Source organism: Coenobita brevimanus, chromosome 101 (genome assembly GCF_032717465.1).
Source record: "Coenobita brevimanus isolate Jiangsu-jjx chromosome 101, ASM3271746v2, whole genome shotgun sequence".
NCBI classification, from domain to species: Eukaryota; Metazoa; Arthropoda; class Malacostraca; order Decapoda; family Coenobitidae; genus Coenobita; species Coenobita brevimanus.
In genome coordinates, this window is record NC_137054.1 from 21,403,102 (window position 1) to 21,475,190 (window position 72,089).

Sequence of the window (72,089 nt, forward strand, 5' to 3'; positions counted from 1 at the left end):
GAGTGGCTGTGCGTGACAGAAATAAATGGAGAGAAATTGTGAATAAATAAGTGATGACGCAGCCCTGAGGGGATGTTCTCCTGCATTTGGTCTGATCAGCTAGTCAGGTCAGGTGCGGGTAAGGGGATGGGTCTGTTATGATGTGGCAGGGGTAAACCAGTTCTGCTGTCGGGCCCTGCTGCGGATGTCTCTGATTGCATTGCGCAGTTGACCCTTGTGCGGTGTGGTGCGGTGAGGATCTGTCCGTTCTCCCCTTTGGGGATAAGATGCGAATGAATGTGTTTGAATGGGTGAGTAAATGGGGAGTGTGTCGTCCTGTCTCGGCTACCTCCCTTACCTTGGGGGAAGCAGCCTAGTTATATATATATATATATATATATATATATATATATATATACACACACAGAGAGAGAGTGTATATATATAGAGAGAGAGCGAGAGAGAGAGCGAGAGTGTATATAAATATATATATAGAGAGTATATATATATATATATATATATATATATATATATATATATATATATATATATATATATATATATATATATATATTGTTACGGAACAGAGAGAGATAATGAACACTTCAAGTGAGAACTAAAATCACTACTGTCCCGCAAAGTTCCAGGTTCAAAACAAAAGAGTTAGGTAAAATTACAAGTTAAAGTTTAATGCTCAAACTAACAACTAAACATTCAGGACTTAAGGATAATGTAATGGCAAAAAACAGGTTAAATATATGGGTAACTGCAATAGCCTCTATTAACACGAAATTAGCCTTCTTAGTGTGACTGGTAAAATATATGGTAGAATACTCATTGATAGGGTTAGGCATATGACAGAGGAGCTAGTTGGAGAAGAACAAGGGGGATTTAGGAAGGGAAAAGGGTGTGTAGATCAGATATTTGTTCTAAGATGTTTAGTGGAGAAGTATCTAGAGAAGGGAAGGAAAGTGTACGCTGCCTTCATGGACTTGGAGAAAGCTTATGACAGAATAGATAGGAAAGGTAAGTGGAAGGTACTAAGAATATATGGAGTGGAGGGGAAATTGTTGAGTGCTGTGAAGAGTATGTACGAGGGAGCTAGGGCTACGGTGCGAGTGGATGGTGAGCTGAGTGAGTTCTTTGATCTCAATGTGGGACTGAAACAGGGGTGTGTAATGTCTCCATGGCTGTTTAATATATATATGGATGGGGTCGTAAAGGAGGTACAAGGTAGGGCAGTGGATGTGGGGGTGGCCCTAATGAATGAGGGTGAGATTTGGAAGCTTCCGGTGTTGCTGTTTGCTGATGATACAGTATTGTTGAGTGAAGATGAATGGGAGTTGCAAGGTTTGGTGAATGAATTTGGGACAGTGTGTAGGAGGAGGAAGCTGAAAGTTAATGTAAACAAAAGTAAAGTTGTGGTGTTTGAGAGGAATGAAGTCACAGAGTGTGCAGTGAGGTTGGATGGTGAGGATATGGAGAATGTGAGTGCATTCAAGTACTTGGGTAGTGTGATGAGTAAGGATGGAACTTTGGGGGATGAAGTACGTGAAAGGGTACAGCAGGGAAGGAAGGTTGTTGGCACACTGAAAGCAGTGATGAGAAATAGGGAGGTGAGTATGGAAGTTAAGAAGTCACTGCATGATGGTATTGTGATCCCTACCCTGACGTATGGAAGCGAGGCGTGGACCTTGCAAGAGGGGAACAAGTCAAGAGTGAGAGCGGTGGAAATGAGTTACTTGAGAGGAGCATGTGGAGTGGCATGGAGGGACAGGTTGACGAATGAAGAAGTGAAGGAACGTCGTGGGGTAGATGTGGATGTGGTTGAAAAGATTAGGAGAAATACACTGAGGTGGTTTGGACATGTGGAGAGGATGGAGAATGAAAGACTGACTAAGAGGGTGTATGTAGGTGAGGTGGAGGGAGGGAGAGGGAGGGGTAGACCGAGGATGAGGTGGAGGGATGGAGTTGAGAGGTATATGAGGGAGGGGGGGTGAGTTGGGGGGAGGGGAGTCAAATGGTGGGTGACAGAGTGACTTGGAGGCGTTTTGTCTGCGGCCACCCTTTGCGGGATTAGGGCGTCGGGCTATAGATAGATAGATAGATAGAAATTTATCTAAGTCAGCCCTGATAAAATGAGAAAACCGGATAATGCTCAGTGAATGCAAGATATATTATTACAGATACAAAATATTATTAATAGTGGCTGACAGTAAAAACCTCACACTAATCACAAAAACCTTACCAGGCCTACGAATTAGCACCTTATGCTATACAGTACAAGAAAAAATGTAATATCACTTATACTCAAATTACACAGCAGCTAGATGGTTGGAGACTTCCTGAGCACTCACAAAAATAGTAACAACTGTACAGGGGAGGACAGAGATGCGAACAAAATGAGGAGTAGATCTAAGTGGCAATTAATGTAGAGACTGAGCTCATTATATAGGGGCCAGCAGAGCTTGATACAACTTGTAAGAAGGACGCGCAAATGAAGCTATAGGGGACAAAGAGTTGACAATCCTGCTCTGAACAACAGAAAGAACGACTTACTCTACTATAAGGGGAGAAGGGGGGAGTGAGGTAGAACACGCTCGTGATCAAACATGCAGCATACTGTACGTTAGAATTATACAAAGCATGATTAAATCATAGGCTATGTAACACCTCCCCACAAAGAAAAAGAAATTTACAAAGGAAATTTCTTATTACTCTAAAACAGTCTGTCTAAAGTCTAGATAAGCAATCTGCAATAACATTTTCTTTTCCCTTGACATGCTGTATGTCTAATGAATACTCCTGAAGTAGTAGACTCCATCTTGTCAATCTCTGATTTTTATCTTTCAACTTACCTAGGAATTTCAGTGGGTTATGATCAGTATAAATGACTATGGGGTCAAAACCAGAACACAAATAAAATGAAAAATGCTGTAAACCCAAAATCAAGGCCAAAAGCTCTTTCTCAATAGCTGAGTAGTTCTTTTGAGGTGGAGTGAACTTCTTACCGTAATAAGATACAGGGTGTTCAATACTCTGATCATCCTCTTGCAGCAAAACAGCCCCAGCTCCTGTATCACTTGCGTCAACAGCCATCTTAAAAGGCTTAGCAAAATTTGGAGTAGCGAGCACTGGCTGACTTAATAGGATAGCCTTAAGTTTGCTGAAAGAGGATTCACAGTTATCAGTCCAGACAAATTTAACTCCCTTTTTCAGTAGGTCTGTAAGTGGTGATACAAGAATTGAAAAGTTAAGAACAAATCTCCTGTAATAACATACCATTCCCAAAAATCTTTGTAGCTCTTTCCTACTTTTAGTCTGGGAAGATCACTTATAACCTGAACCTTAGCTCCTGGTGGTGCAACGTGTCCATCACCAATTACGTACCCAAGGTATTGAACTTTAGCTTGACCAAACTCACACTTTGATAAATTAGCTACAAGATTAGCCTGAACCAAACGCAGAAGAAATTTACTGACATGGCATAGGTGATCTTTCCAGTTGTCACTGAAGATTAATACATCATCAATATAAACAACACACCCTGCCAAACCCTCTGTTACAACATTCATGAGCTTCTGAAATATGGCTGGTGCATTTTCCATACCATATGGCATTACAGAACATACAAAAGTCTTTCCTAGTGTTACAAAACATGAGATCTCCCTAGCACGTTCAGTTATAGGTACTTGCCAGTATCCCTTTAACAAATCAAACTTACTTATGTACCTAGCCTTTCCGATCTTGTCTATGCAATCTTCCACGCGAGGGAGAGGGTAAGTGTCTGTTTTGGTTATCTGATTAACACGTCTGTAGTCGATGCAAAGCCACTGTGACCCACCTGCCTTAGGGACTAGAGTGACAGGAGAACTCCACTCGCTCTGACAGGGCTCAATCATCTTGTGGTCCACCAGGTAGCCAAGCTCCTTCTGGATGAGAGGAACTTTCACTGGGTTCACACGGTAAGGAGGCAGTTTAATTGTCTTTGCGTCTCCAACATCGACATCATGCATCAACACAGTGGTTTTTCCTGGAGTAGCACGGAACACTTGCAGGTACTCCTGCAGTAATGCCGAAAACTCCTGCCTTTCCTCGGGAGCTAGATGAGAAAGCTTAGTTTGGAGATCATTCATGATATCAGGATTCTTCCCCAAACTATCACTGAGGCTCATGCTGCATGGGAGAACTTCACTTGCAGACTCGGGAGGAAAAGCTACAGTGCAGACTGGGTTATTTTCGTCCCGCCTGTGATATAACTTTAGCATGTTGATGTGACAAAGTTCCTTGTTCTTTCTACGATCTGGTGTGGCGATGACATAGTTGACATCACTGAGTTTCTTCTCCACGAAATAAGGACCACTAAACTTGGCTTGAAGAGGTTGCCCATGCACCGGTAGCAGAATCAAAACCTGATCTCCTGGCTGAAAGTAGCATAATCTGTACTTCTTATCATACCAAGTCTTCATCTTCTCCTGAGCAGCTCCTAAATTCTCTCTCGCCAGCTGTAAAGCAGTGGACAGCCGTTCTTTGAACTTCATCACATACTCCAGCAGGTTGACGTCATCTTCCTCCGACAGCCAGCATTCCTTGAGTAACTTAAGGGGTCCTCTTACTTCATGGCCAAACAGTAGTTCAAAAGGTGAGAAGCCCAGTGATTCATTTGGAGATTCTCTTGCGGCAAATACAACGAATGGAAGACCTTTATCCCAGTCTTTCTGATGTTCCAAACAGTATTTCTTGAGCATCGATTTGAGTGTTTGATGATATCTCTCCAACGCTCCTTAGGTCTGGGGATGGTAAGCTGAAGATGTGATCTGGGTGATGCCCAACTCTTTCAGAGACTGCTTGAAAACATTTGACATGAAATTACTTCCCCGGTCTAACTGTACCTCCTTGGGTAGACCAAACTTTGTGAAGAACCCTAGCATTTCCTTAACCACGTTCTTTGCTGAGATATTTCCAAGTGGAATGGCTTCAGGATAACGAGTAGCCATATCAATCAGGGTCAACACATAAGAAAATCCTGAAGAAGTCTTAGGAAGAGGGCCCACAATATCCACCAACACACAGGTGAATGGCGCCTCAAAAGGAGGAATGGGAACTAGAGGTGCAACCTTTTCGGTCTGATTGCACTTCCCCACAACTTGACAGGTGTGACAAGACTTACAATACCAGGAAACATCTCTGAAGATACCTGGCCAGTAGAAGTATTTCAAAATGCGTGCCATAGTCTTCCTCACTCCAAGGTGTCCTGCCAAACTGGAATCATGAGCCATTCTAATGATATCCTGAATACAAACATGAGGGATGACAACTTGATGTACAACCTCCCATTCACAGTCGGCTGATGCTGTTGGGGGTCTCCACTTTCTCATAAGTACTCCTGACTTTATATAATAACAAGTAGAAGCACCAGCTGACTCTTCCTCACTGCAAGCAGAGTTAGCTAGACCTTTCAACTCAGGGTCAGCAACCTGCAACTCAACCAACTCTTGACGAGACAAATTATCAACACTACGGGGTACTGCCTCATCTGGTGAGTGGTCCAAATTAACAAGAAAAGTGTCAGCTAGGATAACATCATCATCATCATTATCCTCTAAGTCACCAGTAACTTTAGACTTAGCCCTAGTGACAGCACATGCAGAGAACACATCAGGGACATCACAATCCTGGGTCGCAGCCACTGGCTCACTAGACAACTGAGGAGCTGGACACAATTGACTTCCACCAATATCATTCCAAGTAAGAAAGTTACACCTGACATTGGGAGTGTCTCAACCAACCCAACCATAACGGAACCATTAACAAAACCAGACTCTAAATTCACTCTGCACAGAGGGACAGAGAAGTAATTATTCCCTACACCTTGTAAGATTACGGTTTCATCAGAGGAATTAACATTAGAGCCTAGAACACTGGTCAGCATAAGGGATTGGCAAGCACCTGTATCACGATATATTATAACTGATTTCCTGTCATTACTGTCCAGAGGATTGACAAAACCATCAGACAGGAAATTAGCACATGAACTCTTGAGATTGTCACCCACGTTACTGCTCAAAAGAGGAGCTTCATCATGAGAATTTAATTTACCCCTCAAAGCAAGTTCAGTTAACTCAGTTAAAGAATTCTGGGAACTCTCAAGGGTGGACACTAGACCAACTGACTGAATATTTAAAGACTCCTTTTTGTTCACATCACGCTGTCTCCTGAAACATTTCTCCGTAGTATGACCAAGCTTACTACAATAAGTACATTTACTTTTCTGAAACCTAGAGGTGAAGCTGGTATTTACTTCCTGAGAAACATCATCTTTATTCTCTTTCCTGTTACCTGTACTCTGAGTAGAGGCAACGTACTTATTCTCAGCTTTCCTTTTTTTTTTTTTAGAATATCTCTTGTGAGTGAGAACATATTCATCAGCTAAAACTGCAGCATCAGACAAATTATCTATTCTTCTCTCATCAAGATATAGGCTTACATCATTATTAATACACCTTTTGAAGTCCTCCAACAAAATCATCTGCTTAAATTTATCAAAATCAGAATTTACATTCTTAGAATTTAACCACTGCTCTAACATATCTTCTTTGATTTTTGCATACTCAACATGGGATTGCTTATCTTGCTTATAAGTTGTCCTAGATTTTACTCTATAGGTTTCAGGAACAAGCTCATAGGCCTTAAGAATCAAGCTCTTAACTACATCATAATTAACAGATTGATCCTGAGGCAAAGATGCATAAGTTACTTGAGCTTTACCGGTGAGAACAGTTTGAAGGAGTACTGGCCAATACTTTTTGGGCCAATTAAAACCTATAGCTACCCTCTCAAACAGCTGAAAATATTTGTTAAATCAGATTCATTAAAAGGAGGGACAAGTTTAACATTTTTAGCCACATCAAAATCATTAGAGCTAGATGATCCAGTTCCACCTTGTTTCATGCGATACTCATGGTCTGCCTGAATCCTAGCAATATCAATTTGTGCCTCAGCCTCCTTAGCACGAGCCTGAAATTCAGCCTCCTTAGCTTTTGCCTGAAACTCAGCCTTCTTAGCACGGGCCTGAAACTCAGCCTCCTTAGCATGAGCCTCCTGCAGGGCTAGCTGTAACTTAGCTATTTCAATCTGCGTTTGCTCATTTGGAGGAGTTACATTAAACAAGCTTTCATTAATCATGTCAACAATTTGATCTTTAGAATGATGAGAGCGAACAACAATTCCCAATTGTTGAGCAACAAGCTTAAGTTCATTCTTTGTTCTGTTTTCTACATCACACACTATTTGCACATTTGACAAAAAATCTTTGGCTTCATCAAGCGTAGTAATAGTAGACATCATGAATAAATCACAGTCACAAAATATCAAGCAATATCCTTATGATAATATCCTGAATATCCTGATAAGAGGTCGCCAAATTTATGTTACGGAACAGAGAGAGATAATGAACACTTCAAGTGAGAACTAAAATCACTACTGTCCCGCAAAGTTCCAGGTTCAAAACAAAAGTGTTAGGTAAAATTACAAGTTAAAGTTTAATCCTCAAACTAACAACTAAACATTCAGGACTCATAAGGATAATGTAATGGCAAAAAACAGGTTTAATATATGGGTAACTGCAATAGCCTCTATTAACACGAAATTAGCAATAGTAAATTTATCTAAGTCAGCCCTGATAAAATGAGAAAACCGGATAATGCTCAGTGAATGCAAGATATATTATTACAGATACAAAATATTATTAACAATGGCTGACAGTAAAAAACTCACACTAATCACAAAAACCTTACCAGGCCTACGAATGAGCACCTTATGCTATACAGTACAAGAAAAAATGTAATAACACTTATACTCAAATTACACAGCAGCTAGATGGTTGGAGACTTCCTGAGCACTCACAAAAATAGTAACAACTGTACAGGGGAGGACAGAGATGTGAACAAAATGAGGAGTAGATCTAAGTGGCAATTAATGTAGAGACTGAGCTCATTATATAGGGGCCGGCAGAGCTTGATACAACTTGTAAGAAGGACGCGCAAATGAAGCTATAGGGGACAAAGAGTTGACAATCCTGCTCTGAACAACAGAAAGAACGACTTACTCTACTATAAGGGGAGAAGGGGGGAGTGAGGTAGAACACGCTCGTGATCAAACATGCAGCATACTGTAGGTTAGAATTATACAAAGCATGATGACATCATAGGCTATGTAACTATATATATATATATATATATATATATATATATATATATATATATATATATATATATATATATATATATATATATATATATATATATATATATATATATATATATATATATATATATATATATATATATATATATATATATATATATATATATATATATATATATATGTATAAAAAAGAAGAAAACTCCCGAAACATGGTGTAACGTTATAGTTATTTTACTTTGCAAAAAAGGTGACCCAAAAGATATTTGTAACCATCGACCCATTAGCTTATTACCAGTCATTTACAAACTCTTCACTGAATTTCTTATGAACAGAATAACAACAAATTTGGGCGAAATCCAACTTCGTGAACAGGCAGGATTTTGAAGCGGGTACTCGACTACTGATCATCTGCACACAATGAATCAGCTAACTGAGATAACTACAGAATATAATAAATCACTGTGCTTAGGTTTTGTTGATTACGAAAAGGCTTTCGACTCAGTGGAGCTCATAGCAATTATAAATTCATTGTGAGAACAAGTAGTGAATGAGAACATTGTAAAACTGCTCGAAAACATATACAGAGAGGGAACTGCTACAGTTAAATTACATAAGGACTCAGAGAAAATTAAGATTGCGAAGGGCGTGCGTCAGGGAGATACGTTTTCGCGAACATTATTTAAAGCCTGATTAAAATGTATTTTCAGAGAGCTAGACTGGGAAAACAAAGGAGTGAACATTGATGAAGAAAAGCTAAACCATTTATGATTTGCAGGTGACATTGTCCTAATCTCAGAAACAGCAGAGACATTGCAAGAATTGTTAAATGACCTGAACAGAGAAAGTCTCAAAGTTGGGCTAAAGATGAACCGGAGTAAACCACAAACACCAAAGAGAGTCCTCAGAATATGCGGAGAAATTCTTGAAGTTGAGGAGTACAATTGCTTGGGACAAATACTAAAATTAACGAAAGATAATGATAGCGAAATAAAAAGACGCATTACAAATGGATGGAAAGCTTTCTGTAAACATAGAGACATTATGAAAAGTAGCTTGCCAGTTTGTATGAAACGAAAAGTATGTAATGAATATAGTATTCCAGCAATGACGTATGGTTGTGAGACCTGGAAGCTGACAAAATCGATGGAAAATAACTTAATCCGTTCCCAAAGAGCAATGGAAAGGTCAATTTTGGGAATATCTTTAAGAGACAGGAAACGATCAACTTGGGTGAGAGAGCAGAGTAAAGTCAAAGTTATTATAGGAGTTATAAAAGAACAGAAATGGAGGTGGGCAGGCCATGTAGCAAGAATACGGGATAACCAATTGAGCAAGAGGTTGACTGACTGGACACCATGAGATTGTAAGCGTAGCAGAAAAAGGCCAGACAGGAGGTGGAGAGATGAGACAGTGCAATTTACAGGGAAAACGTGGCAACGATTGGCTCAGTCAAGGAATTCGTGGAGAAGGTTGTGGGAGGCCTTTGTTCACTAGTGGACTTGTAATGGTTGTTGATGGTGATAGTGATGATATATCTATCTATCCATCTCTCTCTCTCTCTCTCTCTCTCTCTCTCTCTCTCTCCTGTTTGCCACTCCCTCCTTCTTTCTTGCTTCATTCTGCACTCCTTTCCCTCCCTGTAGCCTCTCCATAGTTTCCTCTTCGCTTTCTCCCCTCCCCTCCCCTTCGTGGAGTGTGCCAAACAAGGTGATTGGACCATTGCTAACGAGGGCAGCCAATGAGAGAAGGCGACACAAATGTGGGCGAACGTCGGGCTAACTCACCAATTGGGCAGGGGTGAGGCGAGGAAGGAGGAAGGGGGAGAGAGTCAAGGATGGACGAAAGGGAGGTGAGAGAGAGCTAAGGGGAAAAAAAGCAGAACTAAGGAACGAGAGGAATAGGTGAGGAGGGCAAGGCAAGAGAAGAAAAATGGAGGAGGGAGAGAGGGAGGAAGAGAGAGAGAGGAAAGGAAAAACAAATAAAAACGAGAAAGGGAAGGAGGGAGCCAGGACAGCAGTTAGAGAGAGAACGAAGGAGGATGAAGGAAACGGAAGAAGAGGGACTGGTTAATCTGAAGGTGAAAGAAAAGGAGATAGAGGAAAGTGAAGGGAGTTAGAGGCTGGAGTTAATCTGAAAGGAAGGAAGGTGGAAGTAATGGAGTGAAATGTGAGGATTTGTTTTTCAAGGGAAGGAGTTTGGGGAAAGGAAAGGGAAGAGTGAAAAAGACCGGTAGAACAAGATACTTTTAATATGAATAAGAGGAAGGAGAAAAGGATGTAATAATGGAAGGGGAGAAGGAAGCAAAAATAAAGGTAGGGATGGAAAGGAGAAAGTGGAGAGGAATGGGCAGCAGGTATGGAACATAAAGACTGACTTAAGCTGAGAGGGTGTTACAAGAGTGGAAGAGAAAGCAGAGTGGAGGCGACCCAGGAGAAGGAGATGGAAGGAAGGTAGGGAGGTGAACGGGGAGAGGGAGGTAGAGTAAAAGCATGAAAGTGTTGAATTTAGAGAGAGAGAGAGAGAGAGAGAGAGAGAGAGAGAGAGACAGACAGACAGACAGACAGACAGAGTAGAAAGGAAGGAAGAACAGAAGGAGTAGATCAGAAAGCACGGATGGGTGGAAAGAAGAGAAGGAAGTTGGAGGTGAGGCAAAAACGAAAAATATGAAATGGAGGAATGTGAGACTTGCTTTAAGACAGATAGACTGAAGAAGGAGAAAGGGGGAGAGAAAAAGGATAATATGAGGGAGGGAAGGAAGAAGGGTAGGAGGGATGGAGAGAGAGGTAGAAAGAAGAAAGGAGAGCGGAATAGAACTAACAGTATGGCTCAATAAAATGGCGGTTTCATAAAGCTGCAAAGAAGAGACGGGGAGCAGGGAAAAAGAAGATTGTAAATAATAAAAAGTTGAAGGGAAAGATGGAAGAAAGATCAAAAGAGTACACAGAGGGCAGACAACATCACGCCTATCCGTCCTTTTGAGATTAACTATTGCAAGGTAGCTTATAAATGACGCTACTGTTGTGTGACACAAAGATAGGCATAGCCAAGTGCAAAGGCTGTCCACCCCTCGCTCCCCGCTACACATCCATCAAATCCTCCAGCTAATGCCGGGGTAGGAAAAATTCTGAAAAAAGACCATATCATAAAAAAAATGTCATGGAAATCCTATATGGAAAGATGCAAGGAAACCATACCCTACACGATCCCAAGCTGAAAGTGAAAATCATTAAGTGCATATTTGATTATTTCAGTGATTACGAGAGTGTCTTCCATATCTAGTACTATATAAATTATTATATTACAAAAGTCTGTTACCCAATATTGAGGATAGTTAGCAGGGAATCAGCAAAAATAAATTTACTCTAGCATGTTAGTGCTATATCACAGTCTATCACGAAGGTAGTTCCGTGTGCTTCATATCAGGCAAAAAGAAATGCTTAGTTTCATGTAAATGGAAATACTCAGCAATTTTGCGACCAATATCTCCCGTGCAGTACGATCGATTTATGTTTGAAATATATTTTTGGCGCATATAATTATCTCGTCCCTTGAGATTTTGTGTACTTGACAAATCCCTTTAAAATCTTTGCTTAGTTAATGGACTTTGTTTCATTTCGTTTAAAGATTCCTCACGTGGTTATTTCTTAATCAATGAATAATTATTGCTATTCATCACTACAGATTCAAGTTCCTCCATATCTTTTTTTACGACTGATGACCACAACTTGGTACAATACTCAAAAAATGGATACACTTGGGAATTATATAGGATGAGGCTAATATTTTCCATTTATATTCGAATGCTCTGCGTATAAATTTGAGAAACTTGTTGCCTTTCTTAATAGCCTCTGTACACCGTTTTATCAGTATTAAGTGATTTGTTATTCTAACTATTAGTTATTTTTTGTGGTATATATTAAAAATTTGTTATTATTCAGAGTATTCTGCATTGCTTCGTATGCTTTACTTTCTAATTCTAAATATAAATTTCGTCACCCATATCTTTACTCTCTCAAGCTTCCCCCACATTTTTCTTTTAACTGTGACCAGAGTTGGACACTACTGTGAGTGGAAACATATTTAGGAGTTAAACAAGATGAGGCTGATATGTTCAAATATGATTTTAATAGGAGAATGAATTGTAAGACATTTTCTCTGCAAAATTCTCACAACAAAAACGTACTTTTTTTACATCAGCAGATGAAACCACGATTCCTTCTTTGGTCTTCAGCTTTATCCAAGAGTTTTTTATACTCTCGTCTGAATTTGTCAAAGGTTTGATGCATTGTTTACAATGCAGTGATTTTTCAGTCTATATTCCACAAAGCCTATTTTGTGTTCATCACCATTCCTTGCATTCCTTGAACAACTAGTTACACGAAGTGAGGAGGTAATATACATGTAGTTGTCACTGTCTTTATCTTTTGGTGCTTCATTGTCATTTTTTTTTTTTTTACAATAGCGTCAATGGCCTTGGCAGAAGGGGTATCTAGTTTAGAAGTATCCAAATCAGGAGGACACACTTACTATGCACATGGACTCTACAGGTAGACGATTTCTGTCCAGCACAACAGACTTAGCCTTCCTTTTGAGACTAATTACTAATGCAGCTGTTGTATGATTCAAAGGCTGGGATAGTCACGAGCGAGGCTGTCCATCCCAACTCCCCACTACACATCCTGCAAATCCTCCAGCTGAAGCCAGTATGGAAAATTCAAAAAATGACCCAGTATACGAGTGTGATATCATAGGGAGTAGACTGTAGCACCAGTTGAACGGGGTAACTCTCCCAACGTGGATGGAAAACTGATGATAAGAAGGGCTGTAGCTCCTGTTTCTTCAGCGCTGGGGACTAGCTTCTGACTATTCCCCTAATCTGAACTTTTTCAGGTTTCAGTAAATCATAGAGTAGGCCGGCATATTCTTCTCTAATACTCTTTCCAACTGTCATCAAAATACATGCACATTACACACCACACTTCCTTTTCTAAATAAAGAAAATGGCATCTCAACACCCAGCCACACACTCTCGAGGGCAGGGGGACCATAAAAGGCCCCTCCATCCGCAAATCTCCTGGTGACGGCCAAGAGAGATGCTTGGAACCATTGTCTGACTCACTTCTTCATTTTTCACATCTGCAACATTCTCAGCCTTTCCTCCAATTTTCTGTCTATTCAGTACCACCTGTCTTCCTCTAAACCTCACCTTCTCTTTGCTACTGAGACTCCTCTGTCTGAGGTGACTGATAGCAAACTCTTTTCTGTATCTTCCTATTTTCCCTATGTTCATTTCAAAGCCAAAGGTGACTGTTGTGTGGATATATGCAACAACATTATTAATCTTGCTTTCGTGTTCATGACTTTGAATCTTCTGAATTCTCTACTCTTGTGCTTTGGCTATCCTCTCATGGTCTGACTAAATATGTATGTGCAGTTTATTTATCCCTTCATTCAAATGATGAAATATTCTTTGACTCTTACCTCTACGATGGAACACTTCCTTTCAGTTTCTCCTTTCTCTGAAATCTCTGTTCTAGGGGATTTCAGTGTTCACCACTACCTTTAACTCTCCTCTTCTTTCACTGATCCACCTGGTGAACAGTCCTACTTTTTTTCTGTTCTTAATGACTTAGAACAGCTTGTACAGCACCCTACCCCTATCCCTGACCGTCTTGAAGAGAGTTCCAACATACATGACTTCCTTTTCTCCTGATGGGCTTCTCCGATCACAGCCTTATCACCTTAACCTATTCTATTTTTCCATAAAGGCCCTTGGAACCTCCCAAGAAGTGGCGGCTTTGGCACTTTGGACCTGCTGTTTGGGAGGCCCTCAGGCAGTAGTTCTTTGCTTTTTCCTAGAATGATTATTGCTTTCATGGCCGAGAACTATCTGAGTGTGTCTCGTGCAGTATGGAGGTTATTCTCTCGGGCATGGAAGCACACATTCATTTCTCCTGTCCTGTGACAAATGAAAAAAATGGCTTAATTACATTTGTTCTAATGCTATCCAACACAGGGAGAGGATCTTCAAACGGTACTGGGGCCAACCCACCCCTGAATCTCATCTCTTTTATGTTTCTGTCGTTCATACTGCTGAAAACAATTTCATTCATACTAAATGCTGTGAACTCTCCAGTTCAAATTCTTCCCACTCCTTCTGCCACCTTGCAAAAACCTTTCTAACAACTGTACTTCATCGTCCTTCTCTCTTCTTTCCCGCTTCAGTGACTCTGTAGCTGCTTCTACTTATGAAGCAGAACTATTTGGTAATACAGTTCCACCTATGACAATTCCAGTTCTGTTCCTCCATGACTTTCCCCCTCCATCTTCCTCTTGACTGACATTAAAATTTCTTCAACTAATGAGTTTTTTGCCATTACTGGTCTGAATACTAACAAGGCATATAAACCTGATCACCTTTCCAACCACTTCCCACAGCACCCAGTTCAGCAGCTATTTAGCAAACAAGGGATTAGGTTGTGAGTTACTTGGATCATATCTCTGAACGAGGTAAAAGTAATCTTGTTGTATTTAATGCAACAATAATCCAGTTCTTACATATTTTAACCCAATGATATCTTCTGCACCACAATAATATCCTCTAGTATTTAATAATATCAAACTCAATCCTGCATCACCTTTGAACATACTTGGAGTTTCATACTCTCTAGATTTATCGCAGAAATCATATAACCTCTCGTGTAAAATCAGCTTCCAAGAAATTAAGTGTGCTAAGCCGACTCCGTGGCTGTTTTTACCTCTGCACAGCTGTTGACCATACACATAGGTTTTATTCGCTCCTGTGCAGAGAACAGCTGTCATGTGTGAGGAGGTTCCCCACACACAGCTCTTCTCAACGTCAGTCAATGGATCTCCATTTCATTAACTCTCATTCTCATAATGGCTCTCTTCAACTTCTATCTCTTTGCCTCACTGTTTTTTTCTTTATCTCTGTTCTCTTGCTACTTCAGTGGTCATTGCTCCTGTGAGTTGTGGGCCCGCAGATTTACCATCAGGACTTCTTAAAGACTCGGTATTACGCTAGACGCTTAACTGGGAGCTTAGATGTTACACCCACAGGGTGTAGTTCATCTCTAACTTCTCAATAGTCTTTTAGGGCACAGTTAGAGAGTTTCCCTTGTGTCTTGCTAATTGTCACCCCCAAGCTGTTTACAGATAGAACTGTCTCTCCAGCAGAATTTGCGGGATCTGCTGGTCTTAGCCTGATGCACAGATAGGTCAGTGTTAAACATCCGGTTGCCTACTTTTACATTTCCCTACCCCACTGAGTGAAGCAAATATCTCCAGATTCTCTCTCTCTCTCTCTCTCTCTCTCTCTCTCTCTCTCTCCCAATACTGAGATTAATAGAAGATCATTAAAACAGTAAAACAACACTGATATTACAAGTGAACGAGAAGAAATCTGTTTGACAAAATACTATTAATAAGAGTATACCGGTTAACAGGGAAAATACATAGAGACAATATTGATATATGAATGATAAGAAAATTATGTGATAATATATTATGCTATAATAATAAAAATATACTAGTTACCGGGGAAGATATTTAGGTAACTTGATGTACAGTACTGTACATACATAGGAGAATGATACCATAACAAAATTGCATAACAGCTGGTTATGCAGGAATCACAGTAGCATCGAGAGAATAAGGTCTCGCAATAAATAAACAATATTCACTTAATTAGTTGGGTGTCCATACGTCTTCACACAAATAAAAACTGTAGAGTAGAGTTTGAGTGGGCCGTGGCTTGCTTATTTCAATATAGTCCCACTCAAATTTCTCCAGCTTCAGCGGCAAGTTGCAGTTTCTAATCCTCATTTTCACATTAAACAAGTTTCACTATTTTTCTTGTTTCATGTTGCAACCTAATTTCATGGGGTCATTTTTTCCATACTTCTAACACAGCAGTGGAAAAATATCACCATGAATATAAATAAATATCCTATTAATGTTAGTGCAATAGGAGAATATACATATAAAATGAAGGCTTAGAAAAAGTGATGAAGGAGTGTGATTATCTGGATTATAGTATTCATACAAGGAACAGCTGTGATGGGGAAGATAATAAAGGAAAACACAGGACGGGGACGAAGGTTTGAACTGCGGACGAACACGAATAGATGAGATCAAATGGGACATATGGTCCTGAAAAAGAAGAAATAATTCAGAGTACAAAAATGTAGTTTAAAGAGTGTCATTTGTGGGGAAGAGGGAAGGGAATTAGCTGGAAAAGAAGACGATGACTGGAGAACGAACAGGAATAACATGAGAGTCGTGGAAAGATGAGTAGCTTCTAGTATAATAGAGAACAAATTTGAGTAAAAAAGAATAGAATTAAGATTAAAGTTAGTGGGAACCCACTGTTCAATTAAGTGAAGATCTGACATTGGGACAAGGTGTATTGTGAATGACAGTTGATAAATTCACTGCTTGCAACATAAATTATTGGAAGATGATCTACAATACGTCTATACCAACACTGATCTTCCGATTTCACCAAGACACTCAAAACTTTTTACAACTATATGCTTATTTCATTCACGTTATGTAACAATACTACTTAGTAACAGAAATGTAACATAATACTACCTAATAACGGAGATGTGATAATATATGTGATAATACTAACTAGTAACAAAGATGAAATAGTATATGTAATAATACCATCTGGTAACAGAGATATAATAATACATGTAATTATACTATACTACCTATCATCCAGAGACAGCTAATGCTAACAAGGTTGTCTACTCTCTCCACAACATCTTACTTATAAATGGAATCTGGATTAATGTTCATATCAGCTAAGTGGTCCTGATAGACAGACACACATAACAGTGGGGCGAGATGCTGAGCGAAGCTTTTGTCTGTACCCATTAACAGGTAGGATACAAGGCGATGAAGAGGTAGCAAAAGCAAGAGGAGAAGGAGGAGGAGGAAGAAGAAGAAGAAGTACAAGGTAACTGAGAAATGTGTGATGTAATTTGGGTATAATACTCAGGTGATTGAACTGTTTCTTGCAAGTAAGTCTTTCGTTTCTTAAACAAGAAAGACTGTCGTGTAAGATTTCGATCATAATGGGCTTTATTTTATCTCCGGAAGTATGTGTATCATCTTCGAATAATTTTCTTAAAGTAATGAAATGTCATTGAAAATGAATAGGAGAGAAAAGTACAAGGAAAATATTAAATGAGTGAATATAAGTGAAGACATATTTCCTACTAAAATAAACTCTTATTATACAGTAACAGTTAACAAGGAAGGGTTTTATAAATTATATTATATATTATTTGCAAAGTGTGTTGATATGAATGAAAACAAAAAATGAGAGTATGAACAATAATCTAGGGAGGTTGTTTTTAGTATAGCAATTTAATGAATTAAATTTCTTGGACATGTGATTGATGCTGAGGGTATTCATACCTCAGTCAAGAAAGTTAAGGCAACTTCTTACTTTCCAAGTCCTACAAGCACTGATGATGTAAGGAGTTTTCTTTGACTGAGTGGCTATTGATGGCGATTTATTTAAGCTTATGCACAAATCGTCTCTCATTTGATTTACTTAAGAAAAATGAACATTTTGTTTGAACTAATGATCAGCCTCATATTACTGAAACACTGAAGACAGCTTTTATTAAACTCCGATTTATATTGTTTCGTATAGATTTCCTTCCATTCCTCATCCACACCTTCTATTATCATTTCGTCTAGAGTTTTTATTGTTTCTGTTTTACTTCTCAGTTATCTTTATTCTTCATTCTGTTTGTATTTTACTGCTGCATTACCTTATTGCTTTTAACGATTTGTCTTTCCTTCTATTTGTTTTTTATCTGCTGTGGTTACACACACACACACACACACACACACACACACACACACACACGTATACGGCATATATATATATATAAATATATATATATATATATATATATATATATATATATATATATATATATATATATATATATATATACTCATCAGCCATTACAAGTCCACTGCTGAACAAAGGCCTCCCCCAGCCTTCTCCACGAAATCCTTGACTGAGCCAATCTTTGCCACGTTTTCCTTGTAAATTTCTCTATCTCATCCCTCCACCTCCTGTCTGGCCTTTTTCTGCTACGCTTACAATCTCTTGGTGTCCAGTCAGCCAACCTCTTGCTCCATCGATTATCTCTTGCTATATGACCTGCCCACCTCCATTTCTGTTCTTTTAAAACTTCTATAATATCTTTGACTTTAGTCTGCTCTCTCATCCCAGTTGATCTTTTCCTGTCTCTTAAAGATACTCCCAACACTGACCTTTCCATTGCTTTCTGAAAACAAATTAATTTATTTTCCATCGATTTTGTCAGTTTCCAAGTCTCACAACCATACGTCATAGCTGGAATTATACATTCGTTATATACTTTTCGTTTCATACAAACTGGCAAGCTACTTTTCATAATGTCCCTATGTTTACCGAAAGCTTTCCATCCAATTGTAATGCGTCTTTTTATTTTGCTATCATGATCTTTCGATAATTTTAGTATTAGTCCCAGGTAATTGTATTCCTCGACTTCTTCAAGAATTTCTCCACTTATTCTGATGACGCTCTTTGGTGTCTGAGGATAAAACATTAGTTTTACTTCGGTTCATCTTTAGCCCTACGTTGAGACTTTCTCTGTTCAGGTCATTTAACATTTCTTGCAATGTCTCTGCTGTTTCCGAGATTAGGACAATGTCATCTGCAAATTTTAAATGGTTTAGCTTTTCTCCATGTTCACTCCATTATTTTCCCAGTCTAGCTTTCTAAAAATACTTTCTAGGCATGCTGTAAATAACCTTGGTGAAACTGTATCTCCCTGACGCACCCCCTTCTCAATCTTAATTTTCTCTGAGTCCTTGTGTAATTTAACTGTAGCAGTGCCCTCTTCATATATGTTTTCGAGCAGTTTTACAATGTTCTCATTCACTCCTTGTTCTCGCAATGAATTTATAATTGCTATGTGCTCCACTGAATAGAAAGCCTTTTCGTAATCAACAAAACCTAAGCACAGTGGTTTATTATATTTTGTAGTTTTCCCAGTTAGCTGATTCACTGTGTGTACATGACCAGTAGTCGAGTACCCGCTTCGGAATCCTACCTGTTCACGAGGTTGGTTTTCCTCCAAGTTTGTATTTACAGTTTTCTGTTTGTAAGGACTTTAGTGAAAGAGTTTGTAAATGACAGATAGCAAGCCAATGGGTCGATAGTTACTAAGGTCTTTTGAGTCACCTTTTTAGTAAAGTAAAATAACTACAGTATTGCATTACACCATGTTTTGGGATTTTTCATCCTTTTTTTACATTGAGTAAATAAGTGAGCAAGCCTAGTTTGTACTTCTACTCCTGCATCCAACATAGATAGATAGATAGATAGATAGACAGATCACCACAGCAGATAAAAACAAGTGCATGCAGATAAACACGTCGTTAAAAGCAATAAAGTAATCCAGCAGTAAAATACAAACGGAAAGAGTAGTGAAAAAATTTAGTAATCAAGAAGTAAAATAGAAACAATAAAACCCTAGGTGAAAATGATAATAAAAAGGTGGATGAGAAATGGATGGAAAAAGTAAAAAACAAAATATAAATTGGAGTTTAATAGAAACAGAAAGATGGACGTGAGAGAGGGAAAAGCGGAAAGAGAACTTAGAGAAAAAACTGAAACTATTCGCAAAAGAGTAACGAAAAGATGAACCCAACATACAAAGGTAGTCCATGGGTGAAACGGAAACAGAAAGGGAATCGAAGGAACTATCTAGATGAAGATAAAAAATTAAAATAAATGTAGATGTACTGAGGAAAATAATGAGGAACGAATTACTGGCACAATTAGTTTAATAACAGTCGGGTTGCTGTGTTTCACTGTCAGCTGAATATCATCGTCCGTCATTATCTGGAAGTGAAAACTTGTTTTTTCCCTATCGTGAATTGGATAATAATGAGTAATATCTCTCTAGGCTTATGTGACTCACTCAGCTGACTAAAATCATCTGATATTGGCTAGAAGAAAGTTCCACAGTTGGGGGTTAATGGTACCAGTCTTACTCTTAGGTTCCTGTGGCATCCTGTCACCTGAATAAACCTGTCCGATATTAGCTGAAGAAGAAAAGAAAACAAGAAAAAAGGAAAAAAACAAGTTCTCTCCCTCATGACAAGATTCAGATGAAAGGCAACATAGGCAGATGAGAAAGTCTAGGAGCGAGCAGGAAGGAAAAGAGAAGGAATGGAAAGGAATTATTCACTGTAATTAGTGTAAGTAGTGGTAATACAAAAGAATGAATTAAAATCATAATTAGAGGTACACGGAAAGACAGCTTCTAAGGAAAGTGAGTTAGAAATTGAGTTAAAGCAGACAACAAAGAAAATTTGGTTGATGATATCTGATATGAAAAAACGAGAGTAAGAGAAAAGGAAGACAGAAAAATGAGAAAGCAAAGAGAAGAGAGACGAAAGAAGAAAATAGAAAGGGCAGGAGGAAGCAATAGATGAACTTTAGGGAAGATCGATGAAGAGAGTGCAATAGGAAACATGAGGAGAGAGAGAGAGAGAGAGAGAGAGAGAGAAACTCGAGGCAGACGGAGCAGGAGGGGGAAAGGGGTGTAAGGAGAGGGAAGAAAAGAGAATAAACAGTGTGTTTGTGAGGCACATAAATCAACAGCACTCCAGAACACACACATTATCTACACCTGTTAACCCTCCCCCCACCACTCATTCTCTCCCTTCCTTCTCCCTCCTCTGTTTTCCCTTCCTTGCCTAACTGCTTGCCTTTCCTGTTTCATGCTCTCTCCAACCATTCTCTCTCTTTCTCACCCTACGTCCTCCATCGTCTTCCTTTCTCTATTTTCCTTTCCTTTCTTCACAATCTCTCCTCTCTCTAACTGTGTTCCTTTCTATTTCTCTTGTTCACTCCACTAATTTCCTCTCCTTTTCTTCTTTTCCCATCTCCTTTCATTCCTTGCCTTTTCCTTCTTTTTCATTCCCTAATTTCAATTCCCTTCCCCTCCCACCCTCCTTTTTCTTCTTTCTCTCGTTCACCTTTTCTCACCACTCAGTCTCTCTGCTTTCCTCCCTTCCTCCTGTGACCAAAAGTCATGGAATGAAACTCAAATGCAATGGATGCTTTACTAATAAAGGAAAAAAAAAATGCTTTAATGTTCGCGTAGTAGAACACCGGAATAGGCTACCAGCACCAGTAGTTGGTGTAAAAAATGATACGTTCAAAATTCGGCTAGACAACTATTTTGAGACTATTCGCTATAACTAATAAACAACAAATAAATAACAAATAAACCAGCCATAAAAAGAGGTAGCAAGAGCAAAGGGGAGCAATGGATCAACTCTATAAGGAATTGGAAACACCGGAAGGACAAAAGAAGATCTTTGCATTGGAAAAAAGAAGAAACAAAGTGATAAAATATCTTACGCATATAATTAGTTACAAGATGGTGAGGGTAGGGTACTGAGTGCAAATAAGGGCATAAAAGGAAGGTGGAAAGAGTATTTCGAGAAGTTACTGAACAAGGAAAACGAGAGTAGTGTTTTTGGATATGGGACACCAAATGAGAGGGAAACGAAACTAGTAGGAAGGATGTCAAAGCAGCACTGAAAAAGATGAAAAATGGGACGGCAGTGGGACCGAATTAAATATCAACAGAGGCATGGAAAAGGTTGGGAGAAGATGGAGTTAATGTACTGTACTAGTAGATTTAATGCAAAAGATATATGATCAGGAGAAAATACCGGGGGCCTGGCGGGGAAGTGCGACAGTACCGATCTCTAAGGAAAAAGGCAACCTTCAGAATTATGGGAACTATCGTGGTATAAAGCTGATGTCACACAATGAAAATCTGGGAAAGAATAATAGAGAAAAGGTTATGGGAGGAAACAGACTGGCGAATAATAGTTTGGATTCACGCCAGGAAAAGGAACAACACATGCCTTCTTTGCAGTGCGTCAAATCCAGGAAAAAACTGGAGAAACAGAGAAAGCTACAGATGATATTTGTCGACCTGGAAAAAGTGTACGATACTGTGCCAAGGCAGGGAGTACGGAGATGTATGAGAGAGAAGGGCGTTTCAGAAAAGTATGTGCGAATGGTTAAAGATATGTATGACAGGGTGAGAACTCGAGTCAAAAGTAGTGTTGGTATGACGGAGAAGTTTCTAGTAAATGTGGGGCTACATCAGGGATTTGTTGATGGATGTTTTGTGGAGAGGTATCACTGAAGAGGCTCCGCGGTTTATGTTATTTGCAGATGATATTGAGCTGATAGATACCACCAGGGAGGGGGAAGAAGGGAAGTTGGAAGAGTGGAGAAAGAAAATGGAGGATAGAAAACTTAAAATTAGTAAGAGAAAGACAAAACTTCTATGCTTTAATGGAGAAGAAGAACAGAGAGATGTGAGTTTGCTAGAAGAAAAGTTGAAAAGAGTTAGGACATTCAAGTATTTGGGCTCGCATATAACTGCTGATGGCGGACTGGATGAAGAAATTAACCATAGGATACAGGCAGGACTGAGAAACTGGAGGGATACGTCAGGAGTGTTATGCGATAGAAAAATCAGTGCAAGAGTGAAACGAAAAATATATAAAGCGGTGGTAAGGCTTACAATGATATACGGTTCAGAAACCTGGCACACAAAGAAGTTTCAAGAAAGAAAGGTGGCGGAGATGCGGATGCTGAGATGGATGAGTGGGGTCATGAGAATGGATAAGATCAGGAATGAGAGAATTAGGGGAATAAGTAAGATTGTGGAAATCTCAAGGAAGGTGCGGGAGAGGAGACCACAACGGTTCAGACATGTAATGAGACGGTATGAGGACTATATGGGTAGAAGAGTGCTGGGCATGGAAATGGAGGGTAGATAGAAGAGGTCGGCCAAGGAGATGGTGGATGATTTGTATACAGTGAGATATAGGGAGAATATAGCAGGGGATGTATTTGGACACAGAGGAGAATGGAGATGACTACTCAGAAACAGTGACCCCATATAAACATGGGCAAAGCTGCAGAAGAAGAAGAAGGCTATAACTACCTGAGATTTGTTTATTTCCAGGTTGAAGCATACACTGATGTCTGTGAGACGTTTGTTTAACAAACAGAACATTCAGCGACTGTGTATGCTTTTTCTTTTTTCAGATCTGTAAAACAGATAATGCATAGTGGTTCCTCTTCTGTCTCTCCTACAATATCTCCATGCTTGTTCTTTCTAACAAGCAAAGTGTTCGTTTCCGTCTTTTTCCTGCCGGTTTAACCCACCACATCCCAGCCGATTTTTCACCAATGACTCCTCCCCCCAAGCCTGGCAGATTTTGGATTTGGGAGGGGGGGCTCAAACCTCCACTTTCTATGAGAAACAATGGAAAATACCCAAAAAAAAATGCTCATCTGAGCTTAGAAATGCTCTGTACAGGTGACCCTCCCCACACCTGGTACCACTTTCTCTAGAGCTGCGCTGCTGTTCCCACTTTTTCTATGGTAGGGATAACTATTCCAAACCACTCAGAGCAGGTAGGTATTTGTTCATTTGGTACGAATTTATATGTAGTACAAGAATATATTGTTTTTTACACACAAATATAGCTGATATAAGCATCGTTTCACTCACTGAACACATAAAAATCGCCAATTTCTTGCACCAGTGACTCACTGTGACTGTTGTTTCAACTTACAATCTATGTTTCACCTTACATAATACTTTCCCACAAACATTATACTAGTTTACACACAGTATTAGAAGTGTACTAAGGTGTGGTACACCCAGAAACAGGGCTCCATGCACAATCCTACATTGCAATCAACACGTTCGTACCTCGTGTCTTTTTTCTGAGTGGTTAGTCTTGCTTTCAAGTAACTGCATACGTGACAGCGGTGCTGGGGTCTAGGATGGTTCAGTTGAGGAGGGATGATGCTGGGGAAATGATATCCTGTGAGGCATAGGGGAGTCTGGCCGGAAGTGGTAGGGTGGGGACGGTGGTGTGGCCTTTCCTCTGCATATTTGGAGATTAGTTCACAGAACAGCTCCCTCACAAACCCCTCGAAGGTCTCTGAGGCACCTGTAGTCAAGGCGTGGAGGTAGTGGGCTTTGAGGACAATGATATTTAGCAGGTGGAAAAAAAAGCTTTTTGTACCACTTCACCGTGGTCCTGGCACACTCCACACTGGAAATCATGGAGTCAGACTGGTCAACCTGCCTCATGTTGACAATGTAGTCAATTATTGACTCTGGTTTCCAGACGTGGAGCCTCCTCTCACTGCGGTAATCCACAGAGTCAGTGCGGTGCATCAGGGGGTAGTGTACCGTCGACAGGAGGAAAACTTCCCTGTTGTGGTTCCATACAGTGGCAAGGATGTTATTAGTTTTGGAAAAAACCACCTCATTCTTGTCAAGTTTCCTCGCAACCTTGACCATATGCCGACTTTTACTTTTCTTCACAGTGCCACAGAATCTGATGTCATGAAGGTGGAGGTACTGAGCAAGAAGGGGGCTGCTGTGCCAGTTGTCTAGGTACAAGATGTGACCACGATGAAGATACTCCTCTAACATGGTCTTCACCATAGCCCCTGAGAGTCTAATACTCCGATATTCTGTTATGTCTCTCTGTGCACTGGTGTACAAGACTACGTCTTGCACATAATCAGTCTTGCAGTCACACATAACGAAGATCTTGAACCCAAAACGATGTCTCTTGCTGGGTATTTACTGCTGAAATGAAATACTGCCTCTCCACAACATGAGACTCTCGTCTATGACAAGGTCTCTGTAAGGATAGAAGGATGAACGGAACTTTTCACGCAGATGATCAAAAACCATCCTTATTCTCCTCATTCTATCAGTGTCATTAGCATATGCAGGGTCGTCGCCATTGTAAAAGTGGAGACGGCTCAGAATTTGCTGAAATCTATTCCAACCCATTACCTTCCCGAAGAAAGGTGTGTTTATCATAGGGTCCATAGACCACTATGCAAGAATTTGTCGTTTCCTAACAATACCCATCAAGAGAACCAGGGCAAAAAATATGAACATCTCACCTGTCGTGACTGGGTAGTCATATTATTGGAAGTCCCTGCTGGTTGTACCACCACACTCACTTTGGCGGTGCTGGCTGCTAGCGAACGTATGGGTTTGGTCTACTATCCACCCTACAAACTCCTCACTAAAGTATTAGTGGAAGAAATCGACCCTGGTGGAGCGTGCATGAAGGCCAGGTGCAGTACAGCCAGACTGCCATTCCTCTGTGAACTGGTGAATGATGGGAGTGAAATCACTCCCGTCTTCCAGTTCCATGACACACCACCATCTCCAACCTCGTCGCCATTGTCGCCTTCATCAGGGTGGGGAGGAGAGGGTGGTGGAGGAGGTTGGGGATGAGGAGAGCTGCACTCTTTCCCACTCGCACTCCCCTTCCCTCTCCCTTTTCCCTTCCCTTTCCTTCCTTTCTCCACATCATGGGACTGTGGGGAGGAAGTGTGGGAAGTCTGTGTGGTGAAAGAGGTGCTGGGGAGTGGCTGCTCTCCACCTGCCTCTCCCCAGGTGAACCACATGCTCGCCTGGGAGCTGGCTCCCCACCACCACCACCACTTTGCCTTTCATTCATGCCCACCCCACCACTTGCACCTTCCCCAGAGAAAGCAATTGCTCCATAACTTATTCTCCTTTTCACTGCCCCTTCAGCGTCCCCCGGCAAAAGCTTCTCCCTTCCCAACCACGAGGGAACACCCCGACCTACTGGTCCATTCTCGTCCTCGTCCTCATCAGACCCTTTGTCCACGGGGTGGAGAGAGGTGCATGCACGTTGTTGGGGTCCAGGCTGGCCTTCCCTAGCCCTGTGGTATGTGACATACTTCTCCTTCCTTGGCAATGGTACCTGCTCATCATTTCTGCTCATTTCTTCCTCCAGCGCCACATAGTCCTTGTCCTCCACATCATCATCGATTGGGGAATCGCTATCACCTGTGAAAACATCAAGGACGGCTTGAATTTTGTCATTGGAGAGACTGCAGTGCACCAATGTCTTGACTGGGTCACTGCTAAGAGGTGAGTGACCAAGACAATGGAGCACGGGGGCCACACGGGGTCAGGGAGTGTCCCTAAAGAGAAAGGTCTCCCACATATGCCTAATAAAACTCACCCATGAAACTTGAAAATGTGCAAATGATGGACCTCGCAATTGCAAAACCTACCGTTACTTCATCGGGTCTCATTGCGAAAAAAAGTTGTGACGTACCCATACGTTGACGAGATGCCGTGGGTTAATTGGATGGTGTGGTGAGTGGGCAAGAGCCTACCTCTTTTCTATCATGTTCTCTTACACATTGTTAAGATCGTAACAGAATTAGTCCTTTTTCCAACAGATAACCTTGTCATTGCCCGACAGACCTCTTGTTATCTGTTCTTCCCATGTACTCCCATTTACTCGTGCTCATTTCCACCTCCTTCCTCTTCCTTAATCTGTTTTCTTCTCACTCCTTGAAAATTTTCCCTCTCTTACTGTTTTTGTTCCCTCTCTCCCGATCTCTCCATTCATTCTCTCTCCTTCTCTGCCTTACCGGTCCCTTCAATATACTTCTTTCTCTTCCTCTGATGTCCTTTCCCTCCATCCCCTTATTTCCATTCGTTCTCTCACTTTCCCCTGTTTCCCTTACCTCACTCTGTTTTCCTGTCCTTTCACCCGTTTCTCTTGACCATTTCAATCCTGCACCACTGCCAGACCTATCCACGCTCCTTTTCCTTTATCAGTTTCCTTTTCTCTTCTTCCCCTCCCTACCTCCCTGCCCTCCGTCTATTCTCTCACTTCGTTCCACCTTTGTTTCTTTATGCACACACACACACACACACACACACACACACACACACACACACACACACACGGATAAAAAGAAGAGGGAAGAGGCAAAAACAAAGAACGAGGGATGCTCAGAGGTAGAGAAGAATACATTTTTTTTTAGAGTAATTGGATTGCTGGTACGGAAGTGGTACATAACCAGAAGGGAATAAAAAAGGAGGAAGGTAGTAGACCCAAGTCATGAAAAGTATGTAAAGAAGATGATTAAGTTGATGTACTCAAATATAGATGGAATGGTATCTAAATTATTAGAGAGGAATGACTCTATCAAAGAAATGGAACCACATATTATTTGTCTAACTGAAACAGATTAACACCAAGGATATCAAACGATACCCTAAATCTAGAGGAATACAATATATGGAGATGAAATAGGAACTAAAAAAAAAAAAAAAAAAGGAGGAACTATTAACAAAGAAAAATCTACAAGTCAAAGAAACAGAACTAGATATACCCTCACAAGTAGAACTGATTACAGTAGAGATTAATGCATGTGAAGGGAAAGTAACTGTGGCAAATTTATACATGCCACAAAGATCAAACACTTGGGAAGGAGGTGAATATGAAGACCTGGCAGAGAGTACAATTCAGAGTTTAAGAGCATTGCTACACAGAATGGAGGAGAAATCTGAAAGAATTATATTAACTGGAGATTTCAGTACAAATATAAACTGGAACACTCTAGATATAAAAAGCCAGGAAAGCCGTTGGGACCAAAAGCTCCTGGATCTTGTGCAGAAGTTTTTCCTAACACAACATGTAAAGGAAACCACCAGAAAAAGAGGTCTTGATGTACCATCAGTATTAGATCTTATATTTACTAGGCAATGATATTGACAATATAATGTATCACCCTCCATTCGGCAATAGCGACCACGCAGTATTAAACTGCAACTTCAGGACTGAACAGGGCATAGCTTTTTTTTTTTTTTTTTTATGCGAGGAAGAAGGAACCAAAGGCCATGAGCCCGAAGTAACAGTTCCCTCCAAGAGAAAAACAAAATACAATAGAGAGCCAAATTCAAGATCCGATCATTTTGAGATGCCTGGACACACTGCGTTTGAAAGACTGGAGATCATAGGCAACAGGGAATACAGACAGAGGGAGACAGTTCCAGAGCTGACCTGTTGCATAAATGAAAGACTGGGAGTAACGGTTAACTCTTGCATTAGAGAGTGGGACAGAAAAGGGATGAGAGTTTGCTGCCAGACGGGTGCTACGCGCCTGTCGTAGAGGTGGAGGAATGCAAGCAGACAGTTCAGAGGAGCAGTGACCATTAAAGTAGCGATAGAAAAGAGATAAAGATGCAACAGTGCGGCGAAGAGACAGAGGTTGAAGGGAGTCAGTAAGAGGAGGAGAGTTAATGAGACGAAAAGCCTTTGACTCCACCCTATTGAGAAGAGCTGTATGTGGGGAGCCTCCCCACACATGAGAGTTGTACTCCACACAGGGGCGGATAAAACCCCTGTATAGAGTCAACAATTGTGCAGGGGTAAAGAAAGAGCGGAGTCGGCTTAGCACACCCAATCTCTTGGAAGCAGATTTTACAAGAGATGTAATATGATCTTTCCAAGATAAGTCCCGAGTAAATGAAACCCCAAGCATGTTCAAGGATGATGCAGGATTAAGCTGAATATTATTAAACATTAGTGGGTATACCTGTGGAAGATTTTGTCAGGTTGATAGGTGTAAGAACTGAGTCTTAGATGCATTAAAGACAACCATATTATTTTTACCCCAGTCAGAGATACGAGCCAAGTCAGACATTAGGTGTGCCATAGCCTCATCCCTTGTTTGTTGAAGTAACTGTTGAGATGGGCGTTGCGGGAACCGAATGGAAAGGTGAAGGGTGGAGTCATCAGCTTATGAGTGGATAGGGTTAGATGTACAGCTTAGAAGATCATTGATGAATAAAAGGAAGAGAGTTGGTGATAGGACAGAGCCCTGAGGAACACCACTGTTGATAGATCTAGGAGAAGAACGATGGCCGTCTACAACAGCGGCTATAGAACGACCAGAAAGGAAGCTAGCGATGAAGGCACAGATAGAAGGATAGAAACCGTAGGAGGGCAGTTTGGAAATTAAAGATTTATGCCAGACTCGATCGAAGGCCTTTGAGATGTCAAGTGCAATGGCAAAGCTTTCGCCAAAGTCCCGAAAGGAGGATGACCGGGAGTCTGAAAGGTAGGTGAGAAGATCGCCAGTGGAGCGTCCCTGACGGAACCCATACTGACGATCGGAAAGAAGGTTGTGATAGGAAAGATGCCTTAAAATTTTTCTATTAAGAATTGACTCGAAAACTTTTGAAATACAGGACGTTAAAGCAATTGGACGATAGTTGGAGCCTCATCAGGCCCATATGCCTTGTTAGTACAGAGGCCAGTGATGGCAGAAAATACATCAACTGAAGAAATTTTAATGTCAGCCATGAGGAAGTCAGAGGGGGGAAGTGATGGAGGAACAGCACCGGAATCGTCTAAGGTGGAATTGGAGGAGAAAGTCTGTGCGAAGAGATCTGCTTTATCAGTGGAAGAAATAGCTACAGAACCATCAGAGTAGAAAAGAGGAGGGAAGGATGATGAGGTAAAGTTGTTAGAAAGATTTTTGGCAAGGTGCCAGAAGGAGCGGGAAGAATTCGAGTTGGAGAGTTGAGAGCATTTAGTATGGATGAAATTATTTTTAGTAGAGCGAAGAACAGACTTAGCACGATTCCGGGCAGAAACGTAAAGATGATGTGATTCAGGGGTGGGTTGGCTCCGGTACCTTTTGTAGGCCTTCTCCTTGTTGCGGACAGCATTAGAACAAGCGTGATTAAACCAAGGCTTTCTTGCATTAGTCAAAGGATATGAGAAAGTAATGTATGCTTCCATGCCCGAGAGAATAACCTCCGTAATGCGCAAGGCACACTCAGATGGCTCACGGCCATGGAAGCAATAATCATTCCAGGGAAAATCAAAGAAGTACTGCCTGAGGGCCTCCCAGTCCGTGGCTCCAAAATGCCACAGACGACGTTTCCCTGGAGGGTCCACAGGCCGTACCAGAGTGATAGGACAGGTTAAGGTAATAAGGTTGTGATCGGAGGAGCCCAACGGAGAGAAAAGATTAACAGAGTAAGCAGAAAGGTTAGTTGTGAGGAAGAGGTCAAGTATGTTGGAGCTCTCTCCACGGCGGTCAGGGATACGGGTAGGGTGCTGTACAAGCTGCTCTAGGTCATTAAGGATAGAAAAGATGTAGGCTTGTTCACCAGGTGGATCCGTGAAAGGAGAGGAGAGCCAAAGGTGGTGGTGAACATTGAAATCTCCAAGAATGGAGATTTCAGAGAAAGGAGAAATGGACAGAATGTGTTCCATCATAGAAGTAAGATAGTCGAAGAATTTTTGATAGTCAGTAGAATTAGGGGATAAGTAAACAGCACAGATATATTTAGTCAGAGAATGACAGGAAAGTAATGAGTTACAAAAAGAGCCTAAACTACAAAAAGGGCAACTACCACTACCGAAAGAAGTACTTCTTAGAAACAGATTGGGAAAAAGAGCTTAGATGACAAGATTTAAATGTTATATATATATAAAAAAATTCGGTAAATTTTTACTTTAGTCCCACCTTGCCATATTTTCTCAATAGTTTCAGAATGCAATGTTTTATAGTGTTTCTCATGTGAGTCTGATAGTCATTTCTGTCGCAAATCACTCGTTTTCCGTAACCCCCCCCCCATTGTACCAAGGTTATTGGGGGAATACGACGAAAACGAGTAATTTTCACTGAAAATGACCACCAGAATCACATGAATAACACTAAAACATTGCATTCTGAAACTCCTGAGAAAGAATAATGGGGGACCTGTGGGAAAGCGTGGTTTTGGGTTGGGGAAACACGGAAAATCGAGTGATATCCGACTGGAACTGGTATCCAAATCAAACGAAAAACACTAAAATCCTTCGGAAAAATATAATTTTCAGCTCCTTGAGTTCGTGTTTCCTAACTGGGGGGCTTTGCCCCCCAGACTGGGGCCCCCAGCCCTGGCCGTGTTTCCTAACTGGGGGGCTTCGCCCCCCAGACCCCTTATTATATTAAACTAAACTAACCTAACCTATCCTAGGGGAATGCTTACCTAGAGATCAGAAACGGTGAATTTGCACTGCACCTTCCCCTTACTCTTCCTACTTTTTTTTTCCACCGGCCACAGTACCACTGATGTCTGTCTTCCCGATGTTTGCAGGGCAAATCACACTCTTTACACTGCACTGCACTTGGCAAAACCCCGTGTTTTCTTAGTAGTTCAGTAGATGTTTCGTTATTACTGTGATAGTCCTTGATAATCTGCCAGTAGTCCGTCTTACACCCGATACAAGCTTTGAAATCGACAACACGTTCTTCAGCACCGGAGGCCATGACTGTGACTGTCTGACTGACTTTCAAATCTTGGGCGTACTTGCGTCACCCACGAATACTTCAAGCTGATTGGCTGGTTTCAAAAGTCCCTCTTCCTTTGCGACGCCTGATTGGCTGTTTTTAAAGCTCACATATACGAAATTACTAGCCGAGTACACTCGAGTCCAGCCGACTTAGACCGAGTGAACGTGCCCGCACCGGCAAATATGTTTACTTCACCATGTTGGCTCCTGGATCCTTCAAATAATTAAGAAAAATAACATATATCTCGGAAAGTATTTATTTGCGACGGATGTTTACTGAGAAGAAAATGATGTACTCAATACACCCGACATATAGAGATAAGTCACATTTCCCAGCGACCGGGTGGGATTAAAGTAAAATAATACCAAAAATTCTGTGACCTTTATGAAATAGAAGTCCGAAATTACATCCTGCTGCACAGAGAAGAAGAAATCAAAATAATATATCACCCTCCATTTGGCAAAAGCGACCATGCAATATCAAACTGCAAATTCAGGATTGCATAGGGCATAGCTAACAGTAATGAAAGTTACAAAAAGAGCCTAAACTACAAAAAGGGCAACTACCATTACCTAAAGAAGTATTCTTAGAAATAGATTGGGAAAAAGAGCTTAGATTACATGATTTAAATGTTATATATATATATATATATATATATATATATATATATATATATATATATATATATATATATATATATATATATATATTTTATATATATATATATATATATATATATATATATATATATATATATATATATATATATATATATATATATATATATATATATATATATATAAAATGGTAGATTACTAGTGGAGAAGGGAGAAAAAGTGAGCAGATGGAGAGAACACTTTAAGGAATTGTTGAACATACATGATGGAAGTAATGCGAGTATAAGTAGCTGGGAATGGCTGGGAGAAGGAGGCAGGTGAGAAGACAGGAAGAAATCAGTAGGATAGAAGTTGTGGAAGCAATGAAGAAAGTTAAATTGGGGAAAGCCCCAGGTATTGATGGAGTGTGTGGTGAAATGCTGAAGCATGGGGGAGAGATTGTAGTAGAATGGATGTGGAAGATGTGTAGATTGGCCTGGGAGGAAGGTAGAGTCCCGGAGGATTGGAAGTCAGGTATAATTATTCCCTTGTACAAAGGAAAAGGGGAAAAAGAAGTGTGTGGTAATCATAGGGACACTTGTCTTCTTAGTATAATAGGAAAAGTGTATGGTAGGATACTTATTGACAGAGTTAGAGAAAGAACAGAGGAATTAGTTGGAGAAGAACGGGGAAGCTTTAGGAAGGGAAGAGGTTGTGTAGATCAGATATTCATTCTTAGATCTTTAGTGGAAAAGTTTCTAGAGAAGGGAAAGAAGTTGTATGCGGCTTTCATGGATTTGGAGAAAGCATATGACAGGGTGGATAGACAAAGATTGTGGAAAGTATTAAGAATATATGGAGTAGATGGGAAGTTGTTGAATGCTGTGAAGAGTATGTATGATGGTGCTAAGGCTGCAGTGCGTGTGGATGGTGAACTAAGTGAATTTTTCTCTTTGAAGGTTGGGTTGAAACAGGGATGTGTCATGTCTCCATGGTTGTTCAATCTGTACATGGATGGAGGTAATAAAAGAGGTACAAGGTAAGGTAGTGGATGTTGGAGTGGCCCTGGTGAGAGAGGATAGTGTTTGGAAACTTCCTGTACTGTTGTTTGCAGATGATACTGTGTTGTTGAGTGAAGACGAAGGGGAGCTGCAAGCCTTGGTGGATGAGTTTGGGAGAGTGTGTAAGAAACGGAATCTAAAGGTGAATATAGTGAAGAGTAAAGTGATGGTCTTTGAGAGAGGTGAAGTCAGTGAATGTACAGCGAGGTTGGATGGTGGGGAATTGGAAAATGTGAGTACGTTTAAGTACTTGGGTAGTGTGATGAGTAAGGATGGAGGTTTGGAGGGTGCAGTGCTTGAAAGGGTACAGCAGGGAAGAAAGGTTGCTGGTTCTTTGAAAGCAGTGATAAGAAACAGGGAAGTGAGCATGAAAGTGAAAAAGTTACTACATGACAGTATTGTGATACTAACTCTAACGTATGAAAGTGAAGCTTGGAAGGTTGTTGGAAAGACATAAGTCAAGAGTGAGGGCAGTGGAAATGAGTTATTTAAGAGGAGCCTGTGGAGTCACATGGAGAGACAGGCTGACGGATGAGGATATAAAGAAGCGTTGTGGTGTGGATGTGGATATGATAGGAAGCGTTATGAGGAACACACTGAGGTGGTTTGGCCATGTTGAGAGGATGGAGGGTGAAAGACTGACGAAGAGAGTGTATGTGAGTGAGGTGGAGGGGGGAAGTGGGAGGGGGTGGTCGAGGATGAGATGGAGGGATGGGGTGGAGAGGTATATGAGAGAGGGGTGTGTGAGTTGGGAGCGGGGCAGTGAAATGGCGGGGGACAGAGCGACGTGGAGGCGATTTGTTTGTGGCCACCCTGAACGGGATTGAGGCGTCTGGCAATAGACAGATAGATAGATAGATATATTATATTATATATATATATATATATATATATATATATATATATATATATATATATATATATATATATCTATAGAGAGAGAGAGAGAGAGAGAGAGAGAGAGAGAGAGAATTCTGTGACCTTTATGAAATAGGAGTCCGAAATTACATCCCGCAGCACAGTGAAGCAGAAATTAAAATAAAGAAATAGTTTAAACAGAATGTAAAAAATCAAAAGAAAAAAGAGACTTGTGGAATAGATACAGAAGACACTATAGTGAGAGGGCATATAATAACTAAAAACAGGCAAGAAACGATTGCACAAGAATAAGGAGAGAAGCCCAAAGAAAGTTTGAGGAGGACATTATAAATAAAAGTAGTGATCAACCGAAACTATTTTACAGCTACATCCGAAGTAAAACCAAAGTAATAGATAAAATACAATCCATTACGGACGAAGGGTTCACCTATACACAAGAGAATGATATTTGTGAAGCACTAAATAAAAATATCCAATCAATTTTTACAGAAGAAAATAATTTTGAGAGGGATGACATGGAACATGCATGCCCATACATATTACCATATATACATGTATCAGAAAAAGAAATAAAGGAGTTAAGTAAATTAGACAAAGGAAAAGCAAATGGTCCTGGCAAAATTTCATGTTGGGTGCTACATGAACGTGCAAAGGAGTTAAGTAGACCAGTATATTTAAAATGCAAGGAATCCTTGAGTCAAGGTAAACTACCTGATATTTGGAAGAAAGTAAACATTGTTCCCCTATTCATGAAAGGGAATAAACAAAATCCACTCAGCTACCGACCAGTATCACTAGCCAGTGTTGTAAATAAGGTACTGGAAAAGCTGATAAGAAAAGTTTGGATAAACCATTTGGAAGAACAAAGTATAACACAAAGGCAGTTGGGTTTCGGAAATGGAAAATCATGTGTTACGAATCTATTAAGCTATTATGACAGAGTTGCAGAAACATTACAGAAAAGAGAAGGGTGGGTGGACAGTATCTATCTAGACTTCGAGAAAGCATATGACAGAGTATCGCTCCAAGGAATTATTTGGAAACTGTACCATCAAGGAGGAATCCGAGGCAGACTGTACTGTTGGATGCAAGATATTCTCAGAAAAAGGGAAATGAGAACAGTATTAATGGGAAATTACTCATCATGGAGGAAAGTGACTAGTGGAGTTCCCCAGGGCTCAGTACTAGCACCAATTATGTTTTTAGTGTATATACAGTAAATGACATAGACAGTAGCACTGGAAATGAAAGCTATCTAAATATGTTTGCTGATGATGCAAAAATGCAAAGGAGATTTACTAACCCAGACTCTTGTAGAGAGTTACAAGAACAATTAAATAAACTTCATGAATGGAGTAATAATTAGCAAATAGAATTCAATGTGGATAAGTGTCATGTAATTAACTTTGGTATAAGTGGAAAAAGACCAGATTGGGATTATAAGTTAGGAAGTAAAACCCTACACATATCAGAAAGAGAGAAGGACCTTGGTGTGATTATCAGTAACAGACCATCTCCGGCTGACCACATCAGTAAGAAGGTACAGAACATGTATACACTGCTTGCAAATATGCAAATAGCATTCACATACATAAATGAAGACATGCTGAGAAAGATAATAATATCATTCATCAGACCAACCCTAGAGTATGCATCAGTAGTCTGGACTGCTCATCTCAAGAAAACACATAGATAAGACTGAAAAAGTTCAAAGGGCTGCTACAAGATGGATACCAAGCTTAAGGGATCTAAGCTACGAAGAAACACTTGAAAAATTTAATCTGCCAGCACTACAGGAGAGAAGGAGAAGAGGAGGCATGATTTTGCTATATGAATGCATATCAAGGAAAGAGGAAATAGACATAAATGAGTACATAACCTATTGAAAAACATCAGGAAGAGAATACTGCAAAAAACTGCATAAAAAGAGAGGTAATAAAGACGTAAGGATATTTAGTTTACCAAATAGGGCAACTGATCAATGGAATGCACTGCCAAATGAAATAGTGTGTGCCAAATAATTCATAAATTTAAGGACATGTATGAAAAAGTGGTTTAAAACACGGGATAGTACGAACTTGACTCACTCCTGTAAAGATACAATTAGGTAAGAATTAGATAAGAACACACACACACACACACACACACACACGGCCTCACTGGGGGGTACTGGAGGTGTGGCTCCCAGTTGCGTGGCTGTGGGCGGTGCTGATAGTCCGTCGTCTCTCGGTGGTGCTGGGGGATTGACACCCGTTCGTGGTCCTGCTGGTGGAACCTGATTTGTGGATAGCGTGATGTCCAGCATCTTGGCCCCTGGAAGCAGGGACAAAGCTGGCGGTGGGACGTCTGCTGGCCTGGGAGCTGGGAGCTTTGATGTGGTGGGTGAGGCAGCTACTGAGGCAGTACTATACCTAATACCAATTAATTTGGCCAGGCATGTATGGCAACACTGTTCCCACCGAGATTCTGATTGGCTGGAGGTGTTTGTTAGATTTCCTTGTTGCTTAAACCGATACTCTCTTTATTATCAGATATGATACTGAGTTTGTCGACAATACAATCGTCAAAAGCAATAAGAAATCCGTTATATACTTAAAAACAATGAAATCTGCGTAGGAAGATAGAAATATGAGTCAACAAATTATTATAACAGTCTAAGTCAAGGTCAGCATTCGAACAATTCCTTTAAATCGCCGACACTCGATAAAATTACAGAAAATTAAGGAAACCTGCTTAATCTAAGCGCTGGTGTAACACATTTAAATTTTAAGTCCAGTCCGTACTATGATAATAGAGGAGATGTAATGAAATAGTTTCCATTAGCCTACTTTGATTTTTCGCAATGTTTCAAACCTCCCTCCCCGCACAACTCGTCTTTTCATCAGAATTTTTAATTATTCAGAGTTGTGGCACGATTTAAGGGTGCGGACTGATCTTAAAATTTAATTGTGTGTTACACCAGCGCTAAGATTAAGCAGGTTTCCTTAATTTTCTGTAATTTTATCGAGTGTCGGCGATTTAAAGGAATTGTTCGAATGCTGACCTTGACTTGGACTGTTATAATAATTTGTTGACTCATATTTCTATCTTCCTACGCAGACTTCATTGTTGTTAAGTATATAACGGATTTCTTATTGCTTTTGACGATTGTATTGTCGACAAACTCAGTATCACATCTGATAATAAAGAGAGTATCGGTTAAGCAACAACGAAATCGAACAAACACCTCCAGCCAATCAGAATCTCGGTGGAAACAGTGTTGCCATACATGCTTGACCAAATTAATTGGTATGAGGTATAGTCAAGTAGCGGGCAAACAATATCATGTGAAACTACAGATCCTCCTCAACGTTAACAGAGAAAAGATTGTAAGACGAAATAGATATATAGGAATCCCACTTGTAGGTGTTTCTTTTCTTTTTCTTACATAATCTTTTATATCTTAATGATTTATCCGTTGCTTCTATTAGTGATAGCAATTGATCAAAATTGCTTATATCTGATTCATTAAGTCTGTTAACCAGTTCCAGTTCTTGTGATTATTTTCGTTAATTGAATTTTGACCCCTACTTTATTTTAGATGATAAATACAACAAGGACCTAGGTGTAAACCATTTCTATATCCATTCAAGACTCCATAATGTTCCGGAGTCAGAGAATATATTGACCCCTTTTCTTTACCTACTATTAACCCGCTGGGTGCCGGCTATTTTTAGCCCTATGGGTCACCCCAGTGCCGGCCATTTTTCGACCTTTTTTTTTTTTTTTTGGCTAAACTGATAGATTTTGATGTGGAAACAACGAATTTCGCTATTAAAATGCTGACCGAGGCTCGGAAATGGGTTTTATTCAGTCGGCACACTCGTCTACAGGTATAGCCACTCTCTCAAGCTCACCACGTATGTGAGAGAAAGCCATTTTCTATGTAAGGTATATGCAGGTATTTATGCTGGGAAGGTATAGCAATGTCCAGTACACTTTTCTGATTACTTATTACTTCAGCATCTATCACAATTTGCATGTCTTTCTCACTCTGAATGCATTATCTTACACTTACTTGAAGATAGGTACAGTTGCGAGCAGATGACTCGAGGCCACCTAGTCCACCAACATGTTGGTGTTTTATCTGGTAACAGTGGTAGCTGTGAACTTGTCCGAGATTCAGTCGGCTGTTCGGACAAAACAAACCCAATGAAATTTGTCAATGTGCAGGTCTAACTTGTCTCCAATCAATATCATGCAAGTAAACGTATTATATGTCATACACTTGGTAGTTATATTTATAACCATAGTATTACAATATAGGCATTCAAATAGTGGTGCTTTCATTCATGTGAGACATACAGGTATCGGTAGTGATTTATTTGGTTCGACTATCGTTGTGAACTAAACAACCTTTACCAGTTTTCAAGAGATATGCCGTAGGGTTATCAGCTTCCCCGCAACCTAGCATTATTATCACAAAAATGCTATCATGCCAGTCATCCCTCACCGTGAAACTCACATTCGTCGAACTCTATATCCGAAGCAGGTGAGAGAGTTAAAGGTTCACACCACAGTACGTGGAACATGGGGAGGGGTGTGTGGGAGTTATAAGGAGGGTGGTGGGTGAGGAACGGAGGGATGAGGTGGGACGTCAGATGGGAGGAGGAGGGGGGAGGGGGCAGGCGCCTGGCTGCGGTATTAAACGTATATGAGATTGTTGTAATAAGTTTGTTTTGACATGCGCAATCAATGTTTGTTATTCGAGTGGTAAAGTCGAACGATTACTCACTATAAATATTTATCACCATGAATGGGCCAATTGGTTCCACCTTCAAACCTCTCCCCATACATGGTGTCACGTGGTGCCTATGTCACAAACCGAGGTGGTGATGGAGCTGCACGCACGGGATACCAGTGTGTCTCACATGAATGAATGCACCACTATTTAGATAGTGTTGTAAAACTATGGTTATAAATATACCTACCATGTGTATGACACGTTAATCATTATCAATATAATAAGTTTACTTGCATGATATTGATTGGAGACCAGTTAGAACTGCAATTTGACAATTTTCCTCTGGATTTCTTTCGCCTGAACAGCAGACTGAATCTCGGTCAAGTTCATGGCTACCACTGTTACCAGATAAAACACCAACATGTTCGTGGACTAGGTGGCCTCAAGTCATCTGCTCTTAACTGTACATCCTGAGTTCATTATGTACAGTCCTGGCACTTACAAGAAGGTATTTACAACTTGACTTCACTATATAGTCCTTACATTTACAAGAAAATAATTACAACTTACACTTACATGAAAATATTTACAAAATGCCTTCACTATGTACAGCATTGGTTGAGGCACACAGGCAAAGTGAGGCAGATCGAACATAAGGTGGGGAGCGGGTGAGTGCATGGCCTTGACAGCCTGGGGGATGGTAGAGGAGCATTTACCTTATATGCCTGCCAATTTTTACCCGCAAATCTTGAAAAATGCTGTCATAGTAAAGTTTTTTGTTTTCAACCAGTTTAAAACGGCACTGAAACTGAGCGCACAATTACATCAGACCGTTTTAAAACGGCACTGGGACTGAGCGCACAATTACATCAGACCGTGTTAAAACGGCACTGGCATGGGCCAGGTTGATGATATCTTTACCTTCCTTGGTATGAACATATGTAGTATTCCTACCAACTTCCAGTATTTTGTTGATACTTTGTCTTCTAATATTGGCATAAAAATTAATGTTTTAGGTCTCACTGAGACAAAACTTGATTCATACCTTGCACCAGTTTACCATCTACGAGATTGCAACCTGTATACTAAAAGTACAAATAGAACTGGTGAATGTGTGGCATTTTTCATCACTAATGATAATACTCATCTCAGTCAACACAATTCTGCTATCCTGATGCTTTTATAGAAAATGTGGGTGTTGATATTGTAATTATGGACACAATATACCTGGTTATATGTGTTTACACACCTCAAAGTGGTTATACAAACAGCTTTATGGAGAAACTATCAGGAACTTTAACATTAGCCAATAACAGAAGATCTAAAGATGTTTAGGTACTGGGAGACTTTAATATATAATTCTTGAAGCAGAATAACAATTCTAAACTTAATGTACCCTTTTTTCTTATCTTAATTAACTACTAAGCCTACTAGAGTCTCAGACACAACGGCTACACTCATTGACCATTTATGGACCACACAGGTTGAATTGAATATCAGCAGTTTTATAATACACACTGACTCTGTGGATTACCTCCCAGTATTTTCTCAGTTCAAACTCCAATTTTCCTAAACAAAACATCCCCAAAATTATTGATAAAAGATGTATAACAACTAGAAGCCATCTCATGATGGGACTAACCACCCGCATAACCACAAAGTTTTTCCTTGGCATGTAATTTTGCATCACCATTTTTTATTTGATGCAAATTCAGAAATGGAAAAAAACACAAAGCCAGCCAGCCAACCACACACCTGAACACATTGACACTCCACTCGCGTTGCAAAGATGGTAAGTGAGCGGAGTGCTAATGTTTTCAGTTGTGAGGTTGACTTGCTGGCATTGTTTGTGTGTGGGTAAATAATATGTCTCATGAACAGCTTGAGTCAGCTTTCAGGGTATCATTATATGGCCAAAATTTGGACGAATTGAAAAATGGGCACTCGGGGTTAAGGTCAAGATCACCAAAGGTCAACTGGTTGACCTTTAGCAGCCATTTTGGTGACCCCGACCTTGACCCCAGGTCCCATTTTTGAACTCGCCTAAGATTTTGGCCATACCTTGATACCCTGAAAGTTTAATGTTGATAGCTGAAGCAGTTTGTGAGATATCTTGGTTACCCACACACAGACAAAGCCAGCCAGCCAACCTCACAACTGAAAACATTACCACTCCAGTCACTTCGCAACACGGGTGGTAAATATTGCTAAGGAAGCCTTTGGTGATGACCTTACTTAGGTAGACTGGTCTGTCTTGGAATTAAACTGTCCCAGTGAATCCTACAACCAATTTTTGTCATTTTAATATATTACTTCAGAAACACTTTCCAATCAACATTATTTTGAAGCACAAAAGTAAACAATGCCCGTACGTTACCCTAGCCTTGAAATAATGTGTTAAACAAAGTAAAAGTGGAAAGATTAGCGAATACATGGCCATTAAAATTTAGAGAAACCTACAGAATCTGTAGAAATAAATTGACATCTATTTTATGACCTGCCAAAAGTTATTATCCAGATCGGTATTACTCATACTTGTGCTCGATATTTGTGCAATCCTACATTTTGTGTGTACCTTACTCCAACACACTACACTGAAATAGACTAATACTTAACCCCTATCTGCCGGGTAACATCTATAGACATTACAGATGGGGTGCTACATCACTGTTGGGTAGTAGCTATACATGCAAGTGTCTTCCCGCCACCATTTATGTACACAACGATTTATCTTGCCCTCTTGTTCCAGAGCTTGATTCTTCTGAATTCTCTACTCTCTGGCTTCAGCTTTCTTGTCATTCACTGACTAAATATATCTGTGCCGTTTACTTATTCCCTAATTCTACTGACTATCAAAAGCTCTTCGACTATCTCACTTCAATGATGGAACACATTCTATCCATTTCTCCTTTCTCTGAAATCTCCATTCTAGGAGATTTCAATGTTCATCACCACCTTTGGCTTTCCTCTCCTTTCACTGATCCACCTGGTGAACACGCCTACATCGTTTCTATCCTTAATGACCTAGAGCAGCTTGTACAGCACCCTACCTGTATCCCTGACCGCCTTTGAGAGAGCTCCAACATACTTGACCTCTTCCTTACATCTAATTCTTCCGCTTACACTGTTAATCTTTCCTCTCCATTTGGCTCATCTGATCACAACCTTAACCTGTCCTATCGTTCCGGTATGGCCTGTGGACCCTCATCTGTGGCACTTTGGAGCTGCTGATTGGAGGCCCTCAGACTGTACTTCCTTGCTTTTCCATGGAATGATTATTGCTTCCATGGCCAGGAGCCATCTGAGTGTGCCTTGCGCATTATGGAGGTTATTCTTTCAGGCATGGAAGCATACATTCCTTTCTCAACCTTTGACTAATGCAAGAAAGCCTTGGTTTAATCACACTTGTTCTAATGCTGTCCACAACAAGGAGAGGGCTTATAAAAGGTACCGGAGCCAACCCAGCCCTGAATCACATCTTGTTTATGTTTCTGCCCGGAATCGTGCTAAGTCTGTTCTTTGCACTGCTAAAAATAACTTCATCTGTACTAAGTGCTCTCAACTCTCCAACTCGAATTCTTCCCGCTCCTTCTGGCATCGTGCCAAAAACCTTTCTAACAACTTTACGTCATCATACTTCCCTCCTCTTTTCTATTCTGATGGCTCTGTAGCTATTTCTTCTACTGATAAAGCAGATCTCTTCACTCAGACTTTCTCCTCCAATTCCACCTTAGACAATTCCGGTGCTGTTCCTTCATCACTTCCCCCCTCAGACTTCCTCATGGCTGACATTAAAATTTCTTCAGCTGATGTATTTTCTGCCATCACTGACCTCAGTACTAATAAGGCATATGGGCCTGATGGAGTCCCTCCTGTTGTCTTCAAGAACTGTGTTTCTGTGCTTACACCTTGCATAGGTAAACTCTTTCGCCTTTGTCTGTCAACTTGTACCTTTCCTTCTTGCTGGAAGATTGCTCTCATTCAGCCAGTCCCAAAGAAGGGTGACCATTCCCAACCCTCTAACTATCGTCCAGTTGCTTTAACACCCTGTGTCTCAAAAGTTTTCAAGTCAATTCTTAATAGAAAAATTTTAAAGCATCTTTCCTATCACAACCTTCTTTCTGATCATCAGTATGGGTTCCGTCAGGGACGCTCCACTGGTGATCTTCTCACCTACCTTTCAGACTCCTGGTCATCCTCCTTTCGGGACTTTGGCGAAAGTTTTGCCATTGCATTTGACATCTCAAAGGCTTTCGATCTAGTCTGGCATAAATCTTTGATTTCCAAACTGCCCTCTTAAGGTTTCTATCCTTTTATGTGTGCCTTCATCTCTAGCTTCCTTTCTGGTCGTTCTATAGCTGCTGTTGTAGATGGCCATCGTCCTTCTCCTAGACCTATCAACAGTGGTGTTCCTCAGGGCTCTGTCCTATCACCAACTCTCTTCCTTTTATTCATCAGTGACCTTCTAAGCTGTACATCTAACCCTATCCACTCGTACCCTGATGACTCCACCCTTCACCTTTCCATTTGGTTCCCGCAACGTTCATCTCAGCAGTTACTTCAACAAAGAAGGGATGAAGCTATGGCTCACCTAATGTCTGACTTGGCTCGTATCTTTGACTGGGATAAAAGTAATCTGGTTGTTTTTAATGCATCAAAGACTCATTTCTTACATTTATCAACCTGACAAAATTTTCCACAGGAGTACCCACTAACGTTTAATAATGTTCAACTTAATACTGCATCATCCTTGAACATGCTTGGGGTTTCATTCACTCGGGACTTATCTTGGAAAGATCGTACTACATCTCTTGAAAAATCTGCTTCCAAGAGATTAGGTGTGCTACGCCGACTCCGTTCCTTCTTTACCCCTGCACAATTGTTGACTCTATACACGGATTTTATCTGCCCCTGTGTAGAGTACAACTCCCATGTGTGGGGAGGCTCCCCATATACAGCTCTTCTCAATAGGGTGGAGTCAAAGGCTTTTTGTCTCATTAACTCTCCTCTTACTGGCTCCGTTCAACCTCTGTCTCTTCGCCGCACTGTTGCATCTTTATATCTTTTCTATCACTGCTTCAATGGTCACTGCTTCTCTGAACTGTCTGCTTGCATTCCTCCACCTCTACGACAGGTGCATAGCACTCGTCTAGCAGCAAACTCACATCCTTTTTCTGTCCAACTCTCTAATGCAAGAGTTAACCGTTACTCCCAGTCCTTCATTTATACAACAGGTCAACTCTGGAACTGTCTCCTTTTGCCTGTATTTCCTGCTAGCTATGATCTCCAGCCTTTCAAACAGTGTGTCTAAGCATCTCGAAGTGATCGGATCTTGAATTTGGCTCTCTCTTGTGTTTTGTTTTTCTCTTGGAAGGAACAGTAATTGCGGGCTCATGGCCTTTGGTTCCTTCTTCCTAGAATTAAAAAAAAAAAAAAAATGCAGCCTAACACAGTTTTAACGTGTTTCATGTCATCATGCACGAGAGGGTTCCCAGCTAACGTCAGATGAGTATATTCAACTTACAATGAATCACGGAAGCCTAAGGATGTTAATACTCTTACCTTTGACCTGGTCGGGACAAATCTAGTTCTCACTTCCACCCAACTCCAAACTTTATTTAATTGAGATGAGGAAGTCATAGGAGTTTGAGAGTCAAAAAGCGGACAGACTATAGATAGTGAAGTTTATAGTTTTTCTTTTTCTCTTTTTTATTACTTGATCTGTTACACCTATATCTTCAAAAGATATTTCCCAGGCTGTAAAACAACTGTCTAGGGATGACAACAAATAAACTGTTAATGCTGGCATCAAAACAAATGGTTTAATGGAGACCTATTACTAACACTTTCACTAAATGTGGCCCCTCCTGAAAATCATCTAAAGGTGACAAGAAAGTAGTAGTGAATGATGCCACCTTTGCGAAAAGTTTGAATGAGACTCTTTAAAACCTTCATTTTTTTTTCTGTTACATAATTAAGCGGGAAGCAGAATTAAAGCAGAAATGTCATCGTCGTCATGAAGATGTTATCACTTTGTCTACCGGTTCCTAAATGGTGCAGTGGATTTTCCTTCGACCATGAAACAAGTTCACCATTCTCCAGAGAAACCTAGGGCACGAACGACGTTAAGAATAGTGGTATTGTAATAAACTCGTGAGCGTAATGTGAAGACCTGTGTTATTTAAACCATGTTACAGAAATTTTTGCCTTCAACTGGGGCTAAGAAACTCGTCTCCAAACTGAATTTATGTACTTAGACCGAATTTAAGGCCTTAGAATTTTTAAATCCAGTTAACATACGAATATTTTTTTTTTCCCTGGATGGTGGAGCTCAGAAAATCAACAGTGTCAGTGGGTTACTATAACCATCTCCTTGCCTGAGTTTGGGTTCTTACCATTCCTACAAGCACTCCACTACTTAGTCTTTTCCCCATCACCATATTAATCACCCTCCATTTTTATTCTTTCTTCACCCTTTGAATCTTGTAACATATCATTTACTTTACCCTTCTTCGTCCAAGCATCTTTGTTCAACTTATGAAAAAGTCTTCTGGTACAAAGTTGGTAAATGATGGCTATATCTATATCCTCTGGGTCAAAAAATCTCTCCTAATCTGAATAAAATCGACTGAACATAACAAAAACTAAACAATATCAGGTCACCGCAAGGCATCAGCTGATCCACAACATTTCTATCATTTTCTTTCTCTCCATTTTCCCTTGATATTTAATCAATCCATTACCCTTCTCTCTTTTCCTATCTCATGTTTCCACTTCGTTCAACAGTATTATTAACAATCTTTCTCCACCCATACCACTTTCCCATTTTCACACATTCCTGTATAGTCCATTATCTCATCTTCCCTCCATATCCATTTTCATTCTCTCGTGTTTTCAATACGTGCTACAAATCTCCTTCATAAAGAGTCGTCTTCCCTTTCCCATCCTGTTTTGTGCATCTTCTGCTTTTCTCAACTAGTTCAATATCTGATCTTTTACCCTTTCTTATTCCTTTCCACTCCTCACTTCACACGCACCTCACTGTTTACTATGTAACCCGTCCAGCTCAAAGACAAAGGCACAGCTTTCTTTTGCATCCATCTGGTTATTACATTTAACATGAAGGTAAACTTTTCTTATTAGATGAGTTCGGTGGAGATAGTCTGGAGCTTCTTCATTGCAAGATATTTTTCCATAAGCTGGATAGAGATAGTTTGGATGTTATAAGAGTACAATACAGCACACGTCATCGGACTGGAGGAGTTAATCTTTCCAATATCTCGTTTCCTTCATTACATTTACCGCTCAGCAATTTTTTTTCTCTCTCTCTCTCTCTCTCTCTCTCTCTCTCTCTCTCTCTCTCTCTCTCTCTCTCTCTCCTATTACCTCAGCCTTCCCTTAGCTTCATTTTTTTTTTTTTTTACACTGTTCGCTCTTTTCCACCATACCCATTGCATCTTCCTTTTCTCACTCTCAGTTTCTTCCTCTCATGTTCTTGTCATGCTCAACCAGTCTGAAGTTCAGTTTTATCCATATTATTTCCAGTTTCACCATACAGGTCATTTTTCTCACCTTTCCCCAATCATTGTCTCCTTTTTTTTAATCAGTTTCCTTTAATTCCTAACCACTCTACCACCCTTTCCTTTCCTGACTCTCCTCTCTATAACTAGTTTGTCCTCAACCTGTTCAGCTCTCTCATAAATTTCCTCTCGTATTTTCCGTCTTTCGATTTTTTTTCACCTAATTAGTTATATTTCCTCAATTCCATATTCATAATCTCCAATATGTCCTTCACCTAATGCACTGTCTGAAAACCCTCTCATATTTTCTTTCCTGTTCTCCAAACGATCCTTTTCACTTTTTCATTTTTTTTTTTCATTTTTCCCAAGGTTTCATTTCCCTTCCCAGCATTCTATTGAACTTGGTACTGGTATTATTCTGGCAAGTTTGGGACCACCAGATTGCACATTATAATTCAACTGTATGCTGTTTATATCATCTTAATCTAGATGTACATACTTTGCACTAGTAAATATAAGAGAACAATAGCCTCATTAATACAAGGGGGGCGTTTACATTACAATCTTTCTACCAACTATTTCTTTCAATTTAGGAAAGACTTTATGAACCGGAAGGGTTAGATCCTACATTATCCCTATCATTATCAGGCTGCTCTTTAACTGAAAACTCTCTTATGGCCGCAACAAGATTATAACAAAATTGACGTCCTTTGGTTGAAGAAATTAACATGGTCCACTCAGAAATGAACCAGTAAGGAGGAGTTGCTAAGGATTCTCTGTAGCTGACGCGAATACTGGTAATTCATTATCTCATCTCTCACTACCTTTCGTCAACTCCTTCCTTACTGACTTATATCCGCTCCATCCACTTTTCTTCATGCCTCCCTTCCCCCGCCTTCCCTTCCCCATGCTGCCCATGCCCTTGACCTTCCTTCCCCGCTCTTTGCTAATTCCTGCCCTAAACCATGCGCCGCCTCCTAACCATTTGCCCTTCCTCTCCCCTCCATCTGCCAATGCTTCGCTGCCCTTCCACACCTTCCTGTCCCCCATTTTTCACACTTTTCTCCCCCTCCCACACTTACCGCCACACTTCCCCCTCCCCCCCACACGTTACTTTCCTTCCTGCGTTCCTGCCCCCTTCCCTCACCTCACGCGTCCATCTCTTCCTGCACCACTCCTCACCCTTTCTTCATTCCGTCTCATGTTTCCCTTCCACTCTCCCCGTCTTAACGCTTCTTGCCCATCCCCCTTTTTCATGCTTCCTCACTCCTTTCTACCCCTCTCCTCGGGCATCCTCTCTCCCCCTCTTCTTACGCCTTTTCTCTGGCCACCCTCTCCCCCGACATTCTTCGTGCACTTCCCTGGCCTCCTCTCCCTCATCTTGCGCTTCTCTTCCCCTCTCTCTTTCCTCAGGCTCCTCACGATTCCCTCCCCGTCTCTATTCCCCAGATCTGCTCATGTTTCCCCTCCCCCCCTCTCTCTCCCCCTTTATCCTCAAGTTTCCCTTCCCCTCTCTCCCCCCAGTCTCCTCAGTCTCCCCTCTCTCTACCCTCCTCTCTCTCCTTATGCTTCTTTGTCCCACTCTCTCTTCCTCTCTCTCTCTCTCTCTCCTTACGCTTCTTTGCCCCTCTTTCTCCCCACGTCCTCTCACGCTTACCTGCCTCCCCTAACACAACTAACCTCGCCTCATCTTTGATTCCAGCCAGTCCGACCTTTTCCCTTCCTTCCCCTCCGGCTTCCCTCCCTTCCTTCCTGACAATCTTTCTTTTCTCTCCCCTGCGGTCTCCATTAGCCTCCCTTTCCCTCAAGTTTCCCCTCCCTCTCCTCGAATGATCCTTTTCCTTATTTTAAGTTCCCTACCTTCCCTTCACTTTCTCTTCTGCTTTTAGAGTGTGCTATAATTCTTCTCTCCCATTCACTTTCCTTCCCTTCATCCCCAATATTCCTTCCTCTCTTCTAGATTTCTTTTTCTCTCCTTTCTTTTTTTTCTTTATTCTTTCTTCCTCCTTTAGTTTCCCTTTCTCCTACCTCACCCCCAATCCCCCTTTCCCCTCCCTCCCTCCCTTTCAACCCCTCTTCTTTTTGTCTCAGTCTCACTTTTCTTTCCCAGTCCTCTAGTTCCCCTTTTCTTCGAATCTCCCTCAATGGTTTCTTCCTTTCCCTTCTTCCAATACGGCTTCATAAGAAGGACGTTCGATTTTCTGTCAGAAAATATCTCCTTGATCAATTTCTTGCCCACATTTTGAGTCTTTATTTTAGCTTAGCTTTGGTCACCATATTTCAGTATATATATATATATATATATATATATATATATATATATATATATATATATATATATATATATATATATATATAAGACTGACAAGAATTCAGAGAAGTGTAACAACAATCTTTCATAGCAGCAGGAAACAACCACAAGAGAATCTTTTACAAAGTGAGTGTGTTTCAAGTAAAAATATATGAAATGGCGTAATATGGTTTTTCATAAATATTTCACAGTAGACCTGTCGCACTATAATAAAGTGGCTAAGAATTACTAGTAAGTGGTTTCAGTTAGATGAAACAAAAGATTTTGTCGACAGAATAAAATTACATTTACCTGGAACAAAGCACGTTGTAATAGGTTTGGCAGTAATACGACAATGGCACTGAAAATCACTTCTAATCCTCAGCTAAGCATACCAGCTAGTGAAAGCGCGTGTATGCTAGTTTAGCTTTTTTTTTTTTTTTTTTCATTTTGTCGAATGAAGATCGTAGAGGAAGCAATCACAACACGACAGTCGTGTACTTGCAATGTTAACTTCATAGTCCTCGTTACAGATTCAGACTGTGTGAAGTATATTTTCTTCTTCCTCTCCATAATGAAATTTCCATGACAGTTTTTTTTTTTTCTTTTTAAGTCATAATGGCTCTTTATATTTTCTCCTCTCAACTTTGGTTTTCTGGATTGATGGGTGAGGAAGCCTTCCTACCTTAACACCTTTTTGACTCGTACATTGTTATTTTCATAGCCATCTATACAACAATCCGCCTCGAAACCAATTAGCCTAATGCTGTCTACTTTTATTTGTGCTTCCTTGTAAATCACTATACTTTCAACTCTAGGTTCATTTCCCCTCTCACTTCTCCAGCTCTTCTTTTTCCTCCCTTCCCTCCAATTCCGCATTCCCTTTTCTGGAATCCAGCAATACTTTTCCTCTACCCCCATTCCCTCTACTTCCTCCTTCCCCACCACACCAACCTTTCCCTTCCCCTCTCAATGTCATCTTTTCTCTCCCCTCCTATCCTTCACACCCCACCTTGTGATTCACTTTGCCATCATTCCCCCATCTTTTTCCTTGTTGTTATCTCCTTTCTCTTCCTTATTCTCCTTTCCGTCTCCTTCCTTCATGTTTTCACCCCTACCCTTTCCTTCTCATTGTCCAATCCTTTCTCCTCTTCGCCTCCCCCCTCCACTCACCATTCCTTTTCTTTGCCAGGCCCTCTCTATCCTTTGCTGTCTGCTTTCCCAGTATTCTCTTTCTTTCCTTCAGTGGCCCTTTCCGTCCCCTCCTCTCTTCATTTTTAGTAATTTGCTCCCAACTATCCTCGTCCTCCTTCCCTTCCCGAGACATATTACCCTTACCTACATTATCCATCCTCTCATTCCCATCTTCCCTGTTAGTTACAATTCCCTTACCTTTAGCACATTTCCTCTTCACCTCCTTGATTCCATTTATTCTCACCTTTCCCCTCCTTTCCCTTCTTATCCTTCCTTCCTTTCACCTCTGTTCACCCTCACCCTTATTCGCTGTCTCAGCCCCTCCTCTCCTCAATTTCTCATTCTCCTCTCCACTTTCTTTCTTCCCCATTGTTTTTTCTCATTTCACCCCTTCCCGCACCTCTACATTTTCCCGTTCCCTCCTAATTTTTCTTCTCCCCTGCCTTTGTTTCACTTCTGCTTGCTTTTCCATCACCCCGTCCCTGTCATCCTTCTCTCTCGCCTCCTCATCGTCCCCCTTTCTCCCTCTGTCCCATTTCCCTCTATTTTGATTGCATTCCTATACGTTTTCTTTTTCGTTTTTCACACCTTGCCCATCTTTCTCCTCAATTTACACTCAGTTTCATTTACCTTCACCTTTACACCTTTTCTGTCCACCTCTTTTCCTAACTTTTTCTTTCCAGTTCCGATTACCCATTCAGAACTCTCTCTTTTCCTTATTTTCTCCCTTTCTGTCCTCACCTTTCCCCTCTCTTCCCTCGTAGTTCACCTCCTTACATCCTTACATCCTTTTCCTCCATTCCTCCTCTCTTTTCTCTAACCTTACCCTTTCCCCCCCCCCTCATCCGAGATATATCCCTCTCCCCTCCATCATCCCTACCATTACTTAACATTCGTCTTCCTGTTACCCCTATCCACTTCTCCCCTGCCCTCACTGGCCTCATCCTTCCTTTCCTCATACCCTCTTTCTCATATCTCTCCTATCCACCTAGCCCCGCCCCCCACCCATTTGCCATTCACTACTTACATGTTTTCTTTTTCGTTCATTTTCCTTTATTTACCCCTACTGTCTCCATTTTCTCCTCCCTTCAGTTTTCCCTCCGTTTCACTTCTCACCTCTGCCCTCACCTTCAGCTTTCTCTTCCCTCTCCTCTGCCTCCTTCCCCCGGAGCGCCTCCCCTGAGATATATCACCCCCCTAATTTACACCCCATTATGACTCAGCAGGACTCACGGAGAATAACTTACGAGTGGGTTTTCTTCTCTACCCCCCCTCTACCCCCCCCTCTCTCTCTCTCTCTCTCTCTCTCTCTCTCTCTTTTGTCATCATTCCTCCCTCCACTTCAACCCCTAATCTCATAATTAATATTCACTCTGCTCTTTTGCCTCACCCTCTCTTTCTCGTCTTCCTAATTCTCCTCTTCATTCCCCCCTCCCCCATCTTCTCTCTTTCTCCTTACCAAACCCTTCTTTCTCCTTGTTATCAGTTCCCTCTCCATCCTCTCACTTTTCTTCTGTTGCATCCTTCTGACCCTTTTTTTATTGTTTTTGTACTTCGTTTTTTCCTTACTTTTATCTGCTCTCTCCCTTCTCTGCACTTTCTTTTCTTTCTTACATTATCTTCCAGTTCTCTCTCTCTCCCTACGTTCTGTCTCCATTATGTGCCTCTCTTTCCTTGCCTGTTCTTTCAGTTTGCTTTCTCATTCCGTTTTTCTTTCGTTCTCTTAACGTCTTTTCTTGTATTTCTTCCTAGCTTCCTCTTTCTGAGTTTTTCTACTAACTTTCCTTCAAACAATTTTTCACCACTCTTCTCTCTCTCTCTCTCTCTCTCTCTCTCTCTCTTCTTCCTACCCAGCACCATCCCATCCTCTCACATTGTCTCCTTCCTCCTCTTTGTCATCTGCTTAACCCCTTTTTCTATATGTTCCTTCAGCCTTCGTTTCTCACTATCATCACCTCTCCTCTGTCTTCATCTCCTTTGCTACGTATTAAACTCCCCCCTCCCATTTTTTTTTTCTCTCCCTCCCTCATTCCCCTCTCCACTCTATTCAACCCGTTCCCTATCCCTCTCGCCTTTTCTCTCCTTTCACCCACTCCCTTCCCTTCATTTCTGTTTATCATTTCCCTAACCTATCATCCCCTTAATCACTTTTCTTATTCGTTTCCTCCAACGTTCCTTCCTTACCACCATCACCTCCTCACTCTCTTACATTATTTTATTTCATTCTTCTCTTTCCCTCCTTTCTTTCTTTGTCATTCCTCTCCTTTCCTTTCTGTCTTCCCTCTTCTCTCCTTTCTATCTTCCCTCTTCTCTCTAATCACATTCCCTCTTCTCTCTTTTCACCCATTCCCTTTCTTTTCGCTACCCTGTCTCTCATTTCTACTCCTTCCTCCTCCCGTCCTCCCATTTTGTCTGATCGCTTTCTCTACCATCCATTTAACCTTTTTCTTATCATTTTCCTCAGCCTTTCATTCCCATCTTCAACACCCCTCTTTTCTCAAACATCATGCTTTCTCATTTCCTTTCCTCACTTAGGTTTTCCTTCCTCTCCCTGCTAGCCTACGCAACTGTCTCTCTGTTCTTAATTCTTTCTTTCCTCTTTCTCTTCACCCTCTACCTTCCTCCTATCCCCTTACTTACACTCTACACCTCCCCGTTCTTCTTCATCCTCTTAACATTTTTTTCTCCTTCCCCATGATTATTCACTCCCCTCTTCCGTTTTCCTCCTCCCCTTTCCTCTCCCTTCTCGTATTCTGTTTCCTTCCCACCCCTTCCTCTCTCCATCCATCCATCCATCCACTCTCTCTCTCTCCGCATTAAACCCCCACCATCCCCTCCTCTTCCTCCTCCTCCCACAGTGTCTCCTTCCCCTTCTCTTAATCCGCTTAATCTCTTTTTATTTTATTTTTGTCACACTTTTCTTATTCAATCTCTTCCTCTCTCCCACATTCATCTCACTTCTACATCCCCCCCTTCTCTCTCTCTCTCTCTCTCTCTCTCTCTCTCTCTCTCTCTCACACACACACACACACACACACACACACACACATTTTCTTTCACCACCATTCCTCTCTTCCTCTTCCCTCTCTCCCCTCTCCCACCTCCCTCCCTCTTACCTTCCTTCCCCCCTCCCACTCTCCTTCCTACCCTTGCACTAATGTTTTCCCCGCCACTTATAAACCTGCACATAATACATTTTCTCCCATTGCGTCCAGATGGTGTGCGTGCAAGCCGGCCCTTATATTTTTAGTACGCAATTATACCCTTGGTGTTGTGTCCATTTATCATCTCACTCGCAGTGAGGGTATGTCTGATTATATATATGCAACATGCTCTTACTGTACCTGAGAATTAATGTGGAATTGTTGGTATTATGCAACGGTATGTATGTATGAAAGTATGTATGTACTAGTATGTATTTATGTATGTGTGTATGTATGTGCTTGAGTTTCTAGCCTAAGTATATCTGCTCCTCTGTCTGCCTTACACATACTCTGTACTTATATATTCCTACGTACTGATGTAGATATCAGAGTGGAGTGTACGGATGCAGATTATGTGTATGTGAATGGGTCGTGTATATTAAACCGCAATTGTGTCCCTCTTGTGCCCATCTCTTATCTGGCTTATTCTAACCGTGGGTATATCACATTGTAATCGTATATCTTCGGAAGCTTTAATACGTATGCTTGAAAGTATGCCTGCCTGTGTATATGTAAGTTGTATATTTTTGTTATGTTTGACTCTGGGCATAGGCTTCACAGCGTGTTCCTACGGTCCAGTTGTCCTCCTGCGTATGATACTCCTCCATATATCACCACTAATGAGTTGTTATCCACTAATCTGTACTTGTAATTATGTATCTCTATCTGTACGTATGTTTCTTATTCTCTCTCTCTCTCTCTCTCTCTCTCTCTCTCTCTCTCTCTCTCTCTCTCTCTCTCTCCAATACACACACACACACACACACACACACACACACACACACACACACACACTCACTATATATATATATCTATCAATCTATCTATCTATCTATCTATATATATGTATATATATATATATATATATATATATATATATATATATATATATATATATATATATAGTGCCCGAACTTTGACCCTGGCCATTATTTTCATCTTTCATCAATTTGAACCAAAGTCGAATCACTTCTTCCCGTCCCTACACCTGATGTATGTGCGAAATTTGTTTCCAATCGTCCCAGACATTCATAAGATAACGTCACACTCTGAACTTTGACATTAACCTACGACTTTGGATATGAACTCTGATGAACCTGCACCAGTGTTTAAACATATCTTCCCAGACCAACAAAGCTTTGTGTTTCAGTTGTGATCTAAACTGAATTAAGCATTAAGGAGATAATGCCACACCCTGAAAACTGTCCTTGATTCTTGACCCTTGAATTAGGATCTGTTTTTACCAGTATCATGTAATTCACTCCCAGACCCCTCCCTCACACACAAGGTGTGTCTGCCAATCTTCCTTCAAAGAACAACCGGCATCGATGAAGTATTCCTGACAAATAACCCAGATCAATACAAGATAGAATTACTGTCACTGCTTAGATCCACCTACTACAATCTCAACAAAGCCTCATTTGTCAGTTGCCCCCAACCCCCCCTCTCTGAACCTATCAGGGTGACCAGATGGTACTTCGACAGGGCAGAATGGGATGGATTTAGAAATTATGTTGCTGATATTATACGGCAGTCTTTCTTATCCACTGATTTCAGTTCTATCCAGTACTAAATCAGTGACTTAATACATGCTGGTATGGAATTGTTCAAACCCAACCAACAGTTTACTAAAAGATCGGACTCTCCAAAATGGTTTGACAACAATTGTGCCAGAGCAACGATCCAAATGTCCTTAGCATTAAACTTTTACTTAAAATAAAAAACTTGTGAATCCCTCAGTCGATTTTAAATTGCTAGAAACATGCAAAAAGCAGTAATAAATGTCACTAAATCAAACTTTCTTCATAACCAAGCATCAAAACTATTAAATAATTCTAATGACAACAAAATATTCTGGTCAACTCTCATTTTCTTTCATTAATGAATTGAACAAGTCATCACCTATTCCCCCACGACAATCTTAAGGTAGTAACATTACAACTGACTCACATGGCAAAGCAAACATCCTTGTTAGTATGTTTGCCAGAAAATCTACCTTCGAGGAAGTCAGTCTGAACATCTCTGTACATGAACTTGACTCTCCCGAAATTGCATCGTTAAGATACAGACTACAGTAGTTACGAAAAACAGTTCTGGACAATTTACCAGCCAACAAAGCTCCTGGTCCAGATAGAATTTCTCCAGTTATTTTGAAAATATGTTCCCCAGTACTTACTCCTCTTCTAGGTAATTTATTAAGACCAAGTATCCGTACTTCTTCATTCCCAAATTCTTGTAAAGAAGCCAATATCCACCCAGTTCCAGAGAAAGGAAGCTCCTTTGACTCCTCTGATTACAGAGCAATCGTTATCATTCATGGTAATGTATTTGAGATTGTAATTAATAAGCACATTGTCAAACATCTTCAATCCAACAACTTAATTAGCAATAAACAGTACAGTTCTCGCCACGAGGAATCCGCTGTTGATATATTCAATTTCCTGACTTATATCATCCATCAATCAACTGACCAACATGGAGAAACCCATACAGTAGCCCTAGATATTTCTGAAGCTTTTGACAGAGTGTGACACTGTTTCCTGCTATCCCGATTCTCCTGCTATGGCCTATGATCTTTTGTTACCCTGATTTTCTCATATCTCAGTGACAGAAAGATAAGAGTGAAAGCAGATGATATATACTCCAATTTCCACTCAATTAATGCTGGCATGCCAAAAGGATCAGTCCTGGTTCCAACTCTATTCCTAATTCATTTTAATGATCTGTCACCCATAATCTCATTGAGCCATATTCAGTTGACTCAACATTTCACAGTTCATTCACACTTAAACAGCCATTCACAAAGTTTAAGATTTCTAACTCACAACTCAGTACGGTACTGCAATCTCCATAAAACAAGATTTATCTAAGATCACAAAATGGGGACAAAACAACACCGTCTCATTTAATGATAAGAAAAACAAAAATACACAATTTACCAATAGACAGATATTACATGATTCCTATATTCCCTTCAGTGTTTCTAATATTCCTTCCTCTAAAAGTATTGAAGTTCTCGGTGATTCACTTAACAATGCCCCCAGCTGGACCTCTCAAGTTAGATCACTTGCTAAAACCGCTTCCAAGAACTTTGGATTATTTTACGGAATCCGTAACTTATTCTCTGACGAGCAGTTACCTATAATTTACAAGAGTCATGTGCGGTCTCACCTGGAATATTGCTTACCGTTGTGCAGTGGATGTGGAGAGGTTTGCACTAAAACAACTGGACAGAATTGATAACAAAGCTGTAAGGATTATTAATAATCCTGCTATCACAAATGAACGACGTCCCCTACAAGTAAAAAGGAATGTTGCCTCCCATGTACCATTTTACAGATACTTTTATGGCAAATGTTCAGACGAAGTTGCATCCATTGTGCCACCACTCCAAGCCTTTCCGACTTTACAAGGGGCTCTGCTCGCACTCACGACTGGACTGTCACACTGTCAAATTGCAGGACTTCTGCCTATCAGAAATCTTTTGTTCCCGAACTGCATCTCTTTGGAACTCGCTTCCCCAGAATAGTTTCCCCCCAAATTTCAACCTAGCGGTACGGCTATTCAGTTCCAACTGTTACAGATTTTTTATGAATGGAGGGCACCTGTAATCTGGTGTATGGATTTTTTTCATTTGTTTTTCGTTCCTCTGTTCATTTTCTGTAAAAAAAAAAAATACAAAAAGTATACATTGGTAAATATATACACAGGAATCAACTCGATCGTTCTAAGTACCCCTCTGGTATCATTAAAGAAATGTTGCACTGACACCACTGTTTTCAAAATAATTCAGCAAGCCATGTTGTTAATTTCTGCCAGATATATACTCAGTCTTTGGCACGCTATAAAGTGCTGTCATAATGTCGCCAAGCATTGTAAACGTCATTTCGTCATGATAAAAGTATGAAAGATGCATAGAACGGAACTCCTAAAGTACATTTCTTTAATTTCAAATTACAGATCACCCTTGTTCCAGAGTGTCGCTAAGGTAGCAGATGTTCAACCAGTCACAGCTTGGCAAGCACGTTGTTAGACGATGTGCTAGTCTTTAGAGGAACGTATTAATAAAAAATCTGAAATAGTATTTCACACTCCTGACATTATTATCTCTTTTTACTTTTCTCATCTTTATTCATCTTAATTATGGAAGGATTTATTTATGGTTCACAAGGAAGAATTCTAACAGGAAAAACATGTTCCATATATATATATATATATATATATATATATATATATATATATATATATATATATATATATATATATATATATATATATATATATATATATATATATATATATATATATAATATATATATATATATATATATATATATATAATATATATATATATATATATATATATATATATATAGATAGATAGATAGATAGATATATATATATATATATATATATTATATATATATATATACTGTATATATATATGTCCATTTGCACCCCGACAGCTCAATTCCATTCAGCATTGCTGTCCAGAAGACTGTATTCTAAGTCTACGAATACTAAGTCGGTTCACTTTCCATCAGGGCGCAGGGAGGCTTGGCTTGTGTGTGACGTCAGTTGGCTTCAGTAACAGAAAATGTATAAAACAGCAGATTCAAATTAAACATTTATAACAAGGGAAAACGAAGCCGGGGAAGAAGTGCTTCCCTCACACCCCCACACTTTCCCTCGCACATTTCAGTCCCTTCCCTCACTTCATTGAACGAAAAAAAAAAAAAAAAGTCATGATCTGAGTAGTGAAGCAAATATCCAACCTACATCATGGTCAGGAGTCAACTGAGCTGGTGTTCATGCCTGAGCCAGTCGACGTCATTCCGATGCTCTGCCCCCTGCTCAAGCTTGGAGCCGTTTTAGAAGGAAGGGAACCGACTTGGTATTAGTAGACTTAGACTGTATTAAGCAAAGGAGACGTCCCAAACACTGGAGAGGTTAGTTAGTGTTCATTACGTGCTTCAGCGTAATGTCATCATTTTTCTTGCTACCTCCAATAGGTTTCATTCAGCTTTGAGGAAGGTCCTTTGTAGTAATGGAGTTAAAAGTCAAATGCTATTTTTTTTTTTACATTTTTTGTTGTTGTTCTTGGTAGGTTAAACTTCACAGCAATTGGATCACTTAAATGGCTTTTCACTCTATTGGGTCTGTCTCCCTTCACAAATAGATTCGGGGACTATTCCTGTGCACAGTATTCCAGATGTGGTCTAACTGTTGACGTATAACACTTAGAAATTGTATCGGGGGCTTTATTATCTTTGTTATTTACGATGAAACAGAGCATTTTGTTATCGTTTTTTCTGGTTGTTATTCAGTGTTTTCTATTTTCTTTTTTTTTTTTTACGTCTTTCTTGACAATAACTTGTTCCCGTTCGTATTTCCATCAGTGGAGTATTGAACATGAAATATTCAGACTGAACTTTTTGTGTTTTGTTAGAGATGCCACGGGCTTTTAATTTCTCTAAGAGTCTTAGATGATGAACCATATCAAAATCTTTCTGGGAATCTAGGTATATTACCTCGGACGCTATTTTTGCATCCCATTTATTGTATTTGTTTGTAAAAAACAGCAAGAAACTTTGTAAGGCATAATCTATTATTACAAAACCTGTTGTGATTATCTGTTATAAGATTATGCTTCTTTAGGAACAAGGTCATTTTATTTCTAAGAAATCTTCCCGAAATTCTTGCACTAAACCAGTGGTTCTCAGCTGGTGGTCCACGGTGACTTTTTGGGATGGTCCACAGGACGTTCACTATATTTGGTAATAAACTGGAGACTGGTGCATATACTTTTAAATTTATTGAAATTTCGGTACGAAAATTTTTATCAAAATAAATAATTGGCCATTCATTTTATTGTATTATTCCTATTGATTATTCCAGTATGACTGGTACTTACCCAATTCTGTCAACACGTGCAGTCTTCTGCCATTTACATCAACTTCCATGTGTGAGAGCAGATTTTCATGTTTGTTGCAGATCAAGTCCAAACAGAGGAATCGGCTTGCAGTGGAAAGCGATATTCGTTGTGCGTTATCAAGTACCACTCCTAACATTGAAAAGCTTGTCAGTGAGAAGAGAATCCAAAAGGCTGGTTGCAAAGAAAAATGTTAGTTGTATACTCCTACATAATTTCAACATTCTGTTTCTTAGAAATAAATTTCACAGCAAAATGTTAGAGAAGTATTCATGTTTTTCCTGGAAATTATGTTTGGAAGAAATATATTTCAGACTAAAATGACAGCTATCTACTGTTTTATATCATTTCTTGAAATTCTGTTTGTAAGAAATATATTTCTAACGAAAATGTTTGTTGTCTATGCTTTATTTATCATTACTCAAAAATTAAATGGTCCACGATATCTTTTTTAATTGGGCTGATGGTCTATGGCCTGAAACGAGTTGAGAACCACTGCACCAAACTGACGTTAGGTTTATTGACCGGTTTATTGAGGTTCCATTTATTACGCACTATATATTCAGTTGATAATTTATTCAGTACTTTAGCTCTACGAAAGGCAATTTCTTTAACCATCACGCAATATGCAAGGAGATATTTAGTTTGGACCAGTTGATTTATTTGGGTCGATTTTCTGAAAATAATTTAACACATAATATCCTGTCACTTCACTGACTGTTAACTTATCTTCTGGTCCTGAGAAAACCGAATGTGAACTGGGAGTATTTACGTAGTATTCTTTTGTGAAACCTCAATGAAAGGAGTCGTTTTGTATTGCTGACGTTCCTTAGTTGCAGTATCATGGTTGAGATCGCCTTTCGTGTTTAGTAGAGTGTATGTGTGTGTGTGTGTGTGTGTGTGTTTTACGTTTTTCTTCTTCCATGATTTAAAAAAAAATAAGGGTACTACAACTCACGAAAATTTTTTGCCTCATACTCTCATCTATTTCCAAATAATTTTAGCCCATTGCCACTGTAATTTTAAATATTCAGAACTGTCTGTCATCATTAATTCATGTATAACGATTTTTTCAGTATTCTTTGCCATCCACGCTGGTTTATTAATGTGATTATTTCTTCGGTAACTCTCTGTTTTTGTGTGTGTGTGTGTGTGTGTTCAATGAACATTAGTGATTTATGAATATTTCCCACGCTTCTACGGTGTTCTCCACCAGTAGTAAATTGATCCAGTTGGTGTTAACTTTTTAAAAGTTTGGGACTACAAGTAAATCATTAATTATTTTGGTTTTACAGATTACGTCAATTTCATGTCTAATGATATTACAGTCTCTGTTACTAAAATTTCAGCAATATCGCACAACTTTATTAGGCCATTGTCTGTTGCTAGGACAAGTTTATGTATACAGTATTATTCCCAGGTGTCGCTGTATTCACTGCCTGACTTAAAAATGCGCTGTCTACCAGTTCTATCAACTCGTTCCCTTCTTTGTCTGCACACAATTTTCCTAGTCAGTATTCATATTTCTGAAGTCTCCTAAAAATTAGTATCCTTTTTTTTTTTTTAAATTACTAATTTTACTTTGTAGTACAGTAATTTATCATATATATCTATCATATATACAGTATTTTATCATGAATATCTACTGCACCATCTTAAGGTGAACAAAGTGTCTCGATGTAGCAAAAGTGAAATGAAATCAGAGGTCACAGCACTGAAGGGGTCAAAATAATATGCTGAACAAAAGATTATTCATCATTTTATAAAAGCACTTACCGAGTCTTGGGCCAGAGGAAATGGCTGTCAAGTTATCACATTTCATGGAGGTATTATCATCATGTAAAGAGAGTTTATAGTTCCAGAATCATCAGATTACTTCTGACTCCTATAATAGGGCATTCTGGAATAAGTGAGAATGCTTGGATAGCATGATACACAGTAGGAACGGCAGGTGTGAAATTAGAAATAATATGTAGAGTGATTATTTTTTTGTTGTTGAATCAGTAAATATCAGATATTTATTGAACAAGAGAAAGGATACCCTTCAGAACCATTCCAACCTCTGCAACTTTTCAAGAAGAATGAAGTATTAATTGAAGGAGTAAGAGGAGCGAACCCCATAGATCCCACCTTCTTTAAACTCTGGTCCCAGTGAAGGTCTACTAATGTGCAATGTTTCGTGAGACTATATATAAACTTTGGCACTGTTCTACTTGGGAGCAGACGTGGTTTTTTAACCCTGACAGCTGTACCCTCTCCTTAGAGGGTGGCCATCAGGGGTCCCACTCCGCCTAAAATGTAGCCGTGATGAACAGCTGTCAATACACAAACTGGTATTCCTAGGTTAAAAAGCATGACACTACATAAAGGTTTTGTCCAGGACCCCCGGGTTGTCCCTTCCCTCTGTGTGGAGTGGCCCTGGGGATCTCACCCTTCCTAAAAAAGTGTTCCCAGTAAAATATACATACAATTTTGCAAAATTTAATATCCTTAAGTAAAAATCTATGGCACTGTCCCTCATGGAGGCCAACTTCCTACTGTGGGGATTGTCATCAAGGATCCCATCCTGCCTAAAAGGATGTTCAAGTTAACTTATACCAACATGCATTTTTAAAATTCCTAGGTTAACAACTATGTCCGGGCATAATGGCTCTACTGGGACCCCCATGGGCCACACCTTCTCCCGTGAGGGGCGAACCTTGGTGGTTCCATCCTTCCCAAAGCATAGCCAAGGTGATATATTAGATAAAAGACTTGACCAGCATAAAAACTTCGGCCAAGAACATCAAGGCTGCAGCCCAAACTCCATGAGGAGCGGTCCTCAGAGGTTCCACTATGCTTATAACCTGATGCAAGTGAATCTCTACCACTGTGTAAAAATTCGTGTTCCTCTAGATTTGTCTAAAAATTTTGGATAAGACACCTAGGGCCACCTTCAGGGAGGGCCTGAGGTGTCTCAGCATCCCTGAAACCTTTCTATTTCAACATTTAATCAATTACAAAAGAACTTTGTAAAATCTCAAGGCCATAGACCAAAAACCATTATTATCCAAATTAAACAAACTTTTTGGAAGTGGTGAGGATACGGCAAGGTAAAAGGATTCAGTTCTGAGAATAATCAGTTAAAGATTAAGGTCACAAGGAAAGATCAAAGGTAAGGGTTACAGGACAAGGTTAACTCATATATATATATATATATATATATATATATATATATATATATATATATATATATATATATTCTTATTTGAACCAAAATTTATGGAAGTGTCAAGGGTCACGCATGAGTGAAGGATTTAGTTTTGAAAAACTCAACAAAAAGTCAAGGTGACAAAGCAAGGTCAAACTTCAACCTGCATTTGTGTGAACAAAATAATGAACACAGTTTTTATTTGATTTGTATGAAATTTGGTGGATGAAGTGAGGTTCACCCAAAAGGCTGACCCTTTGTTTTTAGAACAAGGCAAAGGTGGTCAAGGTTACATGGCAGGTCAAATTAAGAACAGAATAAACTTTATGGAAGGGTTCTAGTTAAAACCAAAATAAACAGATTCGACATGAAAAACAATCAATTAGTGGTCAAGAACACCATGAAAGGTTAAACGTTTAGGTCACTGGGACAAGTGGTTTCAGATTTGATCTGATTTAAACTAAAGTTAGTGGAAGGTTTATGAGTTAGGCAAGAATGAATTATTTCAGTTTTATGAACAATATGTTGAAGGTCAAGGTCACAGAGCAGAGTCAGATATTTGGCCCTTAAGGTGCAGCCACATGTCTCGCAAACATGCATTAGCAACATGGTTTTGAGAGAGTAGGGAACAAGTAGTTAACATGTTTTGAATGCACGGTCCAGAGCATGTTGGTACTACTGTACCTGAAAAATATTGATTGTGTGAATGAGGTGACGTGTGGGAGCTAGTATCTGGGTACACACACACACACACACACACACACACACACACACACACACACACAGGGAGTCAATCGAGGCAGACGTGCGACATCGGTGCTCCGTACCGAACCAACACGGCCAGTGGCATTACCTAAATTAGTATCTTTGTATGAGTCAAGCTCTGTACCAGGTTAGACTAAATGATTTTTCATTATTAAAAGAAAAAAAAAAAGTTTAAACAAGACTTGTTCAAACAGAAAAGAGAACCAAGACGAAAGAATGCGCTGAGTGAGCTGAGGTTTGTTTAGACTACAGCAGCACGGGGAATGTAAGTACATACTCTGTTCTTTTAGTATTGCAAAATGGATACATACTTTAGTAAAGCAAATTTGGAAAAGAAAAGGGACAAAGGTAGAAAGCAAAATGATGATTTCTACCAAGAACTGGTTGAAGTGGAGATTCACAAAAAACTGGTTGAACGTGTACACAATCTAGAAATGGCTTTCAAAAATGAAATTGATGAAATAAAGAAGCAGATGCACTTGCAAAAGGAAGAAATAGAAAAACTAGGAAGGGAGGCCAACAAGAAAGACACAACCATCAGTGAACTAACAGTGGAATTGAGTACACTTAGGAAGAAAATGAGTGAAATGGCAAGTACAGTAGTCAATCACGAGAGTGTTCTGGAAGAGTTAAAAAATGACACAGAGACAATTAGGCAAGTAAGCAGTCTTATAGACCAGAGCAGTGATTTTGAGGAGAAGATAACACAGGTGAATGAAGCTGTGCAAAGCTACAAAAATGATGTGGAAACCACGTATGCTGAAATGGTGAAAGTAAAGAAAGACTTAGAAACAAGGATGGAGGAAAAAAGCATTAAACAGGAAGTGAGAAGAATAATCCAAAACAATTCAAAGTTAGTCAGAGATTCAGTAGATATAAACAAATCTATAGTAATCACTGGTATAGAAGAGGAAGAAGTAAAAAACAAGATCACAAGAGACAAAAAGGAGATGGTAAATATAATGAGCTTACTGAAAGAAGTATCAGAGGAAATCTGTAGTAAAGACATAGAGGAACACAAAAGGTTAGGGAAATACGAGAAAAGCAAGACAAGACCTCTAAAGGTGACTTTCCAGAGTGTAAACACTGTGGAAGAGATACTAAAAAATGCAAAGAATCTTATGGAAAAAGAGGAGCTCAAAAATGTATGGATAAAAAGATGCCTAACACAAGAGGAACTGGAATTACTGAGAGAGAAAAGGGAGGAAGCAAAAACAAAAAATGAGGGAAGATCAGAAGAGGAGAAGAAGAATTTTTTTTTTTACAAAGTAATAGGATTGCAGGTATGAAAGTGGTACACAAACAGGATGGAATAAAAAGGAGGAAGGTAGTAAAACCATGTCATGACAAGTACATAAACAAGATGATAAAGTTGATGTACTTAAATATGGATGAAATGGTATCTAAATTACTAGAGATGAATGATTATGTCAGAGAAAATGAACCACAAATAATATGCCTAACTGAAACAAAATTAACACCAAGGATATCCAATGACATACTAAACTTAGAGGAATACAATAAATGGAGAAGAGACAGAAATTTAAAAAAAGGAGGAGGAATTATAATATTAACTAAGAAAAATCTAAAAGCCGATGAAATAAAACTAGATAGAGCATCACAAGTAGAACTGATTGCAGTAGAGATCAACACATCTGAAGGGAAAGTAATTGTAGCCAATTTGTACATGTCACCCAGATCAAACACATGGGAAAGAGATGAATATGAGGACCTGGCAGAGAGTACAATTCAGAGTTTAAGATCATTACTACATAAAATGGAAGAGAAATCGGAAAGAATTATACTAACTGGGGATTTTAATACAAATATAAATTGGAATACTCTGGATATAATTAGCCAAGAAAGCTGTTGGGACCAAAAGCTCCTGGATCTCGTGCAAGTTTTTCCTAACGCAACATGTGAGGGAAACCACCAGAAAAAGAGGACTTGATGTACCTTCAGTGCTAGATCTAATATTTATTAGGCAAGAAAATGATATTGACAGTTTAATATATCACCCTCCACTCGGCAAAAGCGATCATGCAGTACTAAATTATAACTTCAGGATAGCATATGACATAGTTAACAGCAATGACAGTTACAAAAAGAGCCTAAACTATAAAAAGGGAAATTATCAAGACCTAAAGAAGTATTTCTTAGAAGTTGATTAAGAATATGAGCTTAGAGGACAAGATTTAAATGCTGTATATAAAAAATTCTGTGAATTTTATGAAATAGGAGTCCAGAAGTACATCCCACAGCACAAAGAAGCAGATAAGAAAATACAGAAATGGTTCAATACAGAATGTAAAAAATCAAATGAAAGAAGAGATTTGTTGTGGAATAGTTACAGAAGACACAATAGTGAAAGGGCGTATAATAATTACAAACAGGCAAGAAACGATTATACAAGAATAAGGAGGGAAGACCCAACGTTGCTTAACTTCGCTGATCAGACGGGAAGCGGTGTACTCAACGTGGCATGGCCGTTGGCTCTGGTTAGTACTTGGATGGGTGACCGCCTGAGAACACCAGATGCTGTTGGCATCCCTACGTGTCAAGTGGGGTTGGTGGAGGATTAGTGCCCCTCCCTGTAAAACAATTAACTCTAAGCCCTCGACCACCCTGTATGGGATACATGGCGTCTGGCAATGGATGGATGGAAGGAGGGAAGCCCAAAAACAGTTTGAGGAGGATATAATAAATAAAATTACTGATCAACCAAAGCTGTTTTACAGCTACATCAGAAGCAAAACCAAAGTAAAAGATATAATACAATCCATTACGGACGAGGGAATCACTTATACACAAGAGAATGATATTTGTGAAGCACTAAATAAGAATTTCCAATTAGTATTTACAGAAGAAAAAAATTTTGAGAGGGACTATGTGGAACATGCATGTCCACACATACTACCAGATATACAAATAGCAGAAAAAGTAATACAGGAGGAATTAAGTAGATTAGACAGGAGAAAAGCAAGTGGTCCTGATGAAATTTCATGTTGGGTACTACGAGAATGTGCAAAGGAGTTAAGTAAACCATTATTTTTAATTTTCAAGAAATCCTTGAGTCAAGGTAAACTACCTGATATTTGGAAAAAAAAAACAAATATTGTCCCCTTATTCAAGAAAGGAAATAGACAAAATCCACTCAACTACCGACCAGTATCACTGACCAGTGTTGTAAGCAAGGTATTAGAAAAGCTTATAAGAAAAGCTTGGGTAAATCATAGAGAAGAACACAGTATGATAACAGAAAGACAGTTTGGTTTCAGAAAAGGAAAATCATGTGTTACTAATCTGTTGAGCTACTATGACAGAGTAACAAACACAATACAGGAAAGGGAAGGATGGGTGGACAGTATCTATTTAGATTTCAAGAAAGCTTTTGACACAGTACCACACCAAAGACTTTTATGGAAACTGTACCATCAAGGAGGAATTCGAGGCAAACTGTTATGTTAGATGCAAGACTTTCTCATAAAAAGAGAAATGAGAACAGTACTAAGAGGAAACTATGTTATGAGTCCATATTATATTTACAAATCATACTAGATAGATAGATAAATAGACAGATAGACAGCTCTATGCGAGCCTGGGAATGGGAAATGACCTTGCAAGTTACACTGAGGAAAAGCTGATGACAGATTACGAAGTAGCCAGTCAGGAGATGATGCAGTTAGTTTGTCAGCGATACAGCAGGAGAACAAAGCCTTGTGACCATACACACACATACACACATACTCACACACAGGCTTCTAGAACTTTCCAACCACAGTGAACACACGTGACACGACTCCTGTTTCACCAGAATTTAGGAAAGAGAGCTCAGAAGAAGAGAGGCCATAGAATCGGCAGGGTTTAGGGAGGAAGGCTTAGCAACTTGAGAGAGAGAGAGAGAGAGAGAGAGAGAGAGAGAGAGAGAGAGAGAGAGAGAGAGCGGGACTCTACTTTATACTTCGCTCTGTGCGAGAGACTTGTTAATATTTCCAAGACAAATAAAAATAGTCCCATACTATTCTTTACCTCTCCTGTCATTGCATGACAAATGGGAAAGAAGATTATCTACTTACAAAGCTACTCAAGTATAACAACCGCTCGTCCACAAGTCTAATATATATAACTTCTGTACAAGTAACTACAAAGTCTTTTTATGACATTTGGTAGCAGCGAACGTATACGAACCTCGTCTACGAATCAACAGTGAATTCCTACAAAATATCAAGATTGAAAACAAGAATACCTCTCACAACCAACAACTCACAACTAGCTCCTGATAGTATTCTCTCCAACCGGCCCCCTCCGTTTCCACGATCATCACGCTGATTTAGAAGTGATCACAGGACGCCTTGCAAGTAGTTTAACAAAGTACTGATACAAACAATCTTGAAATTTCTATGACAAACCAACGAACTACAACCATCTACAATCAACTACAAGTAACAACTCTACGAGTCGTCTGTATAATCTTCTACACGCACCTACAAGTAGCGGCAGTCTTCATCCCACAACGAGTAAATCACAAGAGAAAAGGACCGAGAAAACATCGACAAAGAAAAACAAAACAACAAAGAATGAGACACGACTCATAACTCACAACTACCAGATCTCACCCTCCTCTCTCTGCTACATCCACCCAACCTCCACCGCTGACGCAGGAGTGAAGAGGTCTAGACGAGAAGCAAATACCAAGTCCATATTCACAACTCATCTTACTCACTCGTCTTCACTCATGTTACTTATCGCTACTCATTCACTCACCACAGCTACCAGTGTGGGAAGTCGACGTCATCATGCGTGCTTGCTGAAAAGACGCCACGTCAGTCAACTCACCACCTGCACCATCACTAACACCATTCCCACCACGGTAAAAATTAGTGAGTTACATAGTTACTTCATTTATACAATACACAGTGATAGACAATAAGCTTCTGCACAAACATATAAAACGTGCTGTATAGTTACAACTTAAATTCATATACCTACTTCAGTTATCTTCATAATTCAATCATTAAATACTTGCACCAACAATAGATATTCTACACTGTATATATTCATTCATTTATTATAACATTTATTTACTACCAACGAGTGTTACCATTTATACCTACATAAAATACGTGTTTCATACATACAGCTATACATTATTATATTTACAAAGTGATAAAGAAAATATATCATCACAGTTACTCAGTGAGAGATTAAAAGAACCGTATTAAACATTTGTTAATTAAAGCTACCTAGTGGAAACATATAAATTAAATTATAAGGAAAACCAGAAAAAAAAAAAATGGCCAACACAAATGACGTTAGCAAGAGTGAACGACTTCAACACAATCGTGAAGACAATGATTTCCACACAGTGCTGACACATATATTGGCCACGATAGGTACAAATGAACAACATTCATACGAGAGACAATAAATTATCCCCAAAATTCTCTGGCACAGACAAAGATCGCATTGATGTCATTTCATTAGTCAGTCAGTGCGAACAAATGTTCATCAAGCGCCACATACTAGATGAACAAGAGAAAATTGCTATTTTTTCATCTTGCATAAGCCAGGAAAGATATCCAGCAAACAATTTACTGCGCTCAGACAAGCTCCATAGGGCTAGGACATATGATGAATTTAAAACTGAATTTTTGAAGAAATTTTCTTTAGGTATGAACTTCTTGCCAGGTATAATTCCAGAATTACATAAAATTGTAGATCTTGTTAGGGAGCACACTACAAACCATGTGCTCAGTGAAATAACTGCTGATGTCTCCACAATCAAAAGAACATTGTTAGTTACTTTGGAAAACTCAAATTGGACAACAGATGATGGAAAGATGTCCCCAGGCCTCGTCGTGGACATCATTGGTTATGTAGCTGCCTTGTGTAAATTACCTGATAGGACCCTTAAGATCGCCAAGACGATCGCGTACACCCCAGGAATGTGCTTGCTAGACTTAATGAACGAGGTAGAGATGCAGTACTGCTGTTCGCAATGCACAGAATGCATGCAAGAATTGCTAATTTGGAGTCATTATTTAGTGGGGGGAGAGTTAACTTCCAAGTTAACCCCCCTGAATGAAGTGTACATATTTTGTATATAGTATTAATTATATATATATATATATATATATATATATATATATATATATATATATATATATATATATATATATATATATATATAAAAATACAAAGAAGAATGACTCATGTATGGCATACCACTACCATTATCTTTAAATGAAATATCAATAACTCTTACCATAATCTTAATTTTAAACTATTTTTTTTTCTTGCATGTATGCATTTCACTACAATAACCCAAGTACATACTTTATTACAGTTAAATAATTTATTTTTAATGCATTTATTCAAATATGTATACAACTTGTTTAAAATGTAATATTACTGAATAATCACTATTTACAATAAATATTATATGTATACAATATTATAATCAATATTATGTACTAATAGATTAGCATGTGTCAATGATAATTGCTGTCGGAGGACCTTCAGCTGCGTGGACCGAGCAATGTTATGAGTCCATATTATATTTACAAATCATACTAGATAGACAGATAAATAGACAGATAGACAGCTCTATGCGAGCCTGGGAATGGGAAATGATCTTGCAAGTTACACTGAGGAAAAGCTGACGACAGATTATGAAGTAGCCAGTCAGGAGATTATGCAGTTAGTTTGTCAGCAATACAGCAGGAGAACAAAACCTTGTGACCATACACACATACTCAAACACAGGCTTCTAGAACTTCCCAACCACAGTGAACACACGTGACACGACTCCTGTTTCACCAGAATTTAGGAAAGAGAGCTCAGAAGAAGAGAGGCCAAAGAATCGGCAGGGTGTAGGGAGGAAGGCTTAGCAACTTGAGAGAGAGAGAGAGAGAGAGAGAGAGAGAGAGACAGACAGACAGACAGAGAGAGAGAGAGCGAGACAGGGAGATAGCTAGCGGGACTCTACTTTATACTTCGCTCTGTGTGAGAGACTTGTTAATATTTCCAAGACAAAAATAGTCCCATACTATTCTTTACCTCTCCTGTCATTGCATGACAAATGGGAAAGAAGATTGTCTACTTACAAAGCTACTCAAGTATAACAACCGCTCGTCCACAAGTCTAATATATATAACTTCTCTACAAGTAACTACAAAGTCTTTTTATGACAACTACTCATCATGAAAAGAAGTGACTAGTGCTGGCACCAATCATGTTTTTAGTGTATATAAATGATATAAACAGTAACACGGGAAATGAGAGCTATCTGAATATGTTTGCAGACGATGCAAAAATACAAAGGAGAATTACTAATACAGACTCTTGTAAAGAGCTACATGAAGAATTAAATAATCTTCATGAATGGAGTAGTATATGGCAAATGGAATTCAATGTGGACAAGTGTCATGTAATCAAGTTTGGTAAAAGTGGAAAAAGACCTGATTGGGATTATAAGTTAGGAAATAAAACCCTATACACATCAGAGAGAAAGACCTAGGTGTGATTATTAATAACAGACTATCTCCGGCTGACCACATCAGCGAGAAGGTACGGAACATGTATACACTGCTTGCAAATATGAGAATAGCATTCACATACATAAATGAAGACATGCTAAGGATAATAACATCATTCATTAGACCAACCCTGGAATATGCGTCAGTAGTCTGGAGTCCTCATCTCAAAAAAAAAATAAAGATTGAAATAGACATAAATGATTACTTAACATATGGAGAAGCATCAGCAAGAGGACACTGCAAAAAACTCATAAGAAGAGAGGTGATAAAGACGTAAGGAAATTCAGTTTCCCAAACAGAGCAATTGATCAATGGAATGCACTACCGAATGAAATAGTGTGTGCCAAAACAATTCACAAATTTAAGGATATGTACGATAAATATGGTTTAAGACACGGGACAGTACGAGCTTGACTCATTCTTGTAAAGATACAATTAGGTAAGAACACACACACACACACACACACACACACACACACACACACACACACACACACACACACACACACACACACACAAACACACACAGACCAAAATACTGAGTGTGAAGTGGACATGCCACCAGGGGCTACAGTTAATAAAATTGTATCATGGACATAATGCCATGGGACCTGATGGGTATAATAGAAAAAAAAATAAAAATCAAGAAGACAGACACATGAGACATTACCGATGTACTGTGGGTGGAGAAAAGGAATATGGAGACAAAGATGAAGGACCTGATTGCACGGCTCAGGAGTGAATTAACAAGACGTTACTATCTTCACAGATCTATGACAAAATTGTGCATCAGCTAATGCATCAGCTGACATGTTAAATCAACTCAAAATCTCAAGATGAACTACTCTGTATCTGATAAGAAAATAGGTCAGAGCTCTCCAAGAGCCGACATTCAAACTTTCCTTGAAGGAGAGAAAATGGAAAAGATCACCTGGTGGAACATTTATGGACCTGTCAGCTTCGACGCAAGTAAAAACGACCAAAAAACAGTAATCCAGTGATGGAGTGCAAGATGTATACAGGAACCAGTGGTACACCTACAAAAATAAGTGGTTTCTTTTTGCCACACATAAGCCACACACAACATACAAAGCTGGATTTGATGTAAGAAATGATACATACTGTATGAATAGGTTCAGCACGCATAACATGATATTATGCATGCACTGAAAGCCGAATGGTACATCTGACATGATTGACATTGCCGACTCACTGGATTTATATCACCTATGAAGCATTATATAAATACCCTACAGATTCTCTGTGTCAGGCTCAGGAATTGCCTCCAGTGGTACCGTACCCTTGATGAAGTAAAAGGTCCATCTTGCTTGCAAATTGTGCTATGTCAGTGCGTGACGAGCGAGCAAGCTCCCTGTTATCGCAATTTTCCTCTGATGGAGGGAGACAGCATTGTCAGGTTCATTATTTCTCGAATTCGAGTCAAGAACTTTGGTTCTGGCGTTTCCATAGTAACACCGATGAGATTTAAATATTCAACTGCTCATTGACTTATGAAACAAATTCACCACATGTTTTCAACTTTGCTCCCGGTTAATAGAAACACTGTACGAACCACTGGGATATTCACAATGGCTGAGTAGTTTCAGTGGACTACAGCAAATTGTCGGCTATTATTCGCATGAAAAGAAACAGGGTGTTTCCCCAGTATGATTTGTACTTGGATGATTTTCGGCCACTGA